This window comes from Jaculus jaculus, chromosome 19, assembly GCF_020740685.1.
Source record: "Jaculus jaculus isolate mJacJac1 chromosome 19, mJacJac1.mat.Y.cur, whole genome shotgun sequence".
In the NCBI taxonomy this organism is placed as follows: Eukaryota; Metazoa; Chordata; class Mammalia; order Rodentia; family Dipodidae; genus Jaculus; species Jaculus jaculus.
Genome location: NC_059120.1, coordinates 37,429,795 through 37,501,883, shown reverse-complemented (window position 1 = coordinate 37,501,883; position 72,089 = coordinate 37,429,795). Strand labels below are relative to the sequence as shown.

Here is a 72,089-nt window from a genome sequence, read left to right as displayed (position 1 = left end):
AGTACAAGTTAACATACATGGTTTGCTGTTGGACAGGGGAGGTCTATCCATGAACTGGCGAAAGAGTCTAAATGGAGAGAGGAGGAGGTAACAATAGAGATGGGAAGGAATACAATCTGAAATTGATTTGCATAATGATAATATTTTCATGCTTTTGAAATTAGTGTGATTTTGTGACCATGTTAAAAAAAAAGGAATTAGTGTTTTGTGTGTTTTTTTTTAGTTTTTTTCGAGGTAGGGTCTCACTCTGGCCCAGGTTGACCTGGAATTAACTATGTAGTCTCAGGGTGGCCTTGAACTCATGCCGATCCTCCTACCTCTGCCTCCCAAGTGCCGGGATTAAAGGCGTGTGCCACCAGCCAGGCTTTTTTTTTTTTTTTTTTTTTTTTTTTTTTTTGAGGTAGGTTCTCACTGTAGCTCATGCTGTGATTCTTTTTTAAGCTAGCTATCAGGTTGGAGAGATGCCTTAGTGGTTAACATGCTTGCCTGCAAAACCAAAGGACCCAGGAGCACAAGGTGGTGCATGCATCTGGAGTTCATTTGCAGTGGCTGGAGGCCCTGGTGTACCCATTCTCCCCACCCTTGTCTCTCAAATAAATAATTAAAAAAAATATATATCAAAAATAAAGCTAGCTATCATTTGAAAGGAATAGGAGAAAGTGGGCAGAATGTTGTTCTGTTAAGGCATAACGTTGAACCTATCTTTGGAACAATGCACTGCTGTGATTATTATTCTTTGGTGCATAGATGAAACACTTTGTAATATTGGGCCCATTGTTGAAAAGTGGGCATTGTGGTCAGGGGTGGTGGTGCATGCCTTAAATCCCAGCACTCGCAAGACAGAGGTAGGTGGATCACCATGAGTTCAAGGCCACCCTGAGAGTACATAGTGAATTACAGGTCAGCCTGGGCTAGAGTAAGACCCTACCTTGAAACAAAACAAAACAAAGTAGAGGCTGGAGAGATGGATTAGTGGTTAAGGCATTTGCCTGTAAAGCCAAAGGAGCCTGGTTCGACTCTCCAGGACCCATGTAAGCCAGATGCACAAGGGTACACGAGCATCTGGAGTTTGTTTGCAGTGGCTGGAGGCCCTGGTGTGCCCATTCTCTCTCTCTCTTTCAAATAAGTAAACAAAAAATATATTAAAAAAATATAAAAAAGTTAGTGTTGCATAATGTGGTGGTATGTGCCCATAATCTAGCACTTGGAAGATGGAGGCAGGAGGATCAGGAGTTCAAGGTCATCCTGAACTAGATAGGATTTCAAGGTTAGCCTGGGTTGCATGAGGCCATGTCTGAAGAGCACAGGTGTATATAACGTGACTTGGAAATTTTGTCATGAATTCTTCCCTGCTGAAGATGAGGACCTGGAAGCATTCAGCATGACTCTAGTAGTTGCAAAGCCAGAAAAGAGATTGAAACTAAGGTCTTGAGTCAGACAAAACTGGTGAGTCTTCAGGTCACAGAGATGTGACCAGGAAAAGGAGAGGTAGAACTTCGTGCCTCTCTTAGGGGGTGCCTTAAATACCTTAAAGGGGATAAAACTATAAACCTAATGTCCAACACAATGTTTATATAAGTGACATCTTTAAGGACATATAAATATCCTTCTTAATTGCTTAGATTTTCATTGAGCCTCTGTTGCTAATTAACCATTAGAACTTGAACAAATAGTCACATCTGGTCCTGTTAGGATTTTTTTTCTGAGACTGAGGAAAGACAGAGACAGTGAGAGAAGATAATTTATACACATCTAACATTGTATCCATTAATGAATTAGTTTTCATATTATTTTTGTTTAACAACCTTTTCTGTAGGAAAAAAAAAAGACACATGATAAAGTTCAAGTTGAGGTTTCACAGCACTTGTTTTAATGGAATTTAAATTATTAAGATCTGATATTTTATAACCAGAGTGGAAGATTGTCCGAGTCAATAAATAAAATAAAATATTTATTAAACAAACTGAAAGGGACTCTGGGAGAGTGTGCCCTGCAGGTTCTAAAGGCCTTGATCCCTGACAATGCAGTTATATTTTGATTTATGTCCACTTGTAACTGCCCTTGTTTTGACCCAAGAGAGGACTGTGGGGGAAGTTTGTCTCTGAGATAGGGTGAAGCATTGCTCTGTGGAGTGTCTGGACCTAAGTGTATTCAGTGTCCCTGCCCAGCTGTTGATAAATAGGGAAAAGGCCCATTTTGCTCGGCTAGAAGGTTGAGGCTGTTGCTAAACCTGTCTATACTCCTTCTGCAAGAAAAGGACAGCCTAGAGTAACTTCACCTAACCGTAAGTACTTCTGTCTTCTCTAGAATGAGGAGATTTTACAATTTTATGTGAAGTCTAAATTAAATATAATGTGAATTTTTTTAAACATTTATTTATTTATTTATTTATTTGAGAGCGACAGACACAGAGAGAAAGACAGAGGGAGAGAGAGAATGTGCACACCAGGGCTTCCAGCCTCTGCAAACGAACTCCAGACGTGTGTGCCCCCTTGTGCATCTGGCTAACGTGGGACCTGGGGAACCGAGCCTCGAACCGGGGTCCTTAGGCTTCACAGGCAAGCGCTTAACCGCTAAGCCATCTCTCCAGCCCCTATAATGTGAATTTTGTTGGCAACTTTTACTAAGCCATATAACGTAGCAAACAGGGTGTTTTTGAGATTTTTAATTTATACCCCCACAAGCTATTTTTTGAAAAGTTGAGTAAGCTGATTATTATTATGGAAGTCAAACTACACAGAGCATTTTCCTTTTGAAAATAAGAAATTTAGTTGAGTAAAGTATACTACATAGGAATTTCATTATTATTATTGTCAAAGCAATTTTGGACTGTTGTTGGACTTAAATTGACATTTTCCTGTTCTTTTCTTTTTCTTTTCTTTTCTTTTCTTTTCTTTTCTTTTCTTTTCTTTTCTTTTCTTTTCTTTTCTTTTCTTTTCTTTTCTTTTTTTTTTGAGAGATAGGGTCTCACTCTAGTTCAGGCTGACCTGGAATTCATTATGTAGTCTCAGGGTGGACTTGAACTCGTGGTGATCCTCCTACCTCTGCCTCCCAAGAGCTGGGATTAAAGGCATGTGCCACCATGCCTGGCTGACATTTTCTATAATAATGTTAGTTGCTTCACAATGATGTTTACTGTTATGTGTGATATAGTTATAAAAACTATTCCAAATGAGGGAAATTAATACAAAATATTTTGTATCTCTGAAATATCCAAAATAAAATTTCATAGCTGTTAATTTCTTGTTGTTTCTTCTTTCTTTCTTTCCTTCTTTCTTTATTTATTTTTCCTCGAGGTAGGGTCTTGCTCTGGCTCAGGCTGACCTGGAATTCACTATGTAGTCTCAGGGTGGCCTCGAACTCACCGTGATCCTCCAACCTCTGCCTCCCAAGAGCTGGGATTAAAGGCGTGCACCACCATACCTGGCCATGTTTTTTCTTAATCTGTGATAATTACTTGACATAATTTTAATTACTTTTACCCTTTAAACTTTATGCAGAATTGTGTGGCTCTTTGTATGAAATGATTAGAATAGGTGAATGAATTGTCAAGGTAGATTAGTGATTGGCCAGGTATTTAAGGAAGGAGGAATGAATAGTGACTGCTAATAAATGTGAGATTTCTTCTGGAGATAATTAAAGTTCTGGAATTAGATGATGGTGATAGGTACATACTCTGAGTATTCTGATTGCACATCTTAAAATATTGATTTTTATAAGTTAATTGCATGTCAATGGCATGCTAATAAAAATATATGTGAGCACTACACAATGGAAAATGCTCTCTGTATTCTAAAGTACAGACTCTAATAGAGGAATCAATAAACCTTCATTTCTATTGTTCAGATATGTTCTTTTTATTATAATAATCTCTGACTGGAGAACTTTGGCTCAAAGAAGTCCTACTGACCAAAACATATTTTACGATTTTTTTGCATCAAAGAACAAACAACCCTACCATGCAAAGCATTCTTTAATACTGTGTCATTCTCTTGCTTTCAGTTTTTTTTTTTTTTAATGAGTGAACAAGAGAATTGGTGTGTGCCAGGGCCTTAGCCACTGTAAACAAATTCCAGACACTGCATATGCACCACCTGTGCACAGGTGTTACTTGGTGCAGCTGGCTTACATGGATTCTGAGGAATTGAACTTGGGGCCTTAGGCTTTGCAGGCAAGTACCTTAATCACCAAGCTATGTGTCCAGCCCTGTCATTCTTTAATAAGCTGCCATGAAATCTGAAATGTTTTTGTTGTGAAGCAATCTACTTTTCAGTTATATCAATTTATGTCATTCATTTATTCACAATTCAAGTGACATATATTAGAAGAGTAAAATTAAAAAATGTGAAAATTCGAATGTATATCTAATTCTCAGGAATCTGTACTTCCTATTAAGCTTTAGGTATATGAAAATTTACTGAGAATAATCTTTGACTAATGAAGAAGAAATGCAAATAACCATAGAATTAAGCAGCTATAAATTAAAAATAGCAATGACAATTTGTGAAAAATATTTTAAATAAAAGTTATATTTATTAGAGAAAACAAGAGTTTTTATTTCATGCCCAGTTGATCTTAATAAAAGATCCTCCAGGGTTGGAGAGATAGCTTAGTAGTTACGGTGCTTGCCTGCAAACCTAGTACCCGAGTTCGATTCTCCAAGTCCCATGTTAGCCAGATGCATATCATGGCACATGCATCTGAAGTTCGTTTGCAGTGTCTAGAGGCCCTGGTGTACCCATTTGCTCTCTCTCTTTCCCTCTGTATCTAACAAATAAGTAAATAAATAAAATGATAAAAAAGCTCCTCTGCTAATTAAATATTTACCAGGAACGATAATAAAACATTCCAGAGTCATTACAACATTTTAACAGAACAGAAGCTTTGATTCATGCTTCTAGGATGCTAGTAATCTACTTAAATGTTTTTTTTTTTTTTTTTTTTTGGTTTTTCAAAGTAGGGTCTCACCCTAGTCTAGGCTGACCTGGAATTCACTCTGTATTCTCAGGACTTTTTTTTTGATTTTTCAAGGTAGGGTCTTACTCTAGTCCAGGCTGACCTGGAATTCACTATGGAGTCTCAGGGTGGCCTCGAACTCATGGTGAACCTCTTACCTCTGCCTCCCAAGGGCTGGGATTAAAGGCATGTGCCACCATGCCCGGCTTTAAATGTTTTAAGACTAGTATTATGAAGTTTTATTTTACTTATGAATTTTTATAATTTTATAATACTCATATTAAACATTGAAAGTCTGAAAATCTGTGGGAAATAATTCAACTATTATTGTGGGCATATTTTGACAGAGATCTTTTCTTGTTTTTTTTTAGGGTTTAAATTTTACCTGATTCAAAAAAGCACTGAGTTATATCCATCAAAAGCAAATTTATATATTACAAATTCCACAATAATACCTAATCCCACTAATATAAATCAGAGAGTTTACAGATGAACTCTTCCATATCCATATTATAATGGGACAACATACAATTTTTAAAAGTCCATTTTGTTTTCCCAAGTAGGTAAAATATTTTAAAGTGCAGAATCCATTAATAAGAAAAATAACTAAGAATAGTCAAATTTCAAACTGCTACCTGTTTCTGCGAAAAGGCTACATATTATCTGAGCATTGAGTTTGAGCTTGCGATCCTGAGGCTATGTCACAAAGCAACGAAGAACAGCGAGTCTTTCCAGAGCACCTCACAATCGACTCACTGGCACTGAAGAAAACGGGAAGGGTGAAGACAGCAAGTGTTTGGAAAGATGGAGGCGAAGGCCCATTTCTGTGAAAACCAACTCCTAGGCAGCCCATGTTGCAGAAAACATGTCTGCTAAAAGCCAGGGGCTCTCTGACCTAGGAGCTGATTTTGACTGTAGAAGGGAACATTTTCTAACTGGATACTTGTAAAAGGAACTGAAGATTAATCTTCACTTTAAAATTGTCCATTTGTAATTAAAAAAATATATATATATTGACAGAGATCTTTTCATTAGAGGGTCATTTATATATAATATCATATTATACTGGAGTATACACTGGCATATAACTGGTTCATGAGCTGATGAAAACTGATCTGGTATAGACAATGATTTAGGATTTTTATTTACCAGTAGGAAGAAATTTAGCTGTAGGACACTGTTATTCATAATCTGAATCCCAATAGTGACATCGTTGCTTGGGTGTTGCCATGATATTACCTGTTTGTTCCAATGTACCGCTTCTCATTTGTTCTGTATAAGTTTTCAAGTGAGCTTTTCACCCACAAGATCTATATGCAAACAGAGCTGATTGCTTTTGAATTTTCAGTCTTCCTCAGATGTTTAATACTGTATTATGTGACACTTAGTGGTAAATAAAACAATTTCTTTATTTTTTAAAATTTTGGTTTATTTTTATTTATTTGTTTGAAAGAGACAGACAGAAAAAGAGATAGAGAGAGAGAATGGGGGCACCAGGGCCTCCAGCCACTGCAAACGAACTCCATATGTATGTACCACCTTGTGCATGTAGCTTACATGGGTTCTGGGGAATTGAGCCTCGAACCAGGGTCCTTAGTCTTCACAGGTAAGCCCTTAACCACTAAGCCATCTCTCTAGCCCTTTCTTTCTTTCTTTCCTTCCTTCCTTCCTTCCTTTTTTAAAATAAAATCATTTTATTTTATTTATTTTACAAAATATTTTATTTAGTTATTTGAGAGAGACAGAGTCAGACAGAGGGAGAGAGAAGGAGAGAGAGAGAAGGAGAGAGAGAGAGAGAGAGAGAGAGAGAGAGAGTGGGAGGGAGAAAATGGGTGTGTCAGGGCATCCAGCCACTGCAAATGAACTCCAGACAAAAATGCCATCTTGTGCATCTGGCTTACATGGGTCCTGGGGAATTGAACTAGGTCCTTTGCCTTTGCAAGCAAGTGCCTTAACTGCTAAGCTATCTCTCTAGCCCTAAAACAATTTTAAAGGGGTGGATAAAGGGGGACTGGAGAGATGGTTTAGTGGTTCAGAAAAAAAAAGTGGCATACAAATGAAACCAGTAACATTTAAAATTCTTTTCTCCCCGCCCTACCCCTGGTAGAGTCTCACTCTAGCCCAGGCTGATCTGGAACTCACCCTGTAGTCCCTGGCTGGTCTGGAACTCACAGGGATCTTCCTACCTCTGCCTCCCTCTTCTCCTTCTTCTACTTCTTCTTCTTCTTCTTCTTCTTCTTCTTCTTCTTCTTCTTCTTCTTCTTCTTCTTCTTCTTCTTCTTCTTCTTCTTCTTCTTCTTCTTCTTCTTCCTCTTCCTCTCCTCCTCCTCCTCCTCTTCCTCCTCCTCCTCCTTCTTCTTCTTCTTCTTTTTTTGAGGTAAGGTCTCACTCTAGCCCAGCTGACCTGGAATTCACTATGGAGTCTCAGGGTGGCCTCGAACTCATGGCAATCCTCCTACCTCTGCCTCCTGAGTGCTGGGATGAAAGGAGTGCGCCACCATGCCCGGCCAGAATTCTTTTTATCTGGACAGCCAATTGGCATGTAGTAGTGGGAAAACAAGGCACATGGTGGCGGATGCAATTGGTAGTAGTATTCCCTCCTTCAGGAAGCCCCAGATGGAAAGCGTTTTCACTTGGGTCATTGCTCTTGCTTCAGCTCTCCTACTGCACACATTTGCTATGCCAGCAGATGGCTGAAAGTCAGGTGCAGCTAAAGAAACTCAGATCCTCCTGGAGGCTACAGATTTCAGATAACACCATTTGAATCACTTTGGTCTACATGGAGGAGGTTTTCAGCTCAGCTGAAAATCCAGCAGGATTTCTCAGTGGCCTTGCAGCCCAAGTATGTGGAGTCTTTAGCAATAGGGTCATACTTTCTATTCCTGGTGGGGAACCAAGAGCCTTGACAATGTCCTGTAATGTTTTGGGGCATCAGGGATCTCCCTGGCCAATAACTCACTGGAAGGTATCCCATCCCTGGCACTGAAAATTTTCTAATAACAATCTATGGCTTTGGAGTGTTCCATTGTCCAAAAAAGTAGGTTTCCATATAACCTATTTACATCCTCTTACATTTTGATTAGCCAACCCCTCCACCTTTCCTTTACTCAATCAAGACCTCACTTAGACCTTTTCACCCCCATTAATCTGTTCTTTTTTTTGTTCACTTTTATTTATTTATTTGAGAGTGATAGAGAGAGAAAGAGGCAGATAGAGATAGATAGAGAGAGAATGGGCACGCCAGGGCCTCTAGCCACTGCAAACGAAATCCAGATGCGTGCGCCCCTTGTGCATCTGGCTAATGTGGGACCTGGAGAATCAAGCCTCGAACTGGGGTCCTTAGGCTTCACAGGCAAGCACTTAACCACTAAGCCATCTCTCCAGCCCTAATCTGTTCTTCTACTTACATATATACAATACCAGCCTATTAAGTCCCCCCTCCCTCTCTTTCTGTTCCCTTTATATCTGCTTTCTAGCTTACGGGCCTCTGCTACTGAGTTTTATTCCTACTCACATAAAAGTTCAATCATTTGTAGCTAGGATCCACATATGAGAGAGAACATGTGATGTTTGGCTTTCTAGGCCTGGGTCACCTCATTAAGTATAATCCTTTCCAGATCCATCCATTTTCCTGCAAATCTCATTTTTCTTTACCTCTAAGTAGAACTCCATTGTATAAATGTGCCACATCTTCATTATCCACTCATCAGTTGTGGGGCATCTAGGTTGGTTCCATTTTCCAGCTATTGTGAATAGAGCAGCAATAAACATGGTTGAGCAAGTATCTCTCAGGTAGTGAGATGAGTCCTTAGAATATATGCCTAGGAGTGCTATAGCTGGGTCATATGGTAGATCAATTTTTAGCTGTCTTAGGAACCTCCACAGTGATTTCCACAATGGCTGGACCAGATTGCATTCCCATAAACAGTGTAAAAGGGTTCCTCTTTTACCGCATTCTCACCAGCGTTTATAGTCATTTGTTTTCATGATGGTAACCATTCTGACATGAGTGAGATGGAATCTCAACATAGTTTTAATCTATAGTTCCCTGATGGATAGGGAGGTAGAAAATTGTTTTTAGATGTTATGTATGCCTCTGCATTTCTTCTTTTGAGAATTCTCTCTCTCTCTCTCTCTTGCTTTCTTTTTTTTCAAGGTATGGTCTCACTCTGGCCCAGACTGACCTGGAATTAACTATGTAGTGTCAGGGTGGCCTCTCACTCACAGTGATCCTCCTACCTCCTCCTGAGTGCCGGGATTAAAGATTAACACTATGCGTCACCACACCAGGCAGAACTCTCTATTTAGTTCCATAGCCCATGTTTTAAAAAATATATGTTATTTATTAGAAAGAGAGAGAGAATGGGCATGCCTTGACCTCTAGCCACTGCAAACAAACTCCATATGCATGTGCCCCTTGTGCATCCGGCTTACATGGGTCCTGGAGAGCCAAACTGGGATTCTTTGGCTTTGAAGGCAAATGCCTTAATTGCTAAGCCATCTCTCCAGCCCCCATAGCCCATTTTTTTATTTTTTATTTTTTTAATTTTTATTAACATTTTCCATGATTACAAAATATATCCCATGGTAATTTCCTCCCTCCCCACCCCCACACTTTCCCATTTGAAATTCCATTCTCCATCATATTACCTCCCCATTACAATCATTGTAATTACATATATACAATATCAACCTATTAAGTATCCTCCTCCCTTCCTTTCCCATAACCCATTTTTTAATTGGGTTGTTTGATTTCTTATTATTTAGTGTTTTGAGTTCTTTGTATAGTTTGGATATTAATCCTCTGTCAGATGTATAGCTGGCAAAGATATTCTCCCATTCTGTAGGTTGCCTCTTTGCTCTATTCACAGTGTCCTTTTCTGTACAAATTTCAGGAGGTCCCTGGGGTTGATCAATGGTTTTATTCCCTGAGCTATTGGGGGTTATATTCAGAAAGTCTTTGCCAAGAGAAATAGGTTGAAGGGTTTTTCTTGTTTTTTTCTCTAGCAGTTTCAGAGTATCGGGTCTGATATTAAGGTCTTTGATCCATTTGGACTTAATTCTTATGCATGGAGAGAGATAAGGCTCTATTTTCATCCTTTCTACAGATATATATCCAGTTTTCTCCCACCATTTGCTGAAGAGGCTGTCTTTTCTCCAATGAGTATTTTTGGCATTTTTGCCCAAGATCTGGTGGGTGTAGCTACCTGGACTTACATCTGGGTCCTCTATTCTGTTCCATCGATCTACATGTCTGCTTTTGTGCCAGTGCCATGCAGTTTTTGTTACTATGGCTCTTTAATACAGGTTAAAATTAGGTATGGTGATACCATCAGTTTTATTTTTGTTGCTCAAAATTGTTTTAGATTCGAGGGTTTTCTTGTGCTTCCAAATGAATTTTTGGATTGCTTTTTCTATTTCTGTAAAGAATTACATTGTAATTTTGATGAGGATTGCATTAAATGTGTAGATTGCTTTTGGTAAGATTGCCATTTTCACAATATTGATTCATCCAATCCAAGAACAAGGGATGTCTTTCCATTTCCTAGTGTCTTTTGCAATTTTTTTTATTTTTATTTTTTTTTGGTTTTTTGAGGTAGGGTCTCACTCTGGTCCAGGCTGACCTGGAATTAACTCTGTCATCTCAGGGTGGCCTTGAACTCATGGCAATCCTCCTACCTCTGCCTCCCGAGTGCTGGGATTAAAGGCGTGTGCCACCACGCCCGGCTCTTTTGCAAATTCTATCTTGAGTGTTTTAAAGTTTTCATTGTAGAGATCCTTTACTTCCTTGTCAGGTTTATTCCAAGGTACTTTTTTCTTTTGATACAATTGTGAATGAGAGTGATTCTCTGATTTCATCCTCTGTGTGCTTGTTGTTAGCATATAGGAAGGCTACTGATTTATGTGTGCTTATTTTGTATCCTGCTACATTGCTGTAAGTATTTATCAGCTCTAACAATATGCTGGTAGAGTCTTTAGGGTACTTTATGTATAGAATCATATCATTTGCAAAAAATGATAACTTGATCTCTTCTTTTCCAATTTGTATCCCTTTTATGTGTGTCTGTTGCCTTATTTCTATGTCTAAGAATTCCAGTCCTTTTTTAAAAAATTTTTTAAAATTTATTTATTTGAGAGTGACAGACACAGAGAGAAAGACAGATAGAGGGAGAGAGAGAGAACGGGCGCGCCAGGGTTTCCAGCCTCTGCAAACGAACTCCAGAGGCGTGCGCCCCCTTGTGCATCTGGCTAACGTGGGACCTGGGGAACCAAGCCTCGAACCGGGGTCCTTAGGCTTCACAGGCAAGCGCTTAACCGCTAAGCCATCTCTCCAGCCCAGAATTCCAGTACTTTAGTAAATAAAAGTGGGGATGGTGGAGTGGACACCCTTGTCTTGTTCCTGATTTTAGTGGAAAAGCTTCAAGTTTTTCTCCATTTAATATGTTGGCTGTAGGTTTCTCATAAATAGCCTTTATTATGTTGAGATATGTTCATTCTATTCCCAGTTTCTGTAGGACTTTTATCATGAAGGGATGTTGGATTTTTGTCAAATACTTTTTCTGCATCTAATGAGATGATCATGTGATTTTTGTCCTTCAGTCCATTTACATAATGTATTACATTTATCAATTTGTGTATATTGAATCATTCCTGCATCTTTGGGATAAAGCCTATGTGGTCGGGGTGGATGATTTTTCTAATATATTCTTGTATTCTGTTTGCCAATATTTTGTTGAGCATTTTTGCATCCATGAGGGAGATTGGTCTATAATTTTCTTTCTTTTTTTTATTGTTCTTTCTTTGTCTGGTTTTGGTATCAGGGTGATGCTTGCTTCATACAAGGAGTTTGGTAGGATTCTTTCCTTTTGTATTTTATGGAAAAAGTTTGAGAAGCATTTGTGTTAGTTCTTCCATGAAGGTCTATAAAATTCACCAGTGAATCCATCTGGGCCTGGAATTTTGTTTTAGTTGGAAGATTTTTTTGTTCATTTTTATTTATTTATTTATTTGAGAGTGACAGACAGAGCGAGAAAGGCAGATAGATAGAGACAGAGAGAGAATGGGTGTACCAGGGCCTCCAGCCACTGCAAACAAACTCCAGACGCATGTGCCCCCTTGTGCATCTGGCTAACGTGGGTCCTGGGGAACCAAGCCTCGAACTAGGGTCCTTAGGCTTCACAGGCAAATGCTTAACCACTAAGGCATCTCTTCAGCCCTAGTTGGGAGATTTTTTAATAATTGCTTTGATCTCCATACTTGTTATAGGTATATTTAAGTCATAAATCTAATTTTGACTTAATTTTTGTCATACAAAGGGGTCATACAAATCAAGAAAATCATCCATGTCTCTCAGATTTTGAACTTAGTGGAGTATATGTTCTTATAGTATGTCCCTCTGACTTTTTGAATTTCTCTGTTATCTGTAGTGATGGTGTCTTTTTTTTATCTCCAATTTTACTATTTTGTGTCTCTTCTCTTTCTTTTGGTCATATTTGCTAAGGGTTTATCAATCTTGTTTATCCTTTCAAAGAACCAACTCTTTGTTTCATTGATTCTTTAGATTTTTTTTTTTTTTTTGGTTTCTAGTTCATTAATTTCTGCCCTAATCATTATTATTTCTTCCCATCTGCTGATTTTTAGTTTGCCTTGTTCTTTTTTCCTTCTTTTTCTTTTTCTCTTTTTTTCTTTCTATATTTTGTGGTTTTTTTTTTATTATTATTTTTTTTTTATTTGAGAGCGACAGACACAGAGAGAAAGACAGATAGAGGGAGAGAGAGAGAATGGGCGCGCCAGGGCTTCCAGCCTCTGCAAACGAACTCCAGACACATGCGCCCCCTTGTGCATCTGGCTAACGTGGGACCTGGAGAACCGAGCCTCGAACCGGGGTCCTTAGGCTTCACAGGCAAGCGCTTAACCGCTAAGCCATCTCTCCAGCCCATTTTGTGGTTTTTTGAGGTAGGGTCTCACTCTAGCCCAGGCTGACCTGGAATTCACTCTGCATTCTCAGGGTGGCCTCGAACTCATGGTGATCCTTCTACCTCTGCCTCCCAAGTGCTGGGATTAAAGGCGTGCGCCACCACATCTGGCTTGTTCTTCTTTTTCCAAGGCCTTAACGTTTAGCATTGTTTACTTTTGAGTTCTCTTCTTTCTTTTTTAAAAGATTTTTCTTGCTTGTTTATTAGAGGCAGAGAGATAGAGACAGAATGGATGAACCATGGCCTCTAGGCACTGCAAATGAACGCCATACTTATATGCTACCATGTGCATCTGGCTTACTTGGGACCTGGAGAAGTGAGCCTGGGTCTTTAGGCTTCACAAGCATGCCCTTAACTGCTAAGCCATCTCTCCATCCCTAAACTCTCTATTTTCTTAATATAGGCACTTAAAGCTATAAATTTCCCTCTTAGGACTGTTTTCATTATGTCCCAAAGGTTTTGGCATGTTGTGTTCTCATTATTATTTGGTTCTATGAATACTTTTATTTCCTTCTTGATTTCTTCATTGACCCATTCATCATTTAGTAGTGTATTGTTTTGTTTCCATGATTTTGTGTATGATGTCTAGCTTTCCTTGCTATTGATTTGTAGTTTGATCCTATTGTGATCAGATAGATTGCAAGGGATTATTTCAATTTTCCTGTATTTAAAATTTTCTTTGTGTCCTAATATATGGTCTATTTTAGAGAATATTCCACATACTGCTGAAAAGAATGTGTATTCTGTAGCATTTGGATGAAATGTCCTGTATATATGGTTAGGTCCATTTTTTTCTATGACCTCATTTAATCCAGATGCATCTCTGTTTATTTTTTTGCTGGGATGACCTGTCAATTGATGAGAGTGGGCTGTTGAAGTCACCCACTACCACTGTGATTGGTGTTATCTGTGACCTTAGTTCTAATAGCATTTTTTTTTTTTTGGTTTTGTTTTTCAAGGTAGGGTCTCACTCTAGCCCAGGCTGACCTGGAATTCACTATGGAGTCTCAGGGTGGCCTCGAACTCATGGCAATCTTCCTACCTCTGCCTCCCAAGTGCTGGGATTAAATGTATGCGCCACCATGCCTGGCTAATAGCATTTGTTTAATGAAGTTGGGAACCCCCATGTTAGGTGCATATATGTTAAGGATTATAATGACCTCCTGTTGAAATATCCCTTTACTCCATATAAAATGACCTTCTTTATCTTTCCTAACTAATGTTGGTGTGAAGTCAACCCTGTCATATATTAGGATAGCGACCTCTGCTTGTTTTCAGGTCCATTTGCTTGAAACACCATTTTCCAACCTTTTACCCTAAGATAGTGTCCATCCTTTGTAGAAAGGTGAGTTACTTGGAGGCAAAAAATTGAAGGATCCTGCTGTTTTACTCAGTCTGCAAACCTGTGTCTTTTGGTTGGGGTATTGAGGCCATTGATATTAAGAGTTATTATTGAAAGGTGTGTATTTATTTTTGTCATTCTTCTTGTTTTGTAGTTCTTCCAGTTTTACCTTTGTTCCCTTGTATTATGTAGTGTTTGAGTATGGTTTGTTTTTTCTAGGTTCCTTATGTTTGTGCTTTCCTTTCTCTTCAGCATGGAGGATCCTTTCAAGTATTTTCTATAGAGCTGGTTTTGTCTCCAAATATTCCTTTAGCCTGCTTTTGTTGTGGAATGTCCTTATTTATCCATCTACTTGAATGGATAGCTTTGCAGGATAAAGTAACCTTGGTTGACAGTTGTTATCTTTCAGAACTTGGCATACATCATTCTAAGCCCTTCTAGATTTTAAAGTTTGTGTTGAGTAATCTGCTGTGATGCTGATGGGCTTGCCTTTGTATGTGACTTGAGTTTTCTGTCTAATTGCCTCAATGCTGTCAACTGGGAGGCTGAGATTTCTGGTCTGTAGAAGGTTACAATGTCAGCTTGTGACCAAATGAGACCCTGCCATAATGAATGACAGAGAGGAGACAAAGGGACTATAAACCAGGAAGCAACAAATGATAAGCCCAAAATACAGCTTATTTAAGAATGGCACATCTTCTGGGTGTGGTGGCACACGCCTTTAATCCCAGCACTTGGGAGGCAGAGGTAGGAAGATCGCTGTGAGTTCGAGGCCACTCTGAAACTCCATAGTTATTTCCAGGTCAGCCTGGACTAGAGTGAAACCCTACCTCCAGAAACAAAAACAAAAACAAAAAAAAAAAAGAATGGCACATCTGACCATCAGATTTAGCACATAATTTACCCTGACACGGAAGGTGCAATTAGTACTTTTGATGCAAGCCTATATACCAGGCTTTTTTTTGAAGGTACTGACCTGGTGTAATCCCAGTTACCTTTTGGGATGGCTTTGGTCTCAGTTATGCTGCATGCCCACTTGGGTTCCTCTTTGCTGTGCTGTGGGTTCAGGTAGGCTGGCTGGGCCAGTGGGTCACTGCTCTGAAGGCCTGTGCCTGGTGCTGTGTTGGTGAGCTCCCTTCTCCAGGTCTCTGGTGTGGCAGTGGAGGGAGGGGAGGCTGTGGATGGTGGCTGATGTTCTCCTGCTGGTCCTTGCAATCCTCTTCCTCTCAAGCGACTCTGCTTTTCCTTGCTGTCCTCCCCTTCACGTTTCTTGAGTTTTTGAGGAGGCTGGTTTGAGTGGAAAATCCCTCATCTGGATTTTCCTGTGGCTCATGCCAAGCCTGGTGACTCTGGTTGTGGGGGCCTGGTACTGCCGCTGCTGGAGCCGCTTGAGCCTGCTTCTGTGGTCTCTAGGTGCTCTGGAGCTCTCCTACTTCTCTGCTGTGGTTGGTAATTTCTTACACATATTCACTTTTAGTAGAAGAGTGTATTTTGCTGGTTTGTTTTTTGCTTTTTCTCCCCTAGGCTGCTTTGGCATGGTTCCTCTGCCGCCATCTTAAGATTAAATACTTTAATAAACTTATCAGTTAAGCAGAACAACACTTTTTAAATTTATTTACCATATGACAGTACCATAGAAAAATAACTATTTACAAAGGATTTAGAAGATTAAAATTTTATGAAACCCATTGCTTTCTTATTCTCTAATTTCCTTTCTATTCTTGAAAAACTCCAGTTTTGAGCTGGAGAGGGCTTAGTGGTTAAGGCACATGCCTGCGAAGCCTAAGGACCCAGGTTTTATTCTCCAGGTCCCATGAAAGCCAGATGCACATGGTGACATATGCATCTGGAGTTTGTTTGCAGTGGCTAGAGGCCCTGGTGTGCCCATTCTCACACTGTCTCTTTCTTTCTCTCTCCGTCTCTAATAAATAAATAAAAATAAAATCTTGAAAACAAACAAACAAACAAACACCCCCTCCAGTTTCCTTCCCATTTCATCTTAGTGCATGGAGATCTGGAACGCATCTGAATAAACATTTAAAAATATTTTTGAGTTGTTTTATTTATTACAGAGAGAGTGAGCTAGTGAGAGAGAAGAGGTGCACAAGGGCCTCCTGCCATTGCAAACAGATTTCACATAGATGTAACAATTTGTGCATCTGGCTTAACAAGGGTACTGGAGAATCAAACCTGGGTCAACAGACGTTGCAAGCAAGAGCCTTTAACTGCTGACCTATTTCCCCAGCCCCAGAATAACAATTTTAGGAAAATTGTTGTCAGGAATAATGTTGACTTTACATATACATTTCCAATTCTCCCAACAACTTTGTTAGGAGGATCTTACTTTTTTTTGTACCAATGAGCAAGCTAAGATTCAGGGAGGTTTAATAAGTAGTCCACAAGTAAATGGTGAAAGCTGTTTGAGGCCTATCTTCCAACCCAGCACACTGTCAAGAGCTATAGTGATTATTACTAAAATAAAATAATATGGTATTTGAAAATGAAAAATCAGTATTTTCTTGATGAAAGTGAAATATCTCATGTATAAATTCTGTTAAATTTGTTATTTAAAAAAATACTCCATCGTAATTCTTTTTTTTTTTTTTGAGACAGGGCCTTGTTGTGTTGCCCAGGCGGGCCTTGTATGCATGTCAATCCTCCTGCCTCAGTCACTGGCATGCTAGGATTATAAGTGTGTGTTACCATTCACTAGGCTCTCCATTGTAATTTTACCAAGTCATACTGATTTGATAATCATCCTTTCAAGTCATCTGCTAAATTTTTACCCTTAGGTTTTATTCTGAAAGCATCCAGCATTGTTGAAGTAAACAAAACTTCGAGAACTGGGTCTGAGGATGGCAGATACCTATGTCACTACATCTGATGGGTACTGTCTTGCTGGACCTGTGGAACACTATGGTATGTAATAAAACACTACAGTAAAAGAGTCAATCAAATATTTTTGTGGAAATTGTGGTATTACAGAGATTTAAAAACAGCAACAAAGGAAGGAATAACTTTGTCCTTTATGAAAGACAATCATTTAAGAAGACAGTAATATATTTATAATCCAGAATAAAATAGAAAGAAAAGCACAGTAGTCTAAAATTGTATTCAGTTAGAAAATTAATATGTAAATTTGAAGTCATTTTGAGGGATTTGCTGAGGCAAATTTTTATTCAACTTAGTAAGTGTACTTCCCAGTAGTTAAGCTTGAAATGTTAATTTTAATATAAGATTCTTACAAAAGAGAAAGACAGAATGAAAGAATGTGACACTAGAAATTTTCTATAAAACACTAAGGCTGTAATATAAATGTAATCTTACATATAGTTTTTATTATTATTCATGTGGTATGTGTGTGTGTGTGTGTGTGTGTGTGTGTGTGTGTGTGTGACTACACAAGCATGTGTGGGCCAGAGGATAATCTCCGTTGTCATTCCTCAGTAACATTGCCCCACTTTTTTTCTTTTTAATTTGAGAGGAAGAGAGAGAGATAGCGAGAGAGAGGGAGGGAGGGAGAGGGAGGACTGGGCACACTAGGGCCTTCAGCTACTGCAAATGAACTCCAGATGCATGTGCCACCTTGTGCATCTGGCTTATGTGGGTTTTGGGGAATTGAACCTGGATCCTTTGACTTTGCAGGCAAGCACATAATAGCTAAGCCATCTCTCCAGTGCTGCCCACCTTTTTTTGAAGACAGGTTCTCTTATTGACCTGGAACTCACCAATCATGCTGGACTGGAATCTGCCTGTCTCCACCTCCCCAGCTCTGGGATTTCATGTGTACTCCACATCTGACATTTTCATGTGGGTTCTGGGGATGGAACTCTGGTCCTCATGATTGCAAGGCAAGCCCCAACTCATAGAGATCCTCCTACCTCTGACGCCTGAGTGCTGGGATTAAAGGCGTGTGTCACCACGCCTGGCTTATATTCACTTTTATTTAGCATGAGCCATTAGCAACTGTGGCCCTTTCTTCTCATGATGATCCATCTCTGGAATTGTAGCATTTGCCAGGTATTGTGGGTAGTGTCCAAGTGAAGCATGTCCCTTCAGGGACAACAGTGTTGATGCACTTTCAAAACATTCTTTCCTTATTTTTAGCTAAAGGCTTATGGGGCAAGCTGAGCATGGCCAGAGGCATTTCTAGCACTTTCTGTATGGGCACCATAACGTTGAGCTTAAGCATGTGCAAAAATGTGTCCTACTCCTTTTCTTTTATTTTGTTTTAAATTATTTTGGGGCTGGAGAGGTGGCCTGGCAGTTAAAGGCACTTTTTTTTTTTTTTTGGACGTTTAGACTTTTAATTTTTTTTTTTTTGTGCTCCAGTGAGATTTTATTTATGGATCATGAAATCTGAATTTCATATAATTTTCATGTGCCACAAAACATGATTCTTCTTTTGACTTTATTTATTTATTTATTTTTACTTTTTTGGCTATTTTTAAAAAATTTTTATTAGCATTTTCCATGATTATAAAAAAATATCCCATGGTAATTCCCTCCCTCCCCCCACACTTTCCCCTTTGAAATTCCATTCTCCATCATATTACCTCCCCATCACAATCATTGTACTTACATATATACAATATCAACCTATTAAGTACCCTCCTCCCTTCCTTTCTCTTCCCTTTATATATCCTTTTTAACTTACTGGCCTCTGCTACTAAGTATTTTCCTTCTCACGCAGAAGCCCAATCATCTGTAGCTAGGATCCACATATGAGAAAGAACATGTGGCGCTTGGCTTTCTGGGCCTGGATTACCTTACTTAGTATAATCCTTTCCAGGTCCATCCATTTTTCTGCAATTTTCATAACTTCATTTTTCTTTACCGATGAGTAGAACTCCATTGTATAAATGTGCCACATCTTCATTATCCACTCATCAGTTGAGGGACATCTAGGCTGGTTCCATTTCCCAGCTACTATAAATTGAGCAGCAATAAACATGGTTGAGCATGTACTTCTAAGGAAATGAGATGATTCCTTTGGATATATGCCTAGGAGTGCTATAGCTGGGTCATATGGTAGATCAATCTTTAGCTGTTTTAGGAATCTCCACACTGATTTCCACAATGGCTGGACCAGATTGCATTCCCACCAACAGTGTAGAAGGGTTCCGCTTTTTCCACATTCCTGCCAACATTTATGATCATTTGTTTTCATGATGGTAGCCAATCTGACAGGAGTGAGATGGAATCTCAATGTAGTTTTAATCTGCATTTCCCTGATGACTAGTGACGTAGAACATTTTTTAGATGCTTATATGCCATTCGTATTTCTTCCTTTGAGAATGCTCTATTTAGCTCCATAGCCCATTTTTTGATTGGCTTGTTTGATTCCTTATTATTTAACTTTTTGAGTTCTTTGTATATCCTAGATATTAATCCTTTATCAGATATATAGCTGGCGAAGATTTTTTCCCATTCTGTAGGTTGCTTCTTTGCTTCTTTCACTGTGTCCTTTTCAGTGCAAAATCTTTGTAATTTCATGAGGTCCCAGTGATTAATCTGTGGTTTTATTGCCTGAGCAATTGAGGTTGTATTCAGAAAGTCTTTGCCAAGACCAATATGTTGAAAGGTTTCCCCTACTTCTTCCTCTAGCAGTTTCAGAGTTTCCGGTCTGATGTTAAGGTCTTTAATCCATTTGGACTTAATTCTTGTACATGGCACGAGAGAAGAATCTATTTTTATCCTTCTGCAGATATATACCCAGTTTTCCCAGCACCGTTTGCTGAAGAGGCTGTCTTTTCTCCAATGAGTATTTTTGGCATTTTTCTCAAATATCAGGTGGCTATAGCTACCTGGACTTACATCTTGGTCCTCTATTCTGTTCCACTGATCTACATGTCTGTTTTTGTGCCAGAACCATGCTGTTTTTTGCTACTATGGCTCTGTAGTATAGGTTAAAATCAGGTATGGTGATACCACCAACCTTACTTTTGTTGCTCAGTATTATTTTAGATATTTGAGGTTTTTTGTGATTCCAAATGAATTTTTGGATTGTTTTTTCTATTTCCATGAAGAATGCCTTTGAAATTTTGATAGGGATTGCATTAAATGTGTAGATTGCTTTTGGTAAGATTGCCATTTTCACAATATTGATTCTTCCAATCCAGGAACAAGGGATGTTTCTCCACTTTCTAGTGTCTTCTGCAATTTCTTGCTTGAGAGTTTCAAAGTTCTCATTGTAGAGATTCTTTACTTCCTTGGATAGGTTTATTCCAAGGTACTTTATTTTTTATTTGTTTTTTGATGCAATTGTGAATGTGAGTGATTCTCTGATTTCATCCTCTGTGTGTTTGTTGTTAGCATATATGAAGGCTCCTGATTTCTGTGTATTTATTTTGTATCCTGCTACATGGCTGTAGGTTTTTATCAGCTTTAACAGTTTGCTAGTAGAGTCTTTAGGGTCCTTTATGTATAGAAATATGTCATCTGCAAATAATGATAACTTGATCTCTTCCTTTCCAATTTGTATCCCTTTTATGTGTGTCTCTTGCCTTATTGCTCTGGCTAAGACTTCCAAAACTATATTAAATAAAAGTGGAGACAGTGGACACCCTTGTCTTGTTCCTGATTTTAGTGGAAAAGCTTTCAGTTTTTCCCCATTTAGTAATATGTTGGCTGTAGGCTTGTCATAAATAGCTTTTATTATATTGAGATATGTTCCTTCCATTCCTAGTCTCTGTAGAACTTTTATCATGAAGGGGCTGGATTTTGTTGAATGCTTTCTCTGCGTCCAATGAGATGATCATGTGATTTTTGTCCTTCAGCCTGTTTATGTAATGTATTACATTTATAGATTTGCATATATTGAGCCATCCTCGTATCTCTGGGATAAAGCCTATTTGGTCAGGGTGAATGATCTTTATGATATACTCTTGTATTCTGTTTGCCAATATTTTGTTGAGAATTTTTGCATCTATGTTCATGAGGTAGACTGGTCTTTAATTTTCTTTTTTTGTTCTATCTTTGCCTGGTTTTGGTATCAGGGTGATGCTGGCCTCACAGAAGGAGTTTGGTAGAATTCCTTCTTTTTCTATTTCCTGGAAAACTTAAGAAGCAATGGTGTTATATCTTCCTTGAAAGTCTGGTAAAATTCAGCAGTGAATCCATGTGGGCCTGGAGTGTTTTTAGTTGGGAGATCATTGAAAGCTGTTCGGATCTCCATGTTTGTTATAGGTCTATTTAAATGATTAATCTCATTTTGATATAATTTAGGTAGGTCATATAAACCAAGGAAATCATCCATTTCTTTCAGATTTTCATACTTTGTGTAGTATATGCTTTTATAGTATGTCCCTATGATTTTTTGAATTTCTCTGGAATCTGTTGTGATGTTACTTTTTTCATCACTGATTTTATTAATTTGTGTCTCTTCTCTCTTTCTTTTGGTCAGATTTGCTAAGGGTTTATCAATCTTGTATATCCTTTCAAAGAACCAACTCCTTGTTTCATTAATTCTTTGGATTAGTTTTTTTTTGTTTCTATTTCATTAATTTCTGCCCTAATCTTTATTATTTCTTCCTGTCTACTGATTTTGGGTTTGCCTTGTTCTTCTTGTTCCAAGGCTTTAAGGCGAAGCATTAGGTAGTTTACTTGCAACCTTTCTAATTTCTTAATATAGGCACTTAAGGCAATAAATTTACGTCTTAGAACTGCCTTCATTGTGTCCCAGAGATTTTGGTATGTTGTTTTCTCATTATTGTTTGACTCTATAAATTTTTTGATTTTCTTCTTGATTTCTTCATTGACCCATTCATCATTTAGTAGTGTATTGTTTAGTTTCCATGATTTTGTGTATGCTCTATAGCTTTTCTTGCTATTGATTTGTAGTTTGATTCCATTGTGGTCCGATAGAATGCAAGGAGTTATTTCAATTTCTCTGAACTTGTTAAGATTTGCTTTTTGTCCTAATATTTGGTCTATTTTAGAGAATGTTCCATGTGCTGCTGAAAAGAATGTATATTCTGCAGCATTTGGATGAAATGTCCTGTATATATCTGTTAAGTCCATTCTGTCTATGACCTCATTTAGTCCAGTTGCCTCTCTGTTTATTTTTTCCCGGAATGACCTGTCAATTGATGAGAGTGGGGTGTTTAAGTCACCCACCACTACTGTGTTTGGTGTTATCTGTGACCTTAGTTCTAATAGTGGTTGTTTGATGAATTTGGGAGCCCCCATGACAGGTGCATATATGTTTAGGATTGTAATGTCCTCCTGTTGGAGTGTAAACACACTTTCTTGAAAAGCTTGACAGCCTGGATTCAGTTGCCCAGTACCCATGTAAAGCCAGATGCAAAAGTGATGCTCACAAGGGAAGTTCTTTTGCAGCGACAGGAGGTCCTGTGCACCCATTCTTCCCCCTCATTCTCTTGCTCTTTGCTTGCAAAAAAATAACTTAAAAAAACTATTTTATGGTACACTGTCCTGTTGCTGTTGTCCATTTGATATTGGCTAGGAGGCCTATGTTATCATTTTCCCCTGCAATTATGGAACTCCCTGCCTGAGTCTGTAAGCCAAAATAAATCTTTTCCTCTCCTCCCACAATAAAACATTTTAAAAATCACCATGATCACATTTTTTGTTATTTATTTGAGAGAGAGAGAGAGAGAGAGAGAGAGAGAGAGAGAGAGAAAGAGAAGGAAGCTTTGCAAACGCCTTTAACTGCTAAGCCATCTCTCCCATATGCTGTATTTTCTTAAATGTGCTCTCAACGGAGCATGCTTAAAAATTGGCATCCCTCTAAAAGCATCCATAGGGCTCCTAAATAAATTCCCCCTGTTTCTTTCATTTCCTGGACAGGTCTGTTTTAGAGATGACTCTGCATACTCCTTATCTGCCACAGGGGATAAATCCCTCTCCAGTCTTTGCTTATTGTGGCTTTTCACTCATCAAGATGAAGCTGTTGCACTACAGGGTGACTCCAGTTACTATGTGGCCGTCATGCCAGACAGCAGTCCTGTGGGGTGGGGTGGACATGTTGAACTAACCCTGTTTGTTGAGCATAAAATACTTTGAAATTTGAAAACGATTATGAACTTTTAACATTTTACCATGTGTTCTTTTTTTATGTTTACAAAACTAGATATTTTGCCAGAATACATTGATTATCAGCTATATGACACTGATGTTCAAGAATCACCTGATTTTGAGTGTCCTATTGCTCAGTTTCCTGCTACTGTATGGCCCCAAACTTTACAAAGTCATTTCGACTCCTATAGCCTGGGTCCACAGTACAGTGGTGGTGGACAGTGTGGACTTGACTCCTGTGAATTAAGTCAATCCACTTATGTGGTTGTTCCTGCTGCTGAAGACAAATGTCCTGGAATGAAGAGGTCCAGACTTACATGTTCTTCACGATGGAAAGGACAGGAAGAACTCTGTGTGGTTTGCGGAGATAAAGCATCAGGATATCACTACAACGCACTTCCTTGTGAAGGGTGCAAGGGTAAGAGCAAACTAAAGCAACACTGGGGTCCTGCTGCTCTCCGAAGAGTCACGAGATTTTAGGCACATGAACATATCCTTACTTTTTTAAATGTGAAAAACAAAACCATGGAGAAGCATGGCATGCTCAGAGAGATCAATCTGCATGATCGAACACATGAAAATAAAAATGCAGTTTGGGTCTAGTTTTCTCATTTTTGAAAATAACGTTCATATTTCAGTATAAAATTCAATATGTGCATCACAGAAGGTTTCTATATTCCTAGAAGAATTTGATGTCAGAAAAAAACCATGACATTAAAAAACCTGAATGTTGGTCTGGAGAGATGGCTTAGTGGTTAAGGCACTTGCCTGCGAAGCCTAAGGACCCACCTTCCATCTTTCTCCAGATCCCACTTAAGCCAGTTGCATAAGGGTGATGCAAGTGCAAGGTCACACATGCCCACTAGGTGGCACATGCATCTGGAGTTCGATTGCGATGGCTGAGGCCCTAGCATATTAATTTTCTCTCTCCCCCTCTCTCTTGCTCTTACTCTCACTGTCTCTTAAAAAAAAAAACCTGAATGTTAACTATTACATCTTTTTATGTGGTTCATATAATTTACACATTTGGAGGAGATTTGAATTAAATGACTTCTCAGATTTTAAGTCAAAAGATTCTTTTTATTTTATTTTATTTTTTTTGAGGTAGGGTGTCACTTTAGCCCAGGCTGACCTGGAATTCACTATGTAGTCTCAGGGTGGCCTTGAACTCCTACCTCTGCTTCCTGAGGGCTAGGATTAAAGGTGTGCACTGCTACACCTGGCTAAAAGATTCTTCAAAGTGTTCTTTCTGAAAGCAAATTAAAAGTCTGAAAGTGAAGACCAATATGTACACTGGCATTTGCAAAAAGTGAAGCAGTCTTTGATTTTGAACAAGTTTGAAACATTCTAGAATATATATTTTGCTTTTGCTTTTGTTTTTTGAGGTAGGGTCTCACTCTAGCCCAGGCTGACCTGCAATTCATTATGCAGTCTCAGGGTGGCCTTGAACTCATGGCAATCCTCCTACCTCTGCCTCCCAAGTGCTGAGATTAAAGGCGTGCACCACCACACCTGGCTCTAGATTTTTTAAAATTCACAAATGCAGGGTTAGGATTGTAGTTAGGTGGTAGAACACTTGCTTAGTGTGACTAAGTTCTGGGTTTGATTCCAGCACCACACAAATACACTCATAGACACACAAACACACACACACACACACCCATCAAACCTGTAAACAATTAGGCCAATAGAACATAAGTAAACATGTAAACACATTTGTTAGCAGTTTGGTTGAAATCTTACTGGAAAAATTTCACAACTCACTGTTTGCAAAATAGTCAAATGGGAACTATTGGGAATGAGGTAACAGTTCTGTGAAGAGTATAGCCAGGCAAGGTTTGGCTTCCTTTTTTTTTTTTTTTTTTTTTTGTGTGAATTTTCAAGGTAGGGTCTCACTCTAGACCAGACTGACCTGGAATTCACTATGTAGTCTCAGGGTGGCCTCACGGTGATCCTCCTCCCTCTGCCTCCTGAGTGCTAGGATGAAAGATGTCGTCACCATGCCTGACGTTGACTTCCTCGTGGGGTGCAATGTCTTGCTGTTGAAAGTCCGCTGCAGAATAAAGCCTTGGTTGGCGCTAAATCATGAAGATCTCACTTTCAAGTGTGTATCAAGGGAGAAGGTGTGAAAAGGCTCTAGCACGGCGCTCTGACTACACTTGGCAGCCTCCTGAAATAGCAGTGGTTATTGCATGGATTGGGAAATGTCGCAGGTCGTGGGAAGAGAAAATGCTATACGTGGACATAGGAAGTGAAAGGAAAACACCCCTCCTCCCTCCCCCCAATCATGGTCTCGTCAATGTCATAGACCATATAAACTAGCAATATGTGTTTGGGAAATATGGATTTAAGTAAAAATTTGAGGAGAAAAGGGAGGTTTTGCTTACAGTTTTATTATGTTGCTATATATCCTGTCAAGGAACCTTTTGGAGATGCTTTGTGGGATCCTGATTTTTGGTAAAATATAATGCTAATAAGTAATATACCTATAGAAAATTAGAGAGTTATCTTAATGTGGTAGGGCTATTCAGTTTAATTTTCAGCTGTGATATTGAAAGGAACAACATTGGCATAGAATATATCAATTAAGAAAGGATTAGATAACATTCTAGATATATGTATATTAAACTAAACTTTCCTATTAAGAAAAATTTATTATATTGAAATAATCTAGTTAACTTGATTACTTTAGTTATTATAAGGGCATTTAAATTAATAAAAATGACAATAAAATACATGTTAATCAGTGAAAATTTTTTTGTTAGGTTTTTTCCGACGTAGCATCACAAAAAATTCAGTATATAGTTGCAAGAATGGTGGTCATTGTGAAATGGACATGTTCATGCGTAGAAAATGCCAAGAGTGCAGACTGAAAAAGTGTAAAGCAGTGGGAATGTTGGCAGAATGTAAGTGCCATTGTGTTAGTAGTTTTGTTTTTTTAAGGGAATTTAAAATTTTTCTTACCTTACTGAGAACTAACTTAATACATGGTTCAACTGTCATTTTGAATGCCAACATATTCATTTGGATCTAATCTGTCTATCTAACAATTGCTCACTTAGGATGGCAACTAACCAAGTAGTTATTTCCCTAAGCTTACATGGAATTCGCTATGTAGCCTCAGGCTGGCCTGGAATTTACAGTGATCATCCTACCTTGGCCTCCAGAGTCCTGGGATTAAAGGAGTCCTGGTGCTTTAAATTGGAAACTGATATTGTTTTCATCTTAATTAGAAATTCATATATTTTCAGCTTACTTAACTTTAAGTTATATAATGCATTGAGAAAGAGCAGAATTGAAAATTAATAATTCCCAAGAGCTCACCTGATATCTATATATGTAAAACCTACTAACAGTTAATACATCAGTGCTAAAAGTGAATTCCTGCACTGGGCATGCAGCTCAATGGTACAATTCTTGCCTAGTATACATGAAGCCTTGGGTTTGAGCCCCAGGATTAAAAAAAGAAAACAAAATCCAAACTCAACTCCACAGGTGGAAGAGTACCAAACTGTTTGAGTCTCTTCTATATTAGCTGTACTTTTTCTTAAATGTAATTTAATCATTACAGTAGTACTACTGGGTGATTTTTAAGTTAATTTTTTTTTTTTTTTTTTTTTTTTGGTTTTTCGAGGTAGGGTCTCACTCTGGTCTAGGCTGACCTGGAATTAACTCTGTCATCTCAGGGTGGCCTTGAACTCATGGCGACCCTCCTACCTTTGCCTCCCAAGTGCTGGGATTAAAGGCGTGCACCACCATGCCCTGCTTAAGTTAATTTTTCTTTTTTTCTTTTTTTTTTAAATTTTTATTAACATTTTCCATGATTATAAAATATATCCCATGGTAATTCCCTCCCTCCCCACCCCCACACTTTCCCATTTGAAATTCCATTCTCCATCCTAATTTTTCTTAATAGAGTACAATGTTTTCCTTTCATGCCTACTGTATGCTTATGCAAACAGTTATTACCTTCTCCTTATGCTATCAAATGTTTTTTAGTCATCTCTCCGTTCTTTTTAGTTCAGCAGCTGCCTCATCACCGTGTTCTGCACTGCTTCATATAATGAAGAGGAAAGCAAATGCTCAAAATAGACACTGAGCACCATTTCCATTGTCAGGGCCTCTCTCTCAACCTATGAAAGACATGATGACTTCTCAAAGACCCTATCTCTAAATACTATCACAGTGGAGTTAGAATTTTTATTTATTTATTTATTTATTTGAGAGCAACAGACACAGAGAGAAAGACAGGTAGAGGGAGAGAGAATGGGCGCGCCAGGGCTTCCAGCCACTGCAAACGAACTCCAGACGCATGCGCCCCCTTGTGCATCTGGCTAACGTGGGACCTGGGGAACCAAGCCTTGAACCGGGGTCCTTAGGCTTCACAGGCAAGCGCTTAACCGCTAAGCTATCTCTCCAGCCCTAGAATTTTAATATATGAGCAGGACATGGTGGTATACACCTTTCATCCCAGCATTCAGGAGGCAGAGGAAGGAGGATCTCTGAGTTTGAGGCCAGCCTGGGACTACAGAGTGAGTTCCAGGTCAGCCTGAGATCCTACCTCAAAACACACACACACACACACACACACACACACACACACACACACACACACACACGCCAGGCATGGTAGCGCATGCCTTTAATCCCAGCACTGGGTAGGCAGAGGTGGGAGGATTGCTGTGAATGTGAGGTTAACTTCAGACTACCCAGCGAGTTGCAGGTCAGCCTGGGCTAGAGCAAGACCTTACCTCAAAAAACATATATAAATTAAAAAAATTAAATCTTTATTTTAGAAAGAGAGAGAGAAAGAATTGGCATGCCAGGGCCTCAGCCACTTTAATTGAACTCCAGACACTTGTTCCACCAAGTGGGCATGTGTGACCTTTCACTTGCCTTACTTTTCTGTGTCTGGCTTATGTGAGATATGGAGAGTTGAACATGGGTCCTTAGGCTTTGCAGGCAAGTACCTTAGATGCTAAGTCATCTCTCCAGCCCTATAATTTTTTTTTTTTAACATATGAAGTTTTCAGTCCATACCAATTTCTGAAAAGTCATCTATGCTGAAAAACACCTGTGAGAGGACACTTATATTCTTTGGAGGCACTATATAATGAAATGAGCCTTCTTTCCCTCTAACTTAAAGGAATTATGCCAAGTTGAAAGAAAAAGAAACTAATAGGAATGTTTAATGGACATAAACATTATGCAAATGTTCTTGCCATGCATTCAGATTCCTGTCACCATTAATTCAAATCTCCATACTACATTTACTGGTAAATTGACTTGAGGCGATTATATGTTTAGTACTTTGATTAATCATTTTCCAACTTCATAGTTGCTCATAGAAACCTGTACAAACAAGACCTGTATGCTACTTCCTTTCTTTTGGACTCTTATTACCACATATGTCAAGTATTTTGTTTCTCATGACTTCTTTTCTCTTGTTTTAAAGTGCTGTGTCTACTACCAAAGATGATACTCAATAGCGGATTTTTAAAAAAATATTTTTAAATTTATTTACGAGAGAGAGAGAGAGAGAGAGAGAAACCCATGTTCCTCTGGCTTACATGGGTCCTGGAGAATCAAACTGGGATCCTTTGGCTTTGCAGACAAATGCCTTAACCACTAAGCCATCTCTCCAGCTCTCAATAGCTGATCTTAATGTGCAGTTGGAATCAAACATGTCTCTCTTTTTTACTTATTTCTCATTTTAGTGATTAAGTTATACAATGCATTGAGAAAGAGCAGAATTTAAAATTAATTTTTTTGGTTACTAGGGATATATTAAAGTAGATTAAAAACATACTTGATTTTTTCCCTTGACATTGCTGATCATCCTTTTCTTTCTTTAGCTTTTTAAAATTCTTTTTTAATTTTAGACAGAGATAGAGACAGAGAGACACACACGGAGGCCTCAGCCACTGCATTTGAACTCGAGACGCTTGCGCCACCTAGTGGGCATGTGTAACTTTGCGTTTTCCTCACCTTTGTGCTTCTGGTTTACCTGGAGAGTCCAACATGAGTCCTTTGGCTTTGCAGGCAAGCACCTTAACCGCTAAGCCATCTCTCCAGCCCCTCTTGAACCTTTTATATTTTATATTTATTTATTGTGTGTGTGTGTGAGAGAGAGAGAGGGAGAATGGGGCCTCCAGCTGCTGCAAATGAACTCCAGATGCATGCGTCCCCTTGTGCATTTGCCTTATGTGGGTCGTGGGGAATTGAGACTGGTCCTTTAGCTTTGCAGGCAAGCACCTTAACCACTGAGCAATCTCTCCAGCCCCCTTTTAACTTTATATTCAAACTGCCACACATATACACAATATACTATGATATTATCCTTTCCCATCTTCCCATCACCCTCCTCAGTTCTTCCAACCCATCCTCCTGCATTGAATTCCTTCTTTCCAGCTAATCCTTGTTCTATTAATATGTATGTGTATATATATATATATATATATGTGTATATATATATATATATATATATATATATATATATATATATATATATATAATATTTTGAGGCAAGCATAACAGACTGATATTTTTCTTTTTCTTTTTTCTTTAATTTTATTTATTTATTTATTTATTTGAGAGCGACAGACACAGAGAGAAAGACAGAGGGAGAGAGAGAGAATGGGCGCGCCAGGGTTTCCAGCCTCTGCAAATGAACTCCAGACGCGTGCGCCCCCTTGTGCATCTGGCTAACGTGGGACCTTGGGAATCGAGCCTCAAACTGGGGTCCTTAGGCTTCACAGGCAAGCACTTAACCGCTAAGCCATCTCTCCAGCCCATCTTTTTTCTTTTTCTTTTTCTTCTTCTTTTTTTTTTTTTTTTTGGTTTTTCGAGGTAGGGTCACTCTGGTCCAGGCTGACCTGGAATTAACTCTGTCATCTCAGGGTGGCCTTGAACTCATGGCAATCTTCCTACCTCTGCCTCCCGAGTGCTGGGATTAAAGGTGTGCGCCAACACACCCGGCTTCTTTTTTCTTTTTCAAGGTAGGGTCTCGCTCTAGCCCAGGCTAACCTGGAATTCACAATTCACTATGTAGTCTCAGGCTGGCCTTGAACTCACAGCAATCCACCTACCTCTGCCTCCCCAGTGCTGGGATTAAAGGCATGCGCCACTATGCCTGGCTGATCTTTTTTTTTTTTAATGCAAGAGAGCAAGAGAAAGAGAGAGAGAGAGAGAGAGAGAGAGAGAGAATGAATTAGCATGCCAGAGCCTCCAGCCACTATAATTGAACCCAGACATGTGCTCCATCTTGTGAGCATGTGCAACCTTGCACGCTTGTGTCACCTTGTGCATCTGGCTCATGTGGGATTTGGAGAGTTGAACCTGGGTCCTTAGGCTTTGTAGGCAAGCACCTTAACTGCTAAGCCATCTCTCCAGTCCTATTTTTGATTATTATTATTATTAGTAGTATATTTTATATGGATACATCATGTATTGGTACTCTCTTTTTCTTGTCCCTTTTTAAAGGTGGATTCTTTTTCTTTCTTTATTTTTTGGTTTTTCAAGGTAGGGTCTCACTCTAGCCTAGGCTGACCTGAAATTTCCTATGTAGTCTCAGGGTGGCCTCGAACTCACCATGATCCTCCTACCTCTGCATCCCAAGTGCTGGGATTAAAGGTGTGCGCTACCATGCCTGGCCCTTTTTCTTTATTTTAACCTCAGCTCAGTTAAACCTTAGTGGAAGCTGATAGGTCTTGATCCTAAAACTATTGTCCCATGTTGAGCTAAAAGTTGACAAACTACTCCTTTGCCATTACAAACATTATAATCAGTTTACTCATGTCTTTATAGCTATTCAGACAAACCTCAGGGAAGCATGGTCAGAGATAGAGAAATCAAATTGGCAAACGAAATGGTAGAGAAGCAATTTAAAGTTAGGCATGCCAGCCAGTCATGACATCTGTTAAGTAAAACATTATGCTATATTATAACCAGAAACACAGTCTGGGACAGCAGTCTGTTAAGATTTGTTGAGAAGTCTTGTAAATCTGATCTTACAGGCTTGAGACATCATCTCTTGTAAGAGGCACTGGAAAAGCCCAACTGGACTACTTGTAGGTCTTAACATCTATCTCCAGTGAACTTGCCCTGTTACGTGTCAGCATATTATGTAATCTGTGAAGAGCATTTCTGCTGTCATATAATGTTTGCACTATTGCCTCTTTTTTTTTTTTTTTTTGAGACAGTGTCTCATGTAGATAAGGATGACCGTGAATTTCTTACTCTTCTACGTCTGCCTCTCAAGAGCTGGAATTGCATGCATGTGCTGCCCCTGGTCTCACGCGGGGCTGGGGGCTGACCTAAGGCCTTGGGCATACTCGACCAACTAAGCCACATCCCCAGCCATTTCTCTTAGACATCTGACACTGATAAATTTCATCAGATCTTAGTTTAAAATATTAACTGGAAACAGGCATGGTGGCACATGCTCATAATGCCAGCACTAAGAAGGTTGAGGCAGAAGGATGGAGAGTTTGAGGCCAGCTGGCTTACATAATGAGCCACAAATCAAACAAGACAAAAATATTGATTAGAACTAAAAGAGAGAACCTTTGACTTACCAATGAGAAGATTTCCAGCACTGACATTTATATAGTAATCAACTTTTTTTTACTACAGCTGTTCAAGTACCTTCTATTTTTTTGTTTTGTTTTGTTTTATTCAAGGTAGTGTTTCACTCTAGTGAATTCCAGCCTGATCTGGAATTCACTATGCAGTCTCAGGGTAGCCTTGAACTCATGGCAGTCTTCCTACCTCTGCCTCTCAAGTGCTGGGATTAAAGATGTGTGCCACCACACCCGGTGACTTTTTTTTTTATTTTAGCTTTTACATTTGTGTTTTCAGTTCAACTTATTTTGATACTTACTTGATTTTTTTAAAATATTTAATTTATTTGCAAAGAAAGGGTGGGGACAGAATGGGCACATGCTAGGGCCTCTAGCTGCTGCAAATGAACTCCAGATACATGCACCACTTTGCACATCTGGCTTTTTATGGGTTCTGGGGAATTGAACCCAGGTCCTTAAGCTTTGCAGTCAAGCACTTTAACCACCAAGTCATTTCTCCACCACCTCGATAGTGTTTTCCTTTTCTTTTTTCTTAATTTTGAGGCAGAGTTTGAGTGAGTTGTCATGGCTGGCCTTAAATTTGTGATCCTCCTGCCTCATTCTCCTGAGTGGTTGGTATTACAGCTGGGCACTATCATGTACAGTACTTGATATGCTTTAGATGGCTTTATATTTTGATATATTTATTTCTTTAACAAGTAATAAAATCATTTAGAAAGGGCCTAAGGCTTTTGTTTTGTACTTCAGTTCTCCATATAATAGTTTTATATAAAAAGTATGCTTTAAATACTTACACAAAATGACAGGTCTGTTAATATTTGGTTGATTTAGGAGTGAATTATGGTAACTGTTGCTGTTCCAGTAAAGATACCAGTTGATGATGAAAATTTCTGTAAAAGTAAGAAGCACTGAACACAAACTGCTCACGTAATAAAAAGAATATCATTGCCTTGTCTTATTTAAAAGGGGAAAGACATAGCTTATTTTCAACACCAGATGACATCCTCTCCTGATCTTATGATGTAAAAATCAAGAACAAAAGCCATAGCAAAGGTAGCTCTACATTTCTTCTGATATTCCATATTGCTTTTTTGATACAATTAATATGAAAAATTCTCATGTAAATATATAAATTTATAATTTAGAGAATAATAATCAACATCATTATTATTATTTTTGTTTTTTTGAGGTGGGGTCTCACTCTGGACCAGGCTGACCTAGAATTCACTATGTAGTCTCAGGGTGGCCTCGAATTTATGGCAATCCTCTGCCTCCCAAGTGCTGGGATTAAAGGCGTGCACCACCACGCCCAGCTAGAGAATAATTTCTAATAATTGTATGGAATAATTATTTTGAAGTAGACAAGGTAACTATGAAAGGAAAAAGGCACAGAAATGTAATTTCATTGATGTGTAATGCGCATGACAAGTCTTTGATCATTCATGTATATGACAATTTTCATCAAACCCTGTTGTTTGCTACACCAAAACATTTTGTGTGGATTGTGTCATATTACAGGTTTGCTCACAGAAGTCCAATGTAAATCAAAGAGACTTCGGAAGAGCCTGAAGCAGAATACCTGTCACTCCATCACCAGAGCGGGACAGGAAGGGGCAGACAGCAAACTTGTGTCATCTACCACTCGATCTGGAAAAGTGGCAAGACTTTTCATTTTATCCAGTTTCTTACTCCTTTAATGAGATCTTGTTTAATAAGTACATGTCATAGTTTCCCCCTCTATGTCCTTACAGATTCAGCAAAGCCTGAAACTAACTCAAGAGGAACAATATCTTATTAATGATATTGTGGCTGCTCATCAAAGACATATGATTCCTTTAGTGGAGACAAATGGATTTGTATGTATTTATTACTAGCAAGAAATAATTTGTAATTATTCTTGGAAACAACAGCATGACTAAAATTTTCAGACGTGATCTGAAAGAAAAGAACATTTATTAATTCCATTATTTTTTCTTGATTAACTGCAGGAGTATGCTAATGCAGAACTAACTTTTCTGAGACTCTCAGAGACAGCAGTCCTACATGTCCATGGGCTGATGGACTTTACCAGGGCACTCCCAGGTAATTACCTTTGGAAAAAATAACTTAATACTTAAATGAATTTGTAAAATATTTATTTATTTGAGAGAGAAAGAATAGAGGAGAGAGGACGGGTGCGCCAGGACCTTCTGCTACTGCACATAAACTCCATGTGCGTGCTCCACTTTGTGCAACTGGCTTTACATAAGCACTGGGGAATCGACTCAGCTATCAGGCTTTGCAAGCAAGTGCCTTTAACCACTGAACAATTCTTCTAGCCCTTAAATGATTTAAACAATTTTTTCTCATTTTGGGGGGGGGTCATGGAAAGATGGCTTAGCAGTCAAGGCGCTTGCCTGCAAAGTCAAAGAACCCAGGTTTCAGTCCCCAGGACCCATGTAAGCCAGAGGCACAAGGGGCACACATGTCTGGAATTCATGTGCAGTGGCTAGAGACCCTGGCACACCCATTCTCTCTCTCTCTTTTTCTCTCTCTCTGCTGCCCTCCACCTCTCTCTCAAATAAATAATTTTTTTTTCGAGGTAGGATCTCACTCTAGCTCAGGCTGACCTGGAGTTCACTATGTAGTCTCACAGTTGCCTCGAACTCACTGTGATCCTCTACCTCTACCTCCTAAATGCTGGGATTAAATGTGTGCACCACCATGCCTGACTTAAATAAAATACTTAATTAAAAAAATTTATCCGTTTTAAAGGAAGGAGCCATCAGGGGGACAAAAAGCCGTGTAATTTTAGGGCCTATTATACTATGATATTCCAAGGGAACTTTTAGGATTCATAAATAAGTAATTTAACATGTTGAATAGCTGAACATTATCTTTATTATTTATTTATTTATTTATTTTTTGGTTTTTCGAAGTAGGGTCTCACTCTGGTCCAGGCTGACCTGGAATTAACTCTGTAGTCTCAGGGTGGCCTTGAACTCATGGCGATCCTCCTACCTCTGCCTCCCGAGTGCTGGGATTAAAGGCCTGCACCACCACGCCCGGCTGGTAACATTATCTTTATTTTGGTCCTTTGAGGCAGAGTTTCACTGTAGCCCAGGCTGACCTGGAATTCACTATGTAGTCTCAGCTTGGCCTTGAACTCACAGTGATCCTCCTACCTTGCCCTCCCAAGTGCTGGGATTAAAGGGGTGTTACTACCATGCCTGGCTCATTATCAGTTTCTTTCTTTCTTTTTTTATTTTAAGGATTTGAAAATTTGACCAGTGAGGATCAGACTGCATTACAGAAAGAGTCAAACACTGAAGTGCTGTTCCTGCATGGAGCTCAACTTTATAGTCAAAAAGAATCAGCCTCCAAAAGTAAAAATAAATAAATAAATTTCAGCAGAGCTTATTAAATTTAGCAACACATTATAAATATTAAACTGTTTTGTTCTTATCACATTTTGATAGCTGTTTATCAAGACTTTTCTAATACATTCATATACCTTTTTTTAAATGAAGAGACATTCTTTATAGCATGTTTGGGGGTTCTTTATACAGTATGTATATGTACATACTATATATATGTGTGTGTATATATATATATATATATATACAACACATACACACTATATATATATTTTCTCTCTATATACATATATATATATATGTATATATATATATACACACACACACACATATATATGCTTCTCTTAGCCTAGTACCTAGTTTTATTTTTCAGTGACAAAAATTCATAAATCTGCTATTTGTTGGAAATATTTCCTTTATAGCTATGCTGGATTCTGAAAGAGATTGAGCTTACTATCTACACAAAAATTATAAAAATATCAGAATTCATATTTTCCCTTTTGCTAGGTTCGATGAGTGTATCCAGACACTCGGCTCATGCGCTGGATGCTCGTGATCAGAGTGGTGACAAAAGTGTCTATTCCATGAGGAAAGTTTGCAAGGAAGAGCCTTCTGCTACTCCAAATGGTAACATTTCACCACGCAAAATATTCGATTGGATCTGTATGTTTCTTTCTTTTTTTTTTTCCCTCAAAGGAGCCCCATTTCATTTCAGCAAGCACACTAAACCCTTTCCTCACAGGGGGGAGTCTTTTTTCCCTTTTCCAGGGTTATAAGTATGCCTGTTCCATGGTTCCCAACTTTCTCTTCCAGGGGTGCTTCCCATGTTGGTTAAAGTTGGTTTACAAAGTTGGTTAACGTCTGTGTTGTGGAAGCCATCTGTTGCAGTTACCTTTGCATTGCTGGGACAAACACCTGACCAGAAGCAGCTTATGGGAGGAAAGAGTTTAGTTCAGGCTTACAGATTCCAGGGCAAACACTACCAATGGCCAAGGAAGCTGGCTTACTTCAGCATCCACAGCAGGGAGAAACAGTCCAACACCAGCAAGCACCAATAGCCAGAGCTCATACTGGCTCTTTAAACACCTTAGGGCTAGACTAAAAGATCTGCCCCCAGTGACACCTCCTCCAGCAGCTGTTGGACACTTGATTTGCAAGGTTAATCAAAAATACTTCAGGCTACAGGGGCATACATTCACATTCTAACTGCCACAGTCATAAATGAGCAGTCTATTCTAGCCATTTTCTTCTTTTGGATACATCATTGTAATTCATGCCCTATTTATCTGTGAAGCCACATGGGGTCCTTGGTTAGTTGTTTGAGGAGCATTTCTTAGTTCCTCAGGATCCTGATGTTGTCATATATTGCCAGCAAACCCCTTTCCTCTCATTACAATGGGCAACCACGCTGGGGGTAAAAGTCTGAGACTTGCAAGCAATCCAGGAACACAGAAGAGAAGCTTCTGCAAGTCAAAGGTGCTCAGTCCAACAGGCTCCAACTTGTACCACTTGGGAGAGATCCTGCCCTTGCTCTAGTCTTTTCCTCTCCACAGCATACCCAGTGAACCAAGGAGGAGAGTCAGATGTTGGCCTTTGAAAAAAATAAGGGACAGTCTGTGCTGGCCTTACACAGGTCCCATGCAGTAGGAGCAGCCATCCTGAAACTTATCCCTGTTTCAAGCTTCATATTTGCAGCTGTTGCAAACGAACTCCAGATGTATGCGCCCCCTTGTGCATCTGGCTAACGTGGGTCCTGAGGAATGGAGCCTTGAACCGGGGTCCTTAGGCTTCACAGGCAAGCGCTTAACTGCTAAGCCATCTCTCCAGCCCTCATATATTATTTTGGGGAATAAATGAGAATCACAGTGTGTTGATTCTTCACTATGCCCTGATGAAAACATACTTTTACATTAATCTTTTTAGGTATAACTAAAGAATTTATTACTTCACTGTTTTACTTCTACAAAAGAATGAGTGGACTTAATATAACAGATGTTGAATATGCTCTGCTCATAGCAGCAACTGTGTTATTCTCAGGTAAAAATCTTTAGTAGTAAAAACTTACATTAGATTTGTCAATAAAATCACAAAGCTTGTGCTTATTGTTATTAATTGCAGCCAAATACACCAATTTCTTTTCATTTCAAGTTTCTTCTCTACGAGAGTTTTTTTTTTTTTTTTAAGGTAGGGTCTCACTCTAGCCCAGGCTGATCTAGATAGAATTCACTATGTAGTCTCAGGGGGCCTCGAACTCACGGTGATCCTCCTACCTCTGACTCCTGAATGCTAGGATTAAATACATGTGCCACTACGCCCGGCTATAAGAGTATTCTTTAAGTTCATCCATCTTAAAAAGAAATGTCTTTTTGTTGGGCATGGTGGCACTTGGGAGGCAGAGGTAGGAGGATCGCTGTGAGTTTGAGGCCACCCTGAGACCACGTAGTGAATTCCAGGTCAGCCTGGGCCAGAGCGAGACCCTACCTTGAAAAAAAAAAAAAAAAGAAAAAAGAAAGAAAGAATGCTTTCTTGATATTAATCCCCTTTTATATGCACTCCCGTGTCTCTAATCTACTTCACAGAATACTTTCTTTAGAGTTTCTGTACTTCAGTCTTCATTTTCGTCCTCTTCCTCACCCATGACCCTCTACAGTCAGATTCAGCTCATCGTTTTCACTCCATGCTCACTTGTCAATATCTTAGGACTTTGCTCTTGCTGAGTCCAGTGGTGAATTCTTGGTCCTCATCTTGACTCATCAGCTGCATGTGGCAGAGAAGATTGTATGCTCGTTTTCTCTAGAACACTCTCATCATTTTAGTTTCAGTTGATTCCTCCTTGACCTTTTTTTCCCACTTGATTTCCAGAACACCATCCTCTCTTGATTTTTCCCTATTAATTAGCTGTTCTTTTTGTGTCTCCTTTACTCACTCTTCCTCATCTTTCACAGTATGTATGTTAGAGTATTCCAAGGCTCAGTTCTTCCTTCTGTACTCAATTCTGCTATGATTTCATCCTATTTCATGGCTTTAAAGGCCATGTATGAACTCACTACTGCCACATTTATGTACTGACCTGTAGTGGTCCCCCAAACTTTATTATATAGCCTCTTCAAGATTTCTGGTTGATTAATAGCAATATGTCTGATGCAGGCATATCAAATTTAAAATGCCTAAAGGTGAACTCCTGATTTCCCTCTACTTCAATTCTCTCATATTTTTTCTCCATCTCTAGTAAATGATATCTCCATCCTTCAAGTTGTACCTGCCAAAATTGTTCAACTCATCTTTAATGTCTTTCTTTCTCCTATGTCCCTATAAAATATGCAACAAGTCTGTTGTCTCTGCCCTTTAACTATACTGAGAATTTAATTACTTCTTACTGTCTCTAGCCAACCAGCCCCATGGAATCTCCCTTTCTAATAGGTTTTCCCGATTCTGCAATTGCCTTTCTAGAGTCTGTTCTCTACACAGGAGCCAGAGAGGTTCTTTGAAATGTAAGTCAGATCATGTCATTCCTTTCTCCATGTCCTTTTTCCACTATTAATTTTTCTCTATAACACATCGCTGTGTGTTATGTTTTTACTTTTTAAAAAATATTGTTTTATTATTTGTAAGGGAGAGAGAGAGAGAGAGAGAGAAAAAGAGAGAGAGACAGAGAGAGAGAGAGAAAGAGGGAGAAAGAGGGAGACAATGAGCACATCAGGGCCTCTTGCCATTGCAAAGAAACTACAGATGAATTTGTTACTTTGTGCATCAGGCTTTGTGTGGGTACTGGGGTGTCAAACCTGAGCCAGCACGCTTTGCAAGCAAACATGGTTACCCATTGAGAAATAAATCTCCCAGTCCCTATGTCTTTGTGTTTAAAAAATGTATATATGTTTCTTTTTCTCACTCCTTTCAGACCCAGAATATAAGCTAAATGAAGGGCAAAACTTTTTTCCCTGTTAAGCATGTTGCTATATAACTAGCAAAATGATTGGATGAAAGGAGGCTGTCTAACCTTCATAAATCCTTGGTTGGTTCCTATTTTATAGTAAGGATTTCAGCATTTCCCTTTCCTTCCTATGCACCTTAGGGAAATTACTTAATCTTCCAAAGTATCAAGTAAGTTCTTGGTTACTGTTAAATTCTTAAAACGACTTACTAATCATTTCTTTTCTATGTGACTTCATGGAAATTACTTAATTCTTTAAGTTGCAAGAAGCTTATCTGAAAAATTGTAGCAAAAAATAGAACTTAGCTCAAATGATATTATGAAGATTAAATAAAGTAATAAATTTAGGTCATTTACTTAATATATTTGGTAGATACTAAAGATTCTTCATATATTTGTAATTTTTATTGTTATTAACTTCATTTTATTAAATGAATTTCCTGTCTTCTATCACTTTGTAATATATATTAAGGCAAATATGATGTTTTTCAGATCGTCCATGCCTTAAAAATAAGCAGCATGTGGAAAAATTACAAGAACCAGTTTTAAAAATTTTGTATAAATATTCAAAAATCTATCATCCAGAAGATCCACAGCATTTTGCTCATCTCATAGGGAGGCTTACAGAACTGAGAACTCTGAATCACAATCACTCAGAAATACTGGGTTCTCAGAAAACAAAAGACCCCAAGTTTATTCTCTGAAAGCTGGAATTTGTATGCACAGTGCTGAAAGTTTAAAATGTTCAGGATTGGCTTAAATTTTCTAAACCTGAATTGAATGACTAATTTAAAAGACATGAACAGGATTCCTGAGCTCTCATTATTTCACCACAAGATGGACATCATGAGGGCTTGTCAACTTTGTGAAATATTGGCATATCAGTAATGGGCACTTAAGATTCTTTTCATGAGTGGACTCAAAGGAAGCAATGGTTATGGTGGCACAGTGTCAGCACTCCATGATGACTGAGGACCATGTGTTCGAAGGCAGCCTGGGCTATGTTGTAAGACCCTGTTTCAAAAGAAAAAACATATGAAAGAAGCAGTGACTATTGTTTGTGCATGATTTCCTCAAAAGGAAACTGAAAGCCCTCACCTAAGAAATTCCACTTTTTAATCTAGTATCATACATAGTTTATAAACATGAAATAAGGTTAGCTAACAGAAATGGTTGTAATTAGAGTGAGGAAGTCTATGTCCCTTATCAGTTTAGGCCAAGTTGACAGAATAAAGAGCTAACATTTAAACCTTATTCCTGTTATAGCATTTTGTGAATTATTAAAGGAGAGCAAAGGTTTTTCAAATTGTATCTTTTTATTGGTGCATGTTAATTGTATAAAATAGTGGGTATGGTAGTTGGATATAGAATATTCCCGATATATTCATGTGTTTGAATGCTTGATCCCCAGTGGCTGATGCTAACCCTACACAAGACCTGTATGAGAGGAAAGGAAAAATGAGGGCATCAAAATAGAAGAGAGACTAGTTGGAAAGAAGAAGGGATTCAGTGGAGGGGGCCTTGGGAGGGGGAAAAGGAAGGATGGCGGGAAGGGATTATGATCATGGAATATTGTCTGTATGTATGGATGTTGTCAATAAAATGTTTTTTAAAAGTCCTTGCCTATGCTTTTATTTTGAAGCTTTCCCCTGTTTTTTTGTACTAGCTCTTTCATAGTTTCAGGTATATGTTAAGGTCTGTCTTTGATCCATTTGGAGTCAATTCTTGTGGTGGAGAGAAATAAGGATCTAGTTTCATCCTTGTACATATAGATATCGAGTTTTCCCAGAACAATTTTATCTTTCCTCCAGTGATTACTTTGGCATTGTCAAAAAATCAGATGGCTATATGGGTTTATACTTAGGTCCTTTATTCTGCATTTACATGTCTGTGAGCAAGTACCATGCTGTTTTTATTATTCTTGCTTTGTAATATATTTCGTAGCTAGATATGGTGATACCTGCAGTCTTACTTTTTACTCTCAGGATTTCATTGGTATCGTAGGTCTTTTGTGCTTCCAAATGAATTTTTAGATTGTTTTCTCTATTTCAGTGAAGAATGACATTGGAAATTTGATAGGGATTGCATTAAATCTGTAGATTGCTTTTGGTATGAACCATTTTCACAATATTGATTCTTTCAATTCAGGAGCATGAGATGCCTTTCCATTTCCTAATTATTTTTCAATCCTCCATTGAGTGTTTTAAAAGTTTCAATTGTACTGGTCTTTTGCTTTTTTAGTTAGGCTTGTTACCAGGTACTTTTTTGGGGCAATTGTGAACAGGAGTATTTTCTTGATTTCAGCATGTTTGGCATTGGAATATAGGAAGGGTACTGATTTCCATGTGCTAATTTCATATCCTACTAGTTTGCTGAGACTGTTTATCAGCCCTAATAGTTTTATAGGGAGCCAGAGGGTCTTTTATTTGTAGAATTTCATTATCTGCAAATAAAAATAATTTGACTCCTTTACTATTTGTATACTGTTTGTTTACTTCTCTTGTCACATGGATCTTGCTAAGATTTCTAGTACAATATTGAATAAGATAGACTTATAAAAATATTTATTTGAGAAAGAGAAAGTGAAGAACAGAAAGAGAGAGAGAGAGAGAGAGAGAGAGAGAGAGGGAGAGAGAGAGGAGAAAGAGGAGAGAATGGACACACCAGGGCCTCCAGCCACTGTAAACGTACTCCAGCTGCATGTGCCACTTTGTGCAACTGGCTTTATGGGGGCACTGGGGAATCAAACCCAGACCTTCAGGCTTTATAAGCAAGTGCCTTTAACCACTGAGCCAGCTCTTCAGCCCAAGATTAACATTTTATGTTTTTATTTTTAAAATGTATTTTATTTATATGTTTGAGAGAGAGAGAAAGAGGGAGAAAGAGACAGAGAGAGAGAGAGGCACAGAGAGAGGGAGAGGGAGAGGGAGAGAGAACATGGGCACATCAGGGCTTCCAGCCGCTGCAAACAGACTTCAGATGTATGCACCCTTTTGTTCATCCAGCTTATGTGGTTCCTGGAGAATCGAACCTGGGATCCTTTGGCGTTGGCAGGCAAATGCCTTAACCACTAAGCCATCTCTTCAGCCCATGTTTTATTTTATTTTTAGTTTTTGGTTTTCTGAGGTAGGGTCTCACTCTAGCTCAAGCTGACCTGGAATTCATTATATAGTTTTAGGGTGGCTTCGAACTCATGCTGATCCTCCTACCTCTGCCTCCCAAGTGTTGGGATTAAAGGTGTGTACCACCACACCTGGATTCCATGTTTTTATTTTAAAATGTCTTTTTATTGTCAACTTCCATAATTATAGACAATGAACCATAATTCCCTCCTGTCCTCCACTTTCCCCTTCACAAATCCACTCTTTATCATATCCCCCTCCCCTTTCAATCAATCTCTATTTATTTATTTTTCTCAATTTTTATTAACATCTTCCATGATTATAAAAAATATCCCATTATAAAAAATACCCCCCCACTTTCCCCTTTGAAATTTCTTTCTCCATCATATCCCCTCCCCATCTCAGTCTCTCTTTTATTTTGATGTCATGATCTTTTCCTCTGCTTATGATGGTCTTGTGTAGGTAGTGTCAGGCACTATGAGTTCATGGATATCCAGGCCATTTTATGTCTGGAGGGAGCACATTGTAAGGAGTCCTATCCTTCCTTTGGCTCTTACATTCTTTCCACCACCTCTTCTGCATTAGAACCTGAGCCTTGGAAGGTGTGATCGAGATATTACTCAGTACTCCAGTCACTTCTTTCCAGTACTATGATACCTTCTGAGTCATCCAAGGTCACTGCCATCTGAAAAGAGAAGATTCTCTACCTAATGTGAGAGTAGCATTAATATAAGGGTATGAATATTAAGAGAAGTGCTTACTGGACAATTTGATAGGCATAGTATATACATTTATCCAGACATCAGCAGACATTACACCCCTAGGCTCATGACTACCCCTGTTTTAAGTTTTCAGTATCAGGGATGTATTCCCTCCCATGGAGTGGGCCTCCAGTCCAATTAGAGGGCAGTTGGTTTCCACCACGACAGACATGCCACTATTGCACCCTTGGCTCATTTGGCCTGGCTGGCTAAATATAAAGCTTGTAGTGTTCACTGTGGAGTATCTTCACTGGTGATATCTCTTTTTCCCATTGAACTGCATGTAGAATGGCTTCTTCCAGCTTTCTGTCAGCTGGTCTACATGGAGGAGGTTATCAGCTCAGTTCCAGCAGGATTTCTCAGTGGCCTTGCAGCCCAAGTATGTGGAGTCTTCAGCAATAGGGTCTTACCATCTATTCCTGGTGGGAAACCAAGGGTCTCGGATATGGCCTATAATGTTTTGGGGGTATCAGGGAACTCCCTGGCAAACAACTCACTGGAAGGTGTCCCATCCCTGGTACTGAAAATTTTCTAGCAACAATCTATGGCTCCTGAGTATTCCATTGTCCAAAAATGGAGGATTCCGTATGATTTATTTATATCTCCTTAGATTTTGATTAGCCAACCCCTCCACCTTTCCTTTACTCAATCTCTTCCCCTGCCCTCACTTTGGGCCTTTTCACCCCCGTTAATTTATTCTTCTACTTACATCCTATTAAGTATCCCCCTCCCTTCCTTTCTCTTCCCTTTATATCTCTTTTTTAGCTTACTGGCCTCTGCTACTAAGTATTTTCCTTCTCACGCAGAAGCCCAATCATCTGTACCTAAGATCCACATATGAGAGAGAGCATGTGGCACTTGGCTTTCTGGACCTGGGTTACCTCACTTAGTATAATCCTTTCCAGATCCATCCATTTTCCTACAAATTTCATAACTTCATTTTTCTTTATCACTGAGTAGAACTCCATTGTATAAATGTGCCTTATCTTCATTATCCACTCATCAGTTGAGGGACATTTAGGCTGGTTCCATTTCCCAGCTATTGTGAATTGAGTGGCAATAAACATGGCTGAGCACGTATTTCTAAGGTAATGAGTTGATTCATTAGGATATATGCCTAGGAGTGCTATACCTGGGTCATATGGTAGATCAATTTTTAGCTGTCTTAGGAACCTCCACACTGACTTCCACAATGACTGGACCAGATTGCATTCCCACCAACAGTGTAGAAGGGTTCCTCTTTTTCCACATCCCCACCAGCATTTATGATCATTTGTTTTCATGATGGTAGCCAATCTGACAGGAGTGAAATGGAATCTCAACATAGTTTTAATCTGCATTTCCCTGATGACTAGTGACGTAGAACATTTGTTTAGATGCTTATACGCCATCTACATTTCTTCTTTTGAGAACTCTCTATTTAGCTCCATAGCACATTTTTTTCTTTTTCTTAATATTTTATTTTTATTTATTTATTTGACAGAAAGAGGGAGAGAGAAAGAGAGAGAGAGAGAAAGAGAATGGGCACGAGAGAGAGAGAGAGAGAGAGAGAGAGAGAGAGAGAGAGAGAGAGAGAGAGAGAGAGAGAGAAAGAGAATGGGCACGAGAGAGAGAGAGAGAGAGAGAGAGAGAACGGGTATGGCAGGGCCTCTAGCCACTGAAAACGAACTCCATACGCATGTGCCACCTTGTGCATATGCATAGCCCATTTTTTAATTGGCTTTTTTGATTTCTTATTATTTATTTTTTTGAGTTCTTTGTATATCCTAGATATTAATCCTTTATCAGATATATAGCTGGCAAAGATTTTTCCCATTCTGTAGATTGCCTCTTTGCTTTATTCACAGTGTCCTTTGCAGTGCAAAATCTTTGTAATTTCATGAGGTCCCAGTGGTTAATCTGTGGTTTTATTGCCTGAGCAATTGGGGTTATATTCAGAAAGTCTTTGCCAAGACCAATATGTTGAAGCGTTTGCCCTACTCTTTCCTCTAGCAGTTTCAGAGTTTCAGGTCTTATCTCTCTTTTATTTTGATGTCATCATCTTTTCTTTCTATTATGAAGGTCTTGTGTAGATAGTACCAGGCATTTTGAGGTTATGGGTATCCAGACCATTTTGTGTCTGAACGATAAGCAGTCCTACCCTTCCTTTGGCTCTTATATTCTCTCTGCCACCTCTTCTGCAATAGACCCTGAGCCTTGGAGGGTATGATAGAGATGTTTCAGTGTTTAACATGCCTCTGGTACTTTTTCTCAGCACTATGATGCATGTTGAGTCATCTCAAGGTCACCACCATCTGAAAGAGAAGCTTCTTTAACCAAAAGTGAGAGTAGCATTAATATATGAATATGAACATTAAGAGAAGTGCTTACTGGGCAGTTTGATGAGCATAATATATGCATTTAGCCAGATACCAGCTGGCATTACCTCTCTAGGGCTCATGACCTTCCCTGTTATAAGTTTTCAATACCAGACATGTATGCCCACTCATGGAGTGGGCCTCCAGTCCAATTAGTGAGCAGTTGGTTTCTCCCATAACAGACATGCCATTATTATACTCATTGGCTCATTTGGCTTAGCTGGCCAAATTTAAGGCTTGCAGTGTCCACTGTTGTTTATCTCCACGGATGATTTCTCTTTCCCATAGGGCTGTATGCAGTGAAGCTTTTTCCAGCTTTCTGTCAGCTGGTCTACATGGAGGACATTTTCAGCTCAGCTTCAGCTTGATTTCTCAGTGACCTTGTAGCCTAAGCATGTGGAGTCTTCAGCAATAGTGTCTCAAGATTAACTTTTTTATTGACAATTTTTACCTATGTATGTAATAAATTTTGATTATAATCTCTTCTCATTACCTTCTCTTATTTTCCTTTCCCATTCTCTTATACTGAATCCTTTCTTTCCCCTTTCTACTTTGATGTCTTTTGAGCATGTGCATGTATCCCACCAAGTTTCATTAGGGTTGCTGCATGAGTATGGTTGGGGGATTATTTACCAGATGACATGCAACTCACCAGTGGCTATAGCACTGAACAAAAATGTCTCCCATTCTCCCAGCAACCATTAATGACTAATAACTTCTCAGGGACAGATGGAGGACTCATGTCAGGGCCATATTTAAGCAGAGAAATATTCCCTGCTAAGGCTTTCTCTCCATGTAGCAGTGTGAGCATGTAGAACTAGAAACCCATGTTTACAGTAAGTGTAAACACTGGCTCATTTATTGTCCCTCAATTGTAAGTAGCTGTACTATGAACTTCACGAGGAGGTAGGACTTCCAACAAGGTCCCAGAGTGAGTTTTGTAGCCTCATCTGCTAGTATTTCTGTGGATACTGGAGCTTGTAAACATACTGACCATATACTTGCTGCAGGTGCTTGAAAAGTAGAATATAGGCCTGGGAATACCCCCTAACTTCTTTTTTTTTCAGGGTAGGGTCTCACTCTAGCTCAGGCTGACCTGGAATTTAATCTGTAGTCTTAGGGTGGCCTTGAACTCACAGCAATAATCCTACCTCTATCTCCAGAGTGCTGGGATTAAAGAGGTGCTCCACCATGCCTGGCTTCCCCTAACTTTTGGATGAGACTTCCTAATGCAAAAACTTGTCCTTTTGCTACGTAGTGTAAAACGTTTGTTTAAATCAGGAATTCCCAAGGCTGGGGCTGATAACAATAAATCAATCTAGCTTTTGAAAATATTTCTGGCTTAGTGAATCTTTAGTTTGGGCATTTTTTTTGAACATAAGTGCTATTTATTGATTCCTCACCTTGAACTGAAAAATACACATTCTTTTCAAATATATTTGGAATACTCATTAATACAAACCGTATGCTTGGCCATAAAAAACTTTTAATATGTTTTAAAAGATGGAAAAAACACAGAGCTTGCTGCTAGCTATTTTTTTTCTTTTTTAATTAATTAATTAATTAATTTTTTAAAATTTTTATTAGCAATTTCCATGATTGTAAAAAAAATCCCATGGTAATTCCCTCCCTATCCCCCCTCACACTTTCCCCTTTGAAATTCCATTCTCCATAATATTACCTCCCCATCACAATCATTGTATTTACATATATACAATATCAACCTATTAAGTACCCTCCTCCCTTCCTTTCTCTTCCCTTTATGTCTCCTTTTTAACTTACTGGCCTCTGCTACTAAGTATTTTTATTCTCACGCAGAAGCCCTAGTTTGGACATTTTTATCAGCAAGAATTCTTACCCAAATTTACTTAGCAAGAGCTCCCCCCATATCTAAACATATATATGTAATTTTTTTATTTTTTATTTATTTATTTGAAAGTGACGGACACAGAGAGAAAGACAGATACAGGGAGAGAGAGAGAATGGGCGCGCCAGGGCTTCCAGCCTCTGCAAATGAACTCCAGACGCGTGCGCCCCCTTGTGCATCTGGCTAACGTGGGACCTGGGGAACCGAGCCTTGAACTGGGGTCCTTAGGCTTCACAGGCAAGCGCTTAACCGCTCAGCCATCTCTCCAGCCCTATATGCAATTTTTGTTGTTTTCAAAGTAGGGTCTCACTCTACCCCAGGCTGACCTGGAATTGACTATGTAGTCTCAGGCTGGCCTAGAACTTATGGCGATCCTCTTATTCCTCCTGCGTGCTGTGGTTAAAGGCTTGTGCTACCACTCTACTATGAATGTTGAAAATGTTACTTTCCACATCAAGAGTTCCCAGAGGTATTATCAGTGCTCTCTGTCTAGGTGTTTTCAGGTTCCTGGCATCTTGTTCAGAGAAATAGAAAAGACCATGCAAAAAGTGAAAGAGCTTGCTATAATTGATGTTTCTGAGTAGGAAGTTTTGGCTGTGCATATGGTTATATATTTGGGCTAAATTACCAAAATGGAACTATAGGTCAGAAGGTTTTATTTAAATAAAAAAGGTTTCAGTGAAGCTTTCTTGAGTCATGTGACTACTATCACCCTGTCACTGGCTAGTCTGGTAAGTTTGGCAGGTTAGCACAGTAGACTCTATATCCTGTTACCCCACCCTATGGATTACGGAAATCAGAGGAAGCAGTGTTTGTAGGTACTGACAGAAGTGAGCATCTTTGTTACGTTTTTGGCTACTCTAGACATGTTTCTAGAAGATCCTGGTGTGTTTTTGCTTGCTTTTCTGGAAGTGGAGTTGCTGAGTCATAGAGCGGGTGTACTGCCCCACCCTTTGGTACTGGAGAGACAGAACACAACATTTTCAATGCTAGGCAAACACCACTGACCTAGATCCCCAGCCTGGTAGCATTTCTTTACTTGCACGCTGCACTTCCTGATCTTGGTTGTGGTTACAAGAGTCTGCCTTTGTAATTTAAGTTTACCCACGCATAAATATTTCACAATAAAAGCTTTTAAGCTGGTGGAAAAAGAAGTAAAGCAGGGGCTTGTGTGCTCCAGGCAGCTGTGGGGCGGGGCATGTTTGGGGCCTGTGAACTCCAGGTAGGTGAGGTGCTCAGTGTGCTTGGGGCCTATGTCTGTGTGGCCTGTGAGCTCCAGGAGGATGATGGGTGCTACGTGTTTGGGGCCTGTACTTTCAGGGTGCCAGTATGTTTGGGACCTGTGTGCTCAGGGCAGGTGAGGGGTGTGGACTGAGTCCAGTCTATGCTGCCAGCACCCAACCAAGTCCCTATCCCACCCCATGCCTCCTTTTTTTTTTAAAAAAAATAAACATGTATTTTATTTTATTTTATTTTTTTACTTACTAGTGTCAGAGAGAGGGAGAGAAAGAGAGAGAGAATGGGCACACCAGGGCCTCTAGCCACTGCAAATGAATTCCAGACGCATGTGCCACCACGTACATCTAGCTTATGAGGGACCTACAGAATTGAACCTGGATCCCCTTTTTTTAAAGGTACATTTTTTGGTTTATTAAAACCAAACTATATTTCTGTGCTTCTCACAATACATTATTATCAGGCATAAAAGTGAATCAACACAAAATCACATATTGCAATTTTATAATTGTAATGCTTTTTACAACAATCTAACATTACTTTGTACAACAGAAAAACACTTTAACACCTTCCATCAAGACATTTAACCCTTTAGCTATTTGGATAAAAGGCCAAGAGTCTCTTTAAAGCAATCATCAGTTTTACTAAACTAAAATGCCAAATGGCAACTTTCAAGATCCTAGAAAGTGTTTTTAAAAAACCAGATTTTCATCCCGAAGTCTTATAAACCTCAATGTAACTCCTATCATTTCTAAACACTAGATCTTAAGAAAAAGAAATCAGCATTCAAAATGTACAATGTTTTCATCTAGATCTGAGTTAAACTTTAATCATTTACCCTGTTAGTCCTTGTATAATTCTGCACGGTCACGGAGGGCTGGTCTTCCCACTGCAGGACAGGGGCTCCGGCCACCTATCCTGCAGTTCTCTGTGCTTATTCTCTCTGGGTGCGGAGGTAGCATTCACTCAACGCACCACTTGATGGTGCAGAGCGTATGTAAATTCTACCTCAGCGCTACGGTTTGTTACTGCTTGTCTGTTTAAAGAATTACCTAATGCAGATTCCCAAAATGCTTTCCATAGCATAGTAGTGAGAGGTTCAGAGGTGTCCCAAAAGGGGAAAGTTCCTGAGATCAAAACAGTTTGGGAAATGCTGGGTTAAGCAGGCTTTTTACTGCTGGGTGCTGAACCCTCACTGCACTGAAGTGTGTCTTATGTTTCCACGTGCAAACTCAGTTTACCTGTAGCACCTGCCTCAAAACTGATACGCATCTCACAGAGCGCTCACGTGAAGGACATGGAGCGCTGCAGCCCATGCTGGATGCACGCTCTCCACTCAGCCTGATGGCTCCATGGAGAGTTGGCAGATCCAAGAAACACTCAGTGCTTTCTTGGTTCTTAGTTCTACACCCTTCACTCTTGTTTTCTTTAGAATTTTAAGAGGAAAAATACTCAGGACATTCTCATTTTAAAAGCAGAGTGCAGTTCATATTGCTTATTTCTGGGTTTAGTCTTTAACTTGAGCCACAGTCCCTGCTGAAGGGCATGCACCTCAGTGTCTCAGAGCGTCGGGAGTCACTGCCTAAGTCACCACAAGCACCTCGTTGGTTGAACCTTACAAGGAAGCCACCCACTGTTAGAAACCAATGAGAATCTATCTATTAGCAAAACAGTGCTAGTGGAAGCCTTACGGTGATTTCTATAGTTTTTTCAGTAATGAGGCACTGAAGAATGAGTTGTGCTAAAATTAACTCAAGGGTCAGCTTGTCTGGATGAGCATAACTTTGGTTGAAATTTTTCATCCTTAGAAAAGGTTTTCAAAGCACCAGTTAATTACAAAAAGCATGCATATTTATCCTCACAGTGAGTTAAGTGGCTGGCAACAGCTAGTGAATTGCATTCCCCAAAGCAACTGAATTTTTTAAAAACCAACCAACCAAAAGGGAGAAGAATAAAGCCCAGAGGCTAGAGTTCCCCTGCTAGGGTTGGCAAAACAGCCATTTTCTGGAGAAGTGACAGGTGACATCAGTCCCAACCTTGACTGACAGTGTGAGCCATCTTGGATTTTCAGCTCAAGGGACGAGGAGAGAGAGAGAGATGAGCAAAACGCTTGATTTTCCAAATGAGGAACACCTAAGGGAATAGGCCATGTTCTCAGGGAACCCTCACATACAGCCAGGGCAACTGCTGGCATCCTCGTAAGTCATGTGGAGGGCTAGCCAGTGTATCTCACCCGCACCAGAGTCGCCTCAGCTGGCAGAGAGCAAACGGATGGCACATGAACACCAGCACGGGACAGGAGAGACAGACTGGACGTGCAGAAGCGAGAGGGCCACAGGGGCCCAGCATCATCCCTACGTGTTCCCAACAGGACATTTCATATGAAGTGAGCTTCCAGCCAATATCCCACCCTAACACACACATCTCATAACATACTATGCATGTTTTAAATCCAGGCTCAGCAAAGTACAAACTCAGTCCTTAATACTTACATATTAAATTCAAAGAATCTATGCAACATTCAGGAGAAAAAACATTCTAATTCCATGGCACGGATATAAACGGCAGTAAATCAACAGAAATGTTAATTTTACACGATTGCTAAGAAACCACTTAATTACCACCAATAACTAATAATCATGCTCCCTGCTCACAAAAAGGCACCTACTCATTATAAGCACATTTGTCATAATTATTTGCCTCTGTGTGGAGTTGGAGCTTGAGCATATAGCCCACATAAATTTCTAAAGAACCAAAGCTTTTTCTAAGCTAAAAATCCACAGATGCCTACAACCACCTGCCACTTAGCCGGGTCCCTGTGCCTGCTGCCCAGGTTGCACACTGCACGGCTCGGGTGAACACTGGCTAGAATAGAAGCTTGGTGCGGCACCCAGCCTGCGAGCAGTGTCTGAAAGCCTACAGCCAAGTGACTGTGGCCAGAGCGCCGTGCCCCTCAGTCTCTCCAGCTGAGCGCAGCTGTGGTTGGCTGGAAGGTGCTCAAGAAACAACGGCTACCTACACCTGAAGGTGGGGAGGTTGCAGGTACAAACAGGAAGAGTTCTGAAACACTTGCTGGTCTTTAAACTCAATGGCACTTTATCACACAAGCAAGATTCCAGTGACAATTTTCTGGCTAGGCATATCTTGGCTTTGGCGAGCCAAAGTCATTTCCTGGTATTGGCTGTTTGATCCTGGTATCTCTATTCCTGGCCTAAACTAGCATCATCTGCCTTCAGGCTGCTCTCACGACACTTCCACTGTCTGCCTGCACAGGGCAGCTGGCTCTGCTGGGGAGGGTATATCAGCCCATTCCACTGTAAAGCACTTGTGGGATGAAAGGGGCTTCCATGTGATATGCAGCTACTGGTGACAAAGATAAAATGGAAAAGGAGAGCACGGATGGCCCCATTGGTTTAAAGGATGCATTAAGCATTAATGAGAAAACACACCAGACTTATCCACAACACCACATGTAGAAAAGTCAGATCTACACTGCTATGTCCATCACAGTAATTAGTCCTTACAAGTCGTACTTCAAATGTGAATCTTTAATAAACTCCAAAATGCCTTACTGAGATTTCACCTAGTCACCTACTGGTTAGGAGGAGCAAACTGAGGCTGGTCCAGAGGGTTCTGTGCAGACCACTATGTTTGAGTTGGGAAGAGCCCAGGTCCACAGGGGGCAGGAAGGCACTTGTCTTCCAGGAGGTCACCTCAGAGCCAGGCAGGCCTGGCCACGCTGCAGCACCTGCCACTCTAGGTCAGGGTGGATGGAGCCCGTGAGGAACTTGTCAGGACTCAGCTGCTGCCCATCGCTTGCTGTGGCTGCTGTAAGTTCCCTACAGCACCACAAAACTCAGAATGTACTCGAGGAGTTTCTGCCGGTTGCATTGAGGTAGGAAAGTACTGCTCAGTTCGCTTTTGCTTCGTCTCTTTGAAAACCCCAATATCTTTAAACATTTTCACAGCATTCTTCACAAGACAGTATGTGGCACTCTCCGCATATACTGCGATGTTCCTTTCCGCCCTGGCCAGGAGGTATCTGTGCAGCTTCTGCAGGTACTTGGGCTCAGGGACGGGGCCGCTGAAGTTGTGGGCAAAGATAGCGGCAGAGCTACAGGCCTCCAGCAAGGGCCCGAGGAGCCTCTGTAAGAAGGTGATGTACTGCTGGTGCTCACTGGACTGGCTCACCTTCAGATAGCAATCTCGCTGCTCCTCACCAAAATCGCTGTCTTCATCTTCATCACTTCTCCAGTTCAAAGGTTCAGGAAGCTTCTTGTCCCACTGCTGTTCTGCAAGACCAGGACTGATATCTTCCTGGTCATCTTGCTCAGCCACTGTAAGAATGCCATACTGGATAAATTTCCCTACTGTTTCATGGCAAACTTGGTAAAAAGTCTGGCAGGCAGCGAGATGGTGCCTTCATTGGAGAGCAGATAGCACAGGCTGGCGGCCTTCTGCACCAGCTGCTCCTGGCTGATCAGGCTACGGGGGGCATCAGCAGAGCCTCCTGAGCCTCGCTCACTCAGAACCGCATACAGGCCTCCATGACAAAGACATGAAGTACCCCATTGCTGTAGAAGTTGAGTTCAAAGACTGATGGGATGGTTGTGCTGGGAGTGATAAAAAACTCATCATTCCTCCTCATGTGTGTGATTGTGACACAGTTGCCCAGCAGCTGAATAGCACACATGACTACATCTTCTGAGTTTCCTGAGCACCCCAGGTCAAAGTCACGAGGTAGGACCTCCTTCTTCATCATGAAGAAGTCTTCCACCAGAGTGGAGAGATGGATTCCCTGCCTGTGTCTGTAGAGGAGCAGGCAGGCCACCATGTGCATGGACATGATGGCACAGGACTTGCTTGCAGTGAAGAGAATGTGCTTGGCCAGGTTGGTGATCAGCCTTCTTTGGAGGAGCTCATCACCTGCTCATCCTGGCTCTTCCGGCCCTTCAGCAGTGGCATTGCTGGGCCTTGAAGGAAGAATAACAGGTAACAGAGCCTGCTCCAGAGACAGGGGGGCAGACATGGGCTTCTGACTTTGGCTTTCCAAATACTCCTTTAAGGAAAAGGGTTGTGCGAAATCCACTCTGACATAGCCATAGTTTTTCTGCAGCATTCTCCTGACACCTCTCGCCACACTCCAAAGACTCTCGTTCTTCTTGGGTTTTCCCAGCTGTTCACCATTGTAGTGACCTTCAATGATCCGATCATAGGAGATTCCCACAGGTGTTACCAAGATGTCAGGGATGGTGTTGGTAGAAAAGGTGTCTACCACCACGGCAGAAGTCCAGCCGAGCACAGGAAGTTTTTCCACTCCTGGAGCACGTACCTGCCAGAAAAATCTCCAAGAATTGCTATTGCCAGAGGAGCTCAACTACATGCCCATGGAGCAAGGCTTCTATAGAGAATGTCTTTTCGTCCATCTTGTGTTTCACCAAGGATAGCAGGATGGTGAATTATCTACATTCCTCAAGAATTCCATTATCCCTTTCTTGCCTAACAATGCCCCCAGGTCATGGTTTCCTGCCCCCTTATCTGGCCGTCCGCTTACTGTTCTGGTCTTACACTGTAGCTTTTTGTTCTTTTCCCTTCCTTACCTTCCCCCAACTGAAAAGCCCTATTGGGCCCACTATCTGGAAACTCAGATTGGCTGTGCTCCACTCTTGTGAGCCAGCCCTGACAACTCGTGTTTACGCAAATAAAAGCTTCCATTTTTGCTTTAGAGCGGTTTGCATGGTCTTGGTCACTCCCAAACCTTACAGTTATCTATGGGCAGTGGCTGTAATAGGCTTCCTTGTCCCTAAAACCCATTAGTTGACTCTAGGGACACCCCCTTACAGTTCACATGTGACATGATATAGGGAGTATTTTAAATTCTAAAGGGAATCTATGGCTGTCAGATCTCCGATTGCTGAAATATCAGGCCCTCTTGCTTGAGGGACCCAAAACCACTCTTAAATACTGCCACTAATTTAACAGAGGGAGAAGTGAAGTCTGTCACTCTTGGGAAGAGGGCTTGATGGGGAGCTATGCAGCTCACCCTGATCTCTCAGATCAGCCATTAGAGAACCCTGACTTAATGCTATATACTGATGGCTGTTTTATTGACAACTTCTATAATTATAGACAATAAACCATGGTAATTCCCTCTCCCCCACTTCCCCTTTGCAACTCCACTCTCCATCATAATACGCCTTTCCCCTCTCAATCAGTCTCTCTTTTATTTTGATGTCATGATCTTTTCCTTCTATTATGATGGTCTTGTGTAGATAGTGTCAGGAACTGTGAGGTCATGGATATCCAGGCCATTTTGTGTCTGAAGGAGCACGTTGTAAGGAGTCCTACCCTTCCTTTGGCTCTTACATTCTTTCTGCCATCTCTTCTGCAATGGATCCTGAGCCTTGGAAGGTGTGATAGAGATGTTTCAGTGCTGAGCACTCCTTTGCCACTTTTTCTCAGCACAATGGTGCCTTCTGAGTCATCCCAAGGTCACTGTGATGGCAGTTTCTTTATAAAAGAAACAGGGTATATAAGCTGTGTGGGAGTCTCTGACTTTGATGTTCTTGATTCAGGGCCACTGCCCAAAAACTCCAGTGCCAAGATGGCCAAATTAATAACCCTTACTAAGGCATTAGAATTACCTCAGGGAAAAAGTTAATATTAGTGCTGAATCTAAATAAGCCTTTCTAATCCTTCATGCTATTGTGGCAATATGGAAAAAATATGGAATATGGAAAGAAAGAGGCCTCTTAAGTACCACTTGAACTCCTGTTAAAAATTCCCAAGAGTGGGGCTGGAGAGATGGCCTAGTAGTTAAGGCGTTTGCCTGCAAAGCCAAAGGATCACAGTTCGACTCTCCAGGACCCATGTAAACCAGATGCACAAGGGGTGCATGCATCTGGAGTTCAAGGCCCTGGCGTGCCATTCTCTCTCTCTCTCTCTCCCTCCCTCCCTCCCTCCCTCTTTCTCTCAAATAAATAAATAAAATATATTTAAAAAAAAATTCCCAAGAGTGCTGGACGTGGTGGCGCACCTCTTTAATCCCAGCACTCAGGAGGCAGAGGTAGAGGATCACCGTGAGTTCGAGGCCATCCTGAGACTCCATAGTGAATTCCAGGAGAGCCTGAGCTAGAGTGAAACCCTACCTTGAAAAAAAAACCCAAAAAAACAAAAAATACAAAAAACAAAAAAAATTCCCAAGAGATCTTCAGACACTTGGATGTAGTTTTTCTACCTGGACACCAAAAAAGAGATGACCCAGTAGCTAAAGGAAACAGGGTGGCTGACTCTGAAACCAAAAGAGCTGCAATGGGAGATCCAGAGCTATTCCACCTGAATAGCTTAGATATTCTCCAGAGGAATTGGTTAAGAATGGATGCCATGTATCTAGACCACCTAGGGTGGTGGCTTTCTCCTTTGGAACAACTACTGTTACCCAAGTCACTTCAATGGAAAATTGTAAAGTTTCTTCATCAACTATACCACTTAGGTCAAGAAAATCCTCATATGTATGTATGTATGTATATATATATAAATAAATGTTTCCAGGCATGGCGGTGCACACCTTTAATCCTAGTACTCGGGAGGCAGAGATAGGAGGATCACTGTGAGTTCAAGGCCATCCTGAGACTTTATAGTGAATTCCAGGTCAGCCTGGGCTAGAGTGAGACCCTACATCGAAAAAAAAAAAAAAAAAGTTTATAGGACAAGGCCTCAGAGACGCTATTCACCAGACAATATCAGGATGTGAGATATGTCAAAAAAAGTAATCTTTCTAAAGGCACTTACAGCCACCAGAATCCCAGAGACAGAACACCCATCCTAGGGAAGGAAAACTGGCAATTTATTTCACTCATCTGCTGCAGGGCCCTAATTCCAAACTCCTTTTAGTCTTAGTAGTTACTTTGACTGAGAAAGCCTCAGGAGCGATGAAGATATTACTCACTCAAGAAGCCCTCTACTTGGCCTGCCCAAGAGCCTTCAGAGAGACAATGGACCTGCCTTCTGGGCAGAGGTCGCTTAGGGACTGGCTAAGGGGATATCCTCAGGGAAAGTAGAAAAAGCTAACAACTTTTAAAAAGGCACCTAAAAGGAGCTCATGCAAGGACACAATCCCCCTGTACCAAGTTACTTCTGCTATCCTTAAACAGGCTTAGAGACCCTCCTAATTGTCGGGGCTTAATCCTTTATGAAGCTCCATGTGGCAGGCCCTTTTTCACCAATGACTTAATATTAGATCCTGAGACAGCTAGACTTGTGTCCCATGTCACTCAACTGGCAAAACTCCAACAAATGTCAAGATACAAACAAACTGGGCTTTCCCAGGAGGAGCATAGCCCTCCTCCCGCCCATCCCCTGCTTAGGAGGCTTAGTGCTGGTCAAGACCCCCATAACCAAACAAGGACCTTGTTCACCCTCTCTGGGATGGACCACACCTTGTTATTTGATCTGCTCCTACTGCAGTGTGAGTGGCAGGCGTGAACTCATGGATACACCACACTCACCTCAAACTATGGATGGATTGCTCCAGACACTCCCAGAGTCTCCACTGACCCTCCAGACCAGGGATCCAAAGGCCCCGACTAGACCTGTGAACCTTTAGAGGACCTTAAGCTGCTCTTCAGATGCCAACTGGTTCTAATCCAAGATAATAGTCAACCTCTGATATTCAAGGTGCTTAAAAATGCAGTCCCCGGGCTGGAGAGATGGCTTAGTGGTTAAGCGCTTGCCTGTGAAGCCTAAGGACCCCTGTTCAAGGCTCGGTTCCCCAGGTCCCATGTTAGCCAGATGCACAAGGGGGCGCACGCATCTGGAATTCGTTTGCAGAGGCTGGAAGCCCTGGCGCGCCCATTCTCTCTCTCCCTCTATCTGTCTTTCTCTCTGTGTCTGTTGCTCTCAAATAAATAATAAATAAAATTAAAAAAAAAATGCAGTCCCCGTTAAGCCGGGCGTGGTGGCGCACACCTTTAATCCCAGCACTCAGGAGGCAGAGGTAGGAGGATCACTGTGAGTTCGAGGCCACCCTAAGATTCCATAGTGAATTCCAGGTCAGCCTGGGCTAGAGTGAGACCCTACCTCGAACCCCCGCCCCCCCAAAAAATGCAGTTCCGGGGCTGGAGAGCTGGCTTAGTGGTTAAGTGCTTGCCTGTGAAGCCTAAAGACCCCGGTTCGAGGCTCAAGTCCCCAGGACCCATCATAAGCCAGATGCACAAGGTGGTGCATGCGTCTGGAGTTCCTTTGCAGTGGCAGGAGGCCCTGGCGTGCCCATTCTCTCTCTGCCTCTGTCTGTCATTCTCAAATAAATAAATAAAAATAAACAAAAAATTTAAAAATACATTCTTGCCTCTTAATTGGCAGAGAAAACAAACGCTGGGTTTGTATTCCTACATAGCCCCTCCCTCCAGAAAATTCCCAATGACTGTGGACTAACATTGCTTCCTATCAGCGTGGAGCTGTTTCTAGAGGTCATCACTCCTTTGCCCTACAGCAGTTAGGGTGACTTGTGGGATGGCCGGGTTGAAACACTCTAGGAGACAGCTTCTTGGGCAGGCAGATTAGGAGAAGAGCCCTTGATAAATTAAGATGGTGAAAAACGATCACTTCTCTTTTATTCTTCCTGCCTGGTGGGTGGGCCTGACAGCTTCCTGAGACCTATTCAGTCCTGGCAGCACCACAAACCAGCGAGGCGCCTCTCACGTTCACTCGCCCCAACCAACCAATCACTCACTCAGGCCAGGAGGGCTTTCCCCTTTCAATAAAGGTTCAGTCCCCTTGCTTTAAAATAAACTTAATTCTTTCAAAATATATTCCTGCCTCTTGGGCTGGAGAGATGGCTTAGCGGTTAAGCACTTGACTGCGAAGTCTAAGGACCCCTGTTTGAGGCTTGATTCCCCAGGACCCACGTTAGCCAGATGCAGAAGGGGGCGCACGTGTCTGGAGTTTGTTTGCAGTGGCTGGAGGCCCTGGCGTGCCCATTCTCTCTCTCTCTCTCTGCCTCTTTCTCTTTCTGTCTGTTGCTCTCAAATAAATAAATAAAAATAAACAAAAAAAAAATAAAATATATATTCCTGCCTCTTAATTGGCAGAGAATACAAATGTGGGGTTTGTATCTGGGTTTTATTGTCCACAGACCTTTTGTGACGTACTTTAACCTGGGTTTGCCTTTATCCATCTGTTCCCATTTTATAACAATCCTTTACTCTAGGACAAAGCTATTTTACCATATAAAATCCCTTTCATTCAAATGCATCTCTTCTATATCTCTCTCAAATAAATAAATAAATATATGAAATATCAAAAATATTTTTAAAAGGGCTGGAGAGAGGACTTAGTGAGTAAGGCACTTGCCTGCGAAGCCTAAGGACCCAGGTTTGATTCCCCAGTACCCACATAAAGCCAGATGCACAAGGAGGCACATGCATCTGGAGTTTGCAGTGGCTGGATTCCCTTGCATACCCAATCTCTCTCTCTCTGTTAGTCTTTCTCAAATAAGTAAATAAATAAATAAAATACCAAATACTCTGCTTATTTTTGTCTTTCACCAAACATATATGTTTAAACTCTTTTTTTCTCTTTCATTAAAAACTTCTTTACTGATAATTTCCATAAACAACATACCATGATCATAATCCCTTCTACTACCCTCCCTTTCCCCCTTCACTAAACCCCTTCTTTTTTTCAACTATAGAATCTCTTCTATTTTGATGTCACTGTTTACCTTTTCCTCCCGTTTATATGTCTTGTGTAGATAGCATTAGCCACTGTGAGGTCCTAAATATTTAGGCTACTTTGTGTCTGAAAGACAGTAAACACTCTTTTCCTTCCTTTGGCTCTTACATTCTTTCTGCCGCCTCTTTCACAATGGTTCCTGAGCCTTGGAGGGTGTGATAGCGATGTTTCACTTAGTGATGAACATTCCACAGCCACTTCTCAGCACTTAGGTAAGTCTTTTTTTTTTTTTTCTTTTTTTGGTTTTTCAAGGTAGGGTCTCACTCTAGCCCAGGTTTGCTTGGAATTCACTGTATTCTCAGGGTGGCCTTGAACTCACAGTGATCCTCCTTCTTCTGCCTCCTGAGTGCTGGGATTAAAGGTGTGTGCCACCATGCCTGGCTCACTGTAGTGAGTTTTGTGTTGCCCCAGTGGTCACTGCCATCTGAAAAGAGAAGCTTCTCTAACCAAAAGTGAGAATATCATTAATATACGGGCAAGTCAAATCAGAGAGCAGTTGCTTTCCCCTATAGTAGACTTGCCACCATTTCACCAGTTGGTACATTTGGCCTGGCTGGACAGCTGAAAAGCTTGCAGGGTCCATTGCTGGCTAAGGCCCTTGATAACTTTCTCCCTCAACAGGCTGCGCAGCTCTTTCCAGCACCTTGATAGCTTAGAACGCAGGGAAGAGACAACCAGCTCAGCTCCAGCTTGAGACCTACAGTCTCCTGCAACAGGGTCTTACTGATGCAGGAGTTTGGGGTTCATGTAGATCCTCAAAATTTATAAATCCCAATTTTGGGTCCTACCCTATTATATTTTTTAAATTTATTTGACATCGGAAGAAGGGACAGAGAGAGAGAGAGAGAGAGAGAGAGAGAGAGAGAGAGAGAGAAAGAAAAAGAGAAATATGGGCAGGCCAGGGCCTCCAGCCACTGCAAGTGAACTCTAGACATGCGCGCCCCCTTGTGCATCTGGCTAAGGTGGGTCCTGGGGAATTGAACCTGGGTCCTTTGGCTTTGTAGGCAAATACCTTAACCCCTAAGCCATCCCTCCAGCACCTCCTACCCTATTTTTAACAAAGAGTTGATAAAATGGACTCTTGAAGGATAAATTATTGCATTTATTTAGGGAAAAATCACAAATTGTGGGGTTTACTTAAGGGCAAATTGGGATTTAGGAAAAGGTCTAGAACAGTCACAGCATGTGGAAAGTAAGAAACACGCACTCGTGTGGAAAACAGAGCATAGGTCATGTGATTCATTTAAGAGAACTTGAGATTTTTATGAAAAGACTCAAGTAGAGCCACAAGCACGTGGAAGATAGAACGAGGAGCTTGTGTAGAAGATTTAGAAGAAACACACACAGCTTCTGCCCTGAGCCTCCCCACAGAAGCAAGTTAAAAGGGCAAATGGTGGTGGCTTAAGAAAGACTAGCAGAGGGAAAATACCAAAGCAGAGACCAAGAAGTTCAGATGAGAAATGAGACCCTGAGCTTAGAGAAATTACAGAGGTTGCAAGCCCACAGTTTAGAGGAAACACCCATGTGGTAGTTCTTGAGTGTAAGGGAAATGCATATGTAGTAGATTCAGAGACCAGAGGAAAATCATACATGCAATTAAAGGGACGGGCTGAAGGGATGGCTTAGCAGTTAAGGAGTTTACCTGCAAAGCCAAAGGACCCAGGTTCTATTCCCAGGACCCACGTTAGCCAGATGCACAAGGAGGCGCACCCATCTGGAGTTCATTTGCAGTGGCTGGAGGCCCTGGTGGCACCCATTCTCTCCTATTTCTCTCCCTTTTTGTCTTTCACATAAATAAAGAAAAATAAAATATTAAAATAAAAGTGAGACGCTAACTCAAAGTTAAAGTAGAGACAGAAAATTACTCAGGCCAAGAAACAGGGCTCTGTTCTCCCCCCGCCCCCAGCCGGGGTGGGTATGTGGGGGTGGGGGTGGGGGCGGGGAGCAAGCTTCACCTGCATCCAAGTAGCGCCCCCAGGGCCAGATGGAGGAGAGGTAGAGGGGCAAAGAGGGCTGGAAATTGCCCATACAAGCCTTTACAGTCCACAGACAACGATTCTTTTGTCAGGTTCAGGTATGTAAGGGGAAACGTGATAGCTTTGTGGATTTAAAGGGCAGACACCAGAGGCTGTCCACTATCATGAGGTCTGTGTCTTATATTAGACTGTGAGCAGCAGGGGCATGTGGCTGTTGTAGAGGAATGTGGATCAGACAGGACTTCCATTCCAGCCAGGGCAGGGGGGCATCGTTTAGATCCCTCTTGGGCTTCTGTCCCTAACTGAAACTGCCTAAAAGAAGCTAAGTTTCTTCTGAGTCTCCTGTATTACCGTCTGGTTCTGGTGACATGACATTCCTTTTAAAAGTTAGACTAGTGATTTGATAATTAAAAAAATATATTTTATTTATTTATTAGAGACACATAAAGAAGCAGACAGAGAGATAGAGTATGGGCACACCAGGGTCTCCTGACACTTCAAACAAGCTCCAGACGCAGGTGACACTTTGTGCATCCTGCTTTATGTGGGTACTGGGAATGAAACCCAGGCCAGGTTTACAAGAAGTCCCTTTAATCACTGAGCTATCTCTCCAGCCTTGATTTTTTTTTTTTTTTTTTTTTGAGGTAGGGTCTCACTCTAGCCCAGGCTGACCTGGAATTCACTCTGTAGACTCAGGGTGGCCTTGAATGCACAGCAATCCTCCTACTTCTGCCTTCCAAATGCTGGGGTTAAAGGTGCACACCACCATGCCTGGCTAATGATTTGATTGTTTTTAAAGGTATTTTTATTTTTACTTATTTATATATGAGAGAGAGAGAGAATGAGTATGACAGGGCACGAACTCCAGATGCATTTTTTTTTTTAAAAAAATATTTATTTGAGAGAGTGAGAAAGAAGCAAATAGAAAGAGAATGGGTGAGTCAGGGCCTCCAGCTGCTTCAAACTCCAGATGTATCAGCCACCTGATGCATCTGGCTTACGTGGGTCCCAGAGAATTAAGCCTGGGTCCTTAAGCTTCGTGGTCAAGTGCCTTAACTACTATGATCTGGCCCTAGATTTGATTATTTTGTTTGATTATTTTGTCCTTACTCATTAACCATAGCATTAAGCAAACCTTAATCCTAAATCTGCACTTCTAGTCGTATGAATCTTAACAGAAACAAGGTAGAAAATTTGCATTTTAAAGACATAGAGCTCAACCAAGGACTTACATGAAAGTCGAAACATCAAAAGATAAAGCTTATTATGCAGATTTCTTTTCCTATTTTAAGAGCTAATTTGCTGTGAAAGAGACACCCTACAAATGGAAACTTCTTACTTTCTCTTTCCTTTTCCAAGGACAAACTCAGAATGATCCAGCATTTGATACACCATCTTAGGCTTTCATACAGCACGCCCTCTAATAAACTAGGCTGTCCAAAACCTCTTCTAATGGAAGGAACTGTTTATATCAAAAGGCCAGGAAAGCACCCAAATCTGCATATAGTATGTACTGATACCACTGATGTAGAATTTGGGGCTCAGGAGGGGTCTTCCAAGTTTATGAACCCCAATTTTGGGTCCTGTTATATTTTTAACAAGGAATTGATAAAAAAAAAACTCAAGAATAAATTTTGAATTACTAAGTTTATTTAAGGAGGAATCACAAATTGTGGGTTTTATTTAAAGGAGGGTGAGATCTAGGAAGAAGGCTAGAGCAGAGTCATAAACCTGTGGGAAGTAGGGAACACGCTCTTATGTGGAAAACACTGCATAGTTCATCATTTAAGACAAAACTGAGGTTTTTAGGGAAAGACTGGAGTAGAGCCACAAGTATGTGGAGGGTAGTTCACTAGCTCATTTAAGAAAATCAGAAGCCGGGCGTGGTGGCGCACGCCTTTAATCCCAGCACTTGGGAGGCAGAGGTAGGAGGATTGCTGTGAGTTCGAGGCCACCCTGAGACTCCATAGTGAATTCCAGGTCAGCCTGGGCTAGAGTGAGACCCTACCTCAAAAAACAAAAAACAAAACAAAACAAAACAAAAAAAAAGAAAATCAGGCTTTCAAGGAAAGAGTGGAGTAGAGCCACAAGCACGTGGAGGATGGAATTTAGGAGCTCACGTAGGGAAGATTTAGGAGGAACACCCATAGCATCCACCCTGAGTCTCCCCATGGAAGAAAGGTAGAAGAACAAAGGGTGGTGACTTAAGGAAGAGTAGCAGAGAGAAAGTATCAAAGCTGAGACCAAGGGCTGGAGAGATGGCTTAGCAGTTAAGCGCTTGCCTGTGAAGCCTAAGAACCCCGGTTCGAGGCTCAATTCCCCAGGATCCATGTTAGCCAGATGTACAAGGGGGCACACATGTCTGGAGTTCGTTTGCAGTGGCTGGAGGCCCTGGGGCGCCCATTCTCTCTCTCTCTGCCTCTTTCTCTGTCTGTTGCTCTCAAATAAATTAAAAAAAAAAAAAAAAGCTGAGCCCAAGAAATCCAGATAAGAAATCTTAAGGAGGAAAGAGAGTTGTACCCATGGTCACCCCGAGCTTAGAGAGGTTTCACAGCTAATAGGCCTAGTGTTAGGTGAAAGCTCCCATGTGGTAGATCTGGAGTGTAAGGGAAATGGGCACGTGGTAGATTCAGAGACCAGAGGAAAATCACACACCTGATTAAAGTGAGAAGCTGACCAAGAAGCAAGCTCCCTTCCTGCCCCCCAGCCTAGCTGGAACCCACCAGCACAGAGTAAGGCTAGGATAGTCTCACAGAGAGGGGACATGGCCTGAATGCAGCCTTTATAGTGACTGACAACGGATTTTTTTTTCATCAGATTCAGGCATGCAAGGGTAAGACCTGATTTGTTTGGAGATTTGGAGGGCAGGCCCCAGGGCCAGCTCACCTGGGCCATCTATCTAGGTAGTGTGCTGGACTGTGGGCAGCAGGGAACACTGTAGATCAATCTCAATCAGACACAAATTCCACTCCTGCCAAGAGTTCAATTCTTGTACCAGCACGAGGTGGCATATGGGGTGGCATCTCCTGGTTTTCTCTAGGCCTGAAGTTCTAACTGGAACTGTCTTTAAGAAGCTAGCTTTTGAGCTGGAGGGATGGCTTAGCAGTTAAAGTGCTTGTCTGCAAAGCCAAAGGACCCAGGTTAGATTCCCCAGAATGCACGTTAGCCAGATGCACAAGGGGGCACGTGCATCTGGAATTTGTTTGCAGTAGCTGGAGGCCCTGGCGCACCCATTCTTTCTCTCTCCCTCTTTCTCTGTCTAATAAATAAATAAATGAATAAATAAATAAAGAAGCTAGCTTTCTCTTATCCTCCTTCAGCAGAGTATGTGCAGACTTGGAGGGTGTGTGCTAAGAGACCTAAAGTTCTCATGCGAGTGTCAGAAATGAGAAAGCATGTCAGTCATCAGTCTAAGTTGAAGTTAGAGCACTGATGTGACTATTTTCTCCACAGCATTAAGAAAGCCTTAATACTAAATCTGCTGAGCCACTGGCATTGATGCAGGGCTACAGAGCCAGGCAGGGATTAAATTCTATAAAGATGCAGGAGATCCCATACTCATTGACCTCAACCTATCTGAGTTAGCAAAGAATTGGAAACACCGACTCTGAGAAGGGTAAATTGTGAATTATTTTTTATTGATGCAATTGTGAGTGGGAGTGATTCTCTGATTTCATCCTCTGTGTGTTTGTTGTTAGCATATAGGAAGGCTATTGATTTATGTGTGTTTGTTTTGCCTTCTGCTATGTTGCTATAAGTGTTTGTCAGCTCTAACAAGTTGCTGGTAGAGTCTTTACGGTCCTTTATGTATAGAATCATATCATCTGCAAATAGTGATAACTTGATCTCTTCCTTTCCAATTTGCATCCATTTAATGTGCGTCTCTTGCCTTACTGCTATGGCTAAGACCTCCAGTACTATATTAAATAAAATTGAGGATAGTGGACACCCTTGTCTTGTTCCTGATTTTAGTAGAAAAGTTTCAGGTTTTTCTCCATTTAGTATTATGTTGGCTGTAGGTTTGTCATAAATAGTCTTTACTATGTTGAGATATGTTCCTTCTATTCCCAGTTCCTGTAGGACTTTTATCATGAAGGATGTTGGATTTTGTCAAATGCTTTTTCTGCATCTAATAAGATGATCATATAATTCTTGTCCTTCAGTCTATTTATATTGTGAATTACATTTATTGATTTGCATACATTGAACCATCTCTATATCTCTGGGATAAAGGTTGGGGTGAATGATCTTTCTGATATAGTCTTCTATTCTATTTGCCAATATTTTGTTGAGACTTTTTGCATCTATGTTCATGAGGGAGATTGGTCTGCATTTTTCTTCCTTCCTTTCTTTCTTCCTTTTTTTCATTTTTTTTGTTCTTTCTTTGTCTGGTTTTGGTATCAGGGTGATGCTGCCTTTATAGAAGGAGTTTGGTAGCATTCCTTCCTTTTCTATTTTATAGAAAAGTTTGAGAAACATTGGTGGTCTTTCATGAAGGTCTGGTAAAATTCACTGGTGCACCCATCTGGCTCTGGATCTTTTTTAGTTGGGAGATTTTTAAAAACTGCTTGAATCTCCATACTTGTTATAGGTCTATTTAAGTGGTTAATTGCATCTTGCTTTAAGGTCATATAAATCAATAAAATCATCCATTTTTTTCAGATTTTCAAACTTAGTGGAGTATATGTTCTTCTAGTACGTCCCTCTGATTTTTTGAATTTCTCTGGTATCTGTTGTGATTTTCATGTCTAATTTTTAAATTTGTGTTTCTTCTCTCTTCCTTTGGGTCAGATTTGCTAAGTATTTATCATATCAATCTTGTTTATCCTTTCAAAGAACCAACTCTTTTTCATTGATTCTTTGGATTTTTTTTGGTTTGTTTCTATTTCATTAATTTCTGCCCTCTTCTGTAGTATTTCTTCCCATCTACTGATTTTTTTTTTTTTTTTTGGTTGTTTGAGGTAGGGTTTCACTCTAGTACAGGCTGGTCTGGAATTCACTCTGTAGTCTCAGGGTGGCCTCGAAATCATGATGATCCTCCTACTTCTGCCTCCCGAATGCTGGGATTATAGGCATGCACCACCACGCCCGGCTCCATCTACTGATTTTTGGTTTGCTTTCTTCTTTTTCCAAGGCCTTAAGGTGAAGCATTAAGTTGTTTACTTGTGAACTTTCTAATTTTTTTTCTTTTTTTCAAAATATTTTTTAAAAATTTTATTTATTTGAGAGCGACAGATACAGAGAGAAAGACAGATAAAGGAAGAGAGAGAGAATGGGCGTGCCAGGGCTTCCAGCCTCTGCAAACAAACTCCAGACACGTGCGCCCCCTTGTGCATCTGGCTAACGTGGGACCTTGGGCCGAGCCTCAAACCAGGGTCCTTAGGCTTCACAGGCAAGTGCTTAACCGCTAAGCCATCTCTCCAGCCCAACTTTCTAATTTTTTAAAACAGGCTCTTAAAGCTATAAATTTCCTTCTTATGATTGCCTTCATTGTGTCCCGAAGGTCTTGGTACATTGTGTTCTCATTATCATTTGATTCTATGAAATTTTTGATTTCCTTCCTGAGCTCTTCATTGACCCCATTCGTCATTTAGTAGTGCATTGTTTAGTTTCCATGATTTTGTGTATGCTCTATAGCCTTTCTTGCTACTGATTTGTAGTTTAATTCCATTGTGGTCAGATAGAATGCAAGGAATTATTTCAATTTTCCTGAATTTGTTAAGATTTGCTTTGTGTCCTAATATATGGTCTATTTTAGAGAATGTTCCATGTGCTGCTGAAAAGAATGTATATTCTGCAGCCTTTGGATGAAATGTCCTGTATATATCTGTTAGGTCCATTCCTTCTATGACCTCATTTAGTACAGATGACTCTTTGTTTATTTTTTCCCGGAATGACCTGTCAATTAATGAGAGTGGGGTGTTAAAGTCACCCACCACCACTGTGTTTGGTGTTATCTGTGACCTTAGTTCTAATAGTGTTTGTTTGATGAATTTGGGAGCCCCCGTGTTAGGTGCATATATGTTTAGGATTGTAATGGCCTCCTGTTGGAGTGTGCCCTTAATCAATATAAAGTGACCTTCTTTATCTTTCTTGACTAATGTCTATCTTGTCAGATATTAGGATAGCAACCCTTGCTTGTTTTTTAGGCCCATTTGCTTGAAACACCGTCTTCCAACCTTTCACCCTAAGGTAATGTCTATCCTTTGTAGAAAGGTGAGTTTCTTGGAGACAACAAATTGTAGGATCCTGCTTTTTAACCCAGTCTGCAAACCTATGTCTTTTTGTTGGGGCATTGAGGCCATTGATATTAAGCGATATTATTGAAAGGTGTGTATTTATGTTTGCCATTTTCTTTTTTTTTTGTGGTTCTGGTTTTACTTGTGCTCTCTTGTGTTAACTAGTATTTGAGTATTGCTTGTTTTTTTCTAGGTTCCTTATATGTGTGCTTTTCCTTTTCTTCAGCATGGAGGATTCTATCAAGTATTTTCTGTAGAGCTGGTTTTGTCTTCAAATACTCCTTTAACCGGCTGTTGTGATGGAATGTCCTTATTTCTCCATCTATTTGAATTGATAACTTTGCAGGATAAAGTAACCTTGGTTGACAGTTGTTATCTTTCAGAACTTGGAATATATCACTCCAAGCCCTTCTGGCTTTAAAAGTTTGTGTTGAATAATCTGCTGTAATCCTGATGGGCTTGCTTTTGTAGGTAACTTGATTTTTCTCTCTAACTGCTTTCAGTATTTTTTCCTTGGTTTGTGTGTTTGGTTGTTTGATTATAATATGACGAGGAGAGGTTCTTTCCAGGTTTTGTCTGGCTGGGGTTCTAAAGGCTTCCTGTATCTGCATTGGCACCTCTTTCCCAATTTGGGGGAAATTCTCTTCTATGATTTTGTTGAAGACACCTACTATGCCTTTGGAGTGGAATTCTTCTCCTTCTACTATGCCCTGAGTTCTTATATTTGATCTTTTCATAGTGTCCTGAATATCTTGAAATTCCCACTCATACTTTTCTATAAGTTTGTCTTTCTCTTTGTTGGACTGTATTAGATCTGCCACCTGGTCTTCTAGCTTAGATATTCTGTCCTCTCCTTCATCCATTCTGCTGGTGAGATTTTCTACAGTTTTTTATTTCACTAACTGTGTTCTTCATTGCTAGTAATTCTGACTGTTTCTTCTATTTCCTTATTTACGTCTTGTATTGCCTTCTTTATTTCATGAAATTGGTGTCCTGCATTTTCTTTGATTCCTTTGATTTCCTCTTTGACTCTTTTGATTTGTTCTCTGACTTCTTTGAACATATTTACAGTCATTCTTTTGAAATCTTTCTCAGGCATTTCCTCTAACTCGTTCTCACTGGAGGTCATTTCTGATGCATTAATACTTTTAGGTGGATTTATATCGTCTTGCTTTTTAGTGTTTCTTGTGTTATAATGTATATATTTTTGCATCTTGGTTCTCTTCTACTTCTCTGCTGCTGCTTCAATTTCCTATACACCTCACTTTTTAGTAAAAGTGTGTATTTTGCTGGGTTTTTTTGGTCTTTTCCCCCCCCCAGGCTGCTTTGGTGTGGTACCTATGCTGCCATCTTAACCGGAAGTCCTTATCTTTCTTAATTAATGTTGGTTTGAAGTCTACCCTGTCAGATATTAGGATAGCAGCACTTGATTGTTTTCTAAGCCATTTGCTTGAAACACTATTTTCCAACCTTTCACTCTAAGATGGTGTCCACCTTTTGTGGAAAGGTGAGTTTCTTGGAGGCAACAAATTGAAGGATCCTGCTTTTTAACCCAGTCTGCAAACTTGTGTCTTTTGATTTAGGCTGTTGATATTAAGAGTTATTATTGAAGGTGTGTATTTATTTTTGCCATTTTTCTTGTTTTGCAATTCTTCTGGTTTTACCTTTACTCCTTGTATTACCTAGTATTTGAGTATGGCTTATTTTTTTCCAGGTTCCTTATGTGTGGGCTTTTCTTTCTCTTCAGCATGGAGTATCCTTTCAAGTATTTTCTTTAGAGCTGTTTGGTCTTCATATATTCCTTTAGCCTGATTTTGTTGTGGTATGTCCTTATTTCTCCATCTATTTCAATGGATAACTTTGCAGGACAAAGTAATCTTTAACAGTTATCTTTCAGAACTTGAAATACATCATTCTAAGCCCTTCTGGCTTTTAATGTTTGTGTTGATTAACCTGCTGTTATTCTGATGGGCTTGTCTTTGTATGTGACTTGGTTTTCTTCTCTAACTGCTTTCAGTATATTTTTGGTTTGTGTGTTTTGTAGTTTAACCAACTATATTCTTTATTTTTTATTTGAGAGTGACAGACACAGAGAGACAGATAGAGGGAGAGAGAGAGAATGGGCACGCCAGGGCCTCCAGCCACTGCAAACGAACTCCAGATGCGTGTGCCCCCTTGTGCATCTAATGTGGGACCTGGGGAACTGGGCCTCGAACTGGGGTCCTTAGGCTTCACAGGCAAGCGCTTAACCGCTAAGCCATCTCTCCAGCCCCACCAACTATATTCTTAAAAGTACAAATAGTATTATGGAGCTTCTATGTTCCCAGGGAGAGCCTGCCACTCTCCTGGTCTGCTCTTGCTTGTGCCTTTGCTACTGTGGTTGTGCTATTGTTCCCCAAGCTGTTGTGAATTCTCAAAGCATAAGCATAGTCAGTCTGGTTCCCTAGCTAAAGGGAGCTGGGGCACCAGAGAAATATCCCAAAATTCCTAAGTCCCCCTGGCCATTAATATCTTAAGATTATTTCAAGGAAAAATACATATTCGAATTTGTATACTGACACAGAGGTGGGGACATGAGATTCCTCTTGGAAATACTTACAAAAAGTCCCTCTTCATCCTGAGCTTTTAGAGGAAGCATCATTGGGTTTTTGTCTCTGTCTTGAGGGAGGCAAGGGTGGACTGTGATCTTGTTGAGTTGTGAGAGGGTATCCTTTCTAAAGATAAGGAAGTTTAGCTGGGCATGGTGGCTCATGCGTTTAATGCCAGCACTTGGGAGGCTGAGGTAGGAAGATTGCTGTGAGTTTGAGGTTAGCGTAGGGCTACAGAGTGAGTTCCAGGTCAGCCTGGGCTAGAGTTAAGACCCTACCTCAAATAAACAAACAAACAACAACAACAACAACAACAAAAAAAAATAGAAAAGAAAAGAAAAAGAAAAGAAAGAAAGAGAAGAAAAGAAAAAAGGAAAGAAAAGTAAATTTAATCTCCAGGCAATTGTATCCAGTTAGGTGGCCTGGCTTGGAACAGGAGAAGGATTTACCCTTGATCTTCTGAGGGTCTAGTTCAAAAAGCTTTTCTGAAAGGATGTGTTTCTGCTGCATTTACAGTCACAGTTCCTCTTCTAGAAGCTTCCCTTCCATTATGCATGGTATGAATGGGTCATCTTTCAGGGCTGCAGCCCAACCCTGCAGAGGAGCAGTCTACATGGAAAAGGCACCACCACCAGAAATTCAGTCTTTATTTGTTGTTTTACTCACCTTGATGCTTGTAGTACTGCAGCCTGTAGTACTGGGAGGTACTGCCGGTCTTCTTGTCTCTGTTGAACTTATACAATGTTCTCACTGGAAAGGCCATATTACAGAAGGTCATATTACTTTAGATAATTGGGAAGAAGTGGGGGAGGGGATACTTAAATGGCTTTGGACATATGGTGCACCAGAAGGACATAGCAGGCAGATGGAGTGAGATCAGCAGGCAAGAGGAGAAGCCCCTTTTGTAGAAAGAAAAATTGAGAGCAACTGTTATTAATAGTAGAAACCAATACAGCAAAACTTTTAGGAGTAACCTAAAAATTAGTCCTGAACTGTTCCTGTGGTTAAAGAAAAAAGCTGTGAAACACCTGTCTCAAGTAATGATGCAAAGTATGAGTTGTCTGGAAATCCAATGGAAGATGGAACTAAAATTTCCAACAAAAAATTATCCCAGCAAAAAAACAGTTTACCCCTCATAATTACATAGCAAATCTAATACAAAACCAGCTAATGTTGCTATGAAGAGGCATCTTAGAGCCTCCCAAAGTAGGGCTAGAGAAAAAAAGGTCCATATGGACTATGAATAGCTGTTTTAAAAAAGAATAGCTGGGCTATAGAGATGGCTCAGTGGTTAAGGTACTTACCTGTAAAGCCTAATGACCTGAGGTTCAGTTCCCTAGTACCCATGTAAAGCCAGATGCACAACATAGCACATGCATTTGGAATTCATTTGCAGTGGCTGGAGGCCTGGGTGCACATATTCTGTCTCTCTTTCCTGAGTGTGGTGGCACATGCCTTAAATCCCAGTACTTGGGAGGCTGAGGTAGGAGGATCACTGTGAGTTCAAGTCCAGTCTGAGACTATGGTGAATTCCAGCCTACTTTGTTAAACCAGAAAACAAACAAACAAAAAAGAATAGCTAACATTACTGTGATGGTAAATTTCAATTGTCAACTTAGTTGGATTAAGAACACTTATAGAGGATTAGTGAGGCACACTTTTGGATGTGTCTATGTGGCAATTTGCATAAAGTAATAACTGAGGGCATAAGTTGTGCTCTGAACATGGGTGGCACCATTCCATGGGCTTGGGTCCTGGACTGGAAAAAAAAAAGGGGGGATAATGAGAAGTAAGCCAGCTGAGCCAAAACATACGTGTATTTATGATGTAATGTGACCAGCTACTTAATGTTTCTGCTGCCATGCCTTCTTGTCAAGATGGGCTGTATCCTTTCAAAGCACGAACCAAAATAATTACTTCCTTCATTGCTGTTGTTACCTATTTGGTCACAACAATGAGACAAGTAACTAATAGAGAAAATTGGTACTAAGAAATGGGATTATTGCTGTGACAAACATGACCATGTGGTT

At 40.4% G+C, this 72,089-nt stretch overlaps 1 protein-coding gene and 1 pseudogene across 1 annotated transcript; one reads left to right on the top strand and one right to left on the bottom strand.

The window, feature by feature from the left end:
• Positions 1-17,094: 17,094 nt before the first annotated feature.
• LOC101612796 (bile acid receptor-like) lies at positions 17,095-39,984 on the top strand. The gene is made up of 10 exons (XM_012950933.2): positions 17,095-17,193; positions 23,369-23,731; positions 26,079-26,219; positions 33,414-33,553; positions 33,647-33,750; positions 33,877-33,977; positions 35,147-35,260; positions 35,759-35,878; positions 37,175-37,288; positions 39,675-39,984. Exons 1-10 carry the CDS (start codon positions 17,130-17,132, stop codon positions 39,884-39,886), a joined length of 1,473 nt encoding a protein of 490 aa, XP_012806387.2. The 5' UTR covers positions 17,095-17,129; the 3' UTR covers positions 39,887-39,984.
• A 12,380-nt stretch (positions 39,985-52,364) lies between these two features.
• LOC101612505 lies at positions 52,365-70,822 on the bottom strand (annotated as a pseudogene).
• Between the last annotated feature and the right edge of the window lie 1,267 nt (positions 70,823-72,089).

Coding starts and splice junctions, on each gene's coding strand:
- LOC101612796 (XM_012950933.2), top strand. CDS start 17,130: ATGGCAGATACCTATGTCACTACATCTGATGGGTACTGTCTTGCTGGA. Junction 17,194..23,368: donor TGGACCTGTGGAACACTATG/GTATGTAATAAA, acceptor TTACAAAACTAG/ATATTTTGCCAGAATACATT. Junction 35,879..37,174: donor GCCTTCTGCTACTCCAAATG/GTAACATTTCAC, acceptor TAATCTTTTTAG/GTATAACTAAAGAATTTATT.